Here is a 69,038-nt window from a genome sequence, read left to right as displayed (position 1 = left end):
TAACCTCATCGCACATTTGATATTAAGGATAGCAAATATATTTAAGATACGGTTTTTGCAGACATGCCAAGTGGCAGTTTTGTTGATTTGTGGGCTTTTGACATTAAACATTTGAGAGTAAAAAGAAAATACATTTCATTTTATAAAAAACACAAGTATATACAGTACCAGTCAAAAGTTTGGACACACTCTCTTCTCATTCGAAATGGTTTTTCTTTATTTTTATTTTTGCTACCATTGTAAACTATTTTTAATAATCTAAAATATAAAACACATTCTGGTTTGTTGAACATTTGTGTGTTTACCACATAATTCCATATGTGTTCCTTCATAGTTTGGATGTCTTCAATATTAATCTATATATTATACAGTATATATATATATATATATATATATATGTGTGTATATATATATATATGTGTGTGTGTATATATATATATATATATGTGTGTATATATATATATGTGTGTGTGTGTATATATATATATATGTGTGTATATATATATATATGTGTGTGTGTGTGTGTGTGTGTGTGTGTGTGTGTGTGTGTGTGTGTGTGTGTGTGTGTGTGTGTGTGTGTGTGTGTGTAGGTGTGTGTGTGTGTGTGTGTGTGTGTGTGTGTGTGTGTGTGTGTGTGTGTGTGTTGAACAGACCAGACTCTGCTGGGCCTGGACCTGATTCTACATCAAGCTGTGTCTCCATGAAGAGTGACAGGTCCATGGATTGTCCTGTTAAGTTCAAAGGTGGACACCAGTCTGATGATCAAAAGTAATAATTTATCTGTTTTTTTAATCAGTATTAAAACATTCAAAAGTCAACATAGTTTCAGCAGAATTTGGTGAATTTATAATTATTATTTGTGTTTTTATTTAATCAGGATCCAACATGATAGACCAGACTCTCTGGACCTGGACCCAGCTTTGTGTCCTCCAAGAGTGACCGGTCTATCGAGTGAACCTATTTACTTCAAAGATGGACGGCCCTTTTCTGATCCGGAGGTAAGAATATAAAGATATTGTATATTAAGAGATGTCAGGTCTTAATCATCACATCTAATAATCAGAGCAGTTTCTCCCAGGATGCATCACAGCTACGTGCATTTTCCACTTCCTGCACAGCAGCTCATAGAGAGCTCAATGCTTCATCACGGCTGATATCAGATCATCTAGAGGCACACCCACACATCCATAGATCATTCAGCAAGTATCTATGTAAAAAGATGCCCCAGCAGAGGAAACAACCAGCCCGCTGTTTCTAGGCATTCCATCCATAGTGGACAATTTTACACCTCACGATTTACATCCAATGCAGATGTTCAGTGCCATTTTAGGAATTAGTGCATCCTCTATGCAGAGATCTGGACAGTAAAGGGTGTAGAGGTCGAGTGTTAAAGACATCAGGCAGAAGAGCAGAGTTTTCTGTCATAGACCTGTAATCAACACCCCCTTAGTACTGACGATCATTTCATAACCCTAACCAAGTCTTTTAGTTGCACAACCCAAACCTTACCTAAACGGATTAATCATTCCTACTGGCCTTTATGAGCCTCCAAAATAAGACATGGGGGACAAAATCCACAGTTCTTGTTCTGTGCAATAATACACTACAAACCTTTTTTAAGTTTAGTTAAATTTATTTTGCCTCTGTGGTTTGATCGGCGGTTCAATCCCTGGCTCAACTAGTCCATGTCCATGTGTCCTTGGGTAAGACGTTTAACCCCAAATTGCTCCTGCAGGCGTTCCTGCAGTGTATGAATGGGTATGAATGGTTGGTTAGGGTCCTGATGTGCAGGTGGCAGCTTGCATGGTAGCCCCCGTCATCAGTGTATGAATGGGTGTGAATGGGTGAATGATGACATGTAGTGTTAAAGAGCTTTGAGTGGTCGGAAGACTAGAGAAGTTCAAGTCCATTTAGCATTTAGAGGGAGTGAGGAAACATGGAGCTATGTGCCCTAAAGATCCGGCCAACAGGGAGCCTAAAAATACATTATAAACTTTAACTGAATCAAATAGGCTTCAGCAGTCTGAGTTAATCAGATGAAAGGGGATCTTCCAAAGCTGAAGTCCTTTAAGTATTAAATTCTCTTTTTGTGTGTCTTCACTGCAGCTCAGTGTTATTGACTTTCAATCTTGCTAGCATAACGTTATCCCCGTTGTCGTATCTAAGGTCCGTCCTATTTACTGGAGCAGTTCCCGTTGCATAAGAAGCTTATGGGAAGGTCACTGAACAGTGATGTGGTCCTTACACCTCACATCCTCTGTCCTTACACCCTCACATCCTCTGTCCTTAGACCCTCACATCCTCTGTCCTTAGACCCTCACATCCTCTGTCCTTACACCCTCACATCCTCTGTCCTTCCACCCTCACATCCTCTGTCCTTACCCTCACATCCTCTGTCCTTACACCCTCACATCCTCTGTCCTTCCCCTCACATCCTCTGTCCTTACACCCTCACATCCTCTGTCCTTACACCCTCACATCCTCTGTCCTTACACCCTCACATCCTCTGTCCTTACACCCTCACATCCTCTGTCCTTACACCCTCACATCCTCTGTCCTTACACCCTCACATCCTCTGTCCTTACACCCTCACATCCACATCTCTGTCCTTACACCCTCACATCCTCTGTCCTTACACCCTCACATCCTCTGTCCTTACACCCTCACATCCTCTGTCCTTACACCCTCACATCCTCTGTCCTTACACCCTCACATCCTCTGTCCTTACACCCTCACATCCTCTGTCCTTACACCCTCACATCCTCTGTCCTTACACCCTCACATCCTCTGTCCTTACACCCTCACATCCTCTGTCCTTACACCCTCACATCCTCTGTCCTTACACCCTCACATCCTCTGTCCTTACACCCTCACATCCTCTGTCCTTAGACCCTCACATCCTCTGTCCTTACACCCTCACATCCTCTGTCCTTACACCCTCACATCCTCTGTCCTTACACCCTCACATCCTCTGTCCTTACACCCTCACATCCTCTGTCCTTACACCCTCACATCCTCTGTCCTTAGACCCTCACATCCTCTGTCCTTACACCCTCACATCCTCTGTCCTTACACCCTCACATCCTCTGTCCTTACACCCTCACATCCTCTGTCCTTACAACCTCACATCCTCTGTCCTTACACCCTCACATCCTCTGTCCTTACACCCTCACATCCTCTGTCCTTACACCCTCACATCCTCTGTCCTTACACCCTCACATCCTCTGTCCTTACACCCTCACATCCTCTGTCCTTACACCCTCACATCCTCTGTCCTTACATCCTCTGTCCTCACCCTCATCCTCTGTCCTTACACCCTCACATCCTCTGTCCTTACATGTCCTTCCTCACATCCTCTGTCCTTACACCCTCACATCCTCTGTCCTTACACCCTCACATCCTCTGTCCTTACACCCTCACATCCTCTGTCCTTACACCCTCACATCCTCTGTCCTTACACCTGTCCTTACACCCTCTGTCCTTACACCCTCACATCCTCTGTCCTTACACCCTCACATCCTCTGTCCTTACACCCTCACATCCTCTGTCCTTACACCCTCACATCCTCTGTCCTTACACCCTCACATCCTCTGTCCTTACACCCTCACATCCTCTGTCCTTCCCTCACATCCTCTGTCCTTACACCCTCACATCCTCTGTCCTTACACCCTCACATCCTCTGTCCTTACACCCTCACATCCTCTGTCCTTCCCTCACATCCTCTGTCCTTACACCCTCACATCCTCTGTCCTTACACCCTCACATCCTCTGTCCTTACACCCTCACATCCTCTGTCCTTCCCTCACATCCTCTGTCCTTACACCCTCACATCCTCTGTCCTTACACCCTCACATCCTCTGTCCTTACACCCTCACATCCTCTGTCCTTCCCTCACATCCTCTGTCCTTACCCCTCACATCCTCTGTCCTTACACCCTCACATCCTCTGTCCTTACACCCTCACATCCTCTGTCCTTACACCCTCACATCCTCTGTCCTTCCCTCACATCGGCACAGGAAAAACTCCCCTAAAAACCCTTTAACAGGGAGAAAAAAGGAAGAAACCTCTGGGAGAACGACAGAGGAGGGATCCTTCTCCCAGGATGGACAGAATGCAATAGATGTCATGTGTACAGAATGAACAGCATAACAGAGATACAACACATTCAATGTATATGACATAAATGATTCATATAATAAGACTACTTATAATAACAGCAGCAATTATTACAGTAGAATTATAGTTATGAAAATAGGGATAGTAATGTGATTAATAATAATAATGGAAGTAGCAGTGGCTGTCAGTCGGCTCACAGCAGGAGGCACGACCACGGTCCAGGTACCACAACGATTCATGGAAACCTGCAGTAGTAGTAGTAGTAGTGCGCGTACTGCAGACGAGATTTTAATGAGCCCGGTGTCTGTCTGTCTGTCTGTCTGTCTGTCTGTCTGTCTGTCTGTCTGTCTCCGTCTGTCTTTCTGTCCGGCCTCAGCCTGCTGTTACTGATGCGGCTCTGAACGGGGGGATTTAAGGAGCGTCTGCTGTCACTGGAAGTCAATATGCTCCATTTCACAGCACAGCTAATGTGTGTGAACATCATGTCTCTCTTTGGGCTGGGTGGTGGTTATAGCTTATGTGATGGGGCTATTTGGGTGTGCATTGCCTTTGGTCAGACCTGTGTGTGTGTGTGTGTGTGCGTGCACAGTGGGTGGATAATCCTCTTACTGTTATATTGCGATATATGCTCCAGACAGTAGCATCTGCTGCTGTATCATCCCTCGTCACACACACACCCTGACCACATAAAAGTCCCCCCTTTTTCACTTGCCCTCTATAGTTTTAATACACCGAATCTCAATTTCCATTATATTCTTCCTTTCCCCTTCCCACAAGACACCCTAACACATAAACATCAATTTTCACACTGCCTTTGCACCAACTGATTTCCCTCTGTCTCTAAATGCCATAACAGAATTGGTTCGAAATACATTTATGTAATCACTGCTATGTGTCACTAATCCATTTTCATATTTCTCTGTCTAGTGTACAAACAGCTAACAAACAGCCAGTGGAGGGCTGAATACCCAGCCTCCTCCTAAATGGGATTATGTCAAATATATTATGAAATAATTAAGGCCAAATGCTGTCTGTAGTGGGGGAAATAAAATCAGTTTCACTCATTGAATCAGGAGTAAATTGATTTTAGTCCCTGCTGTCTGCAGCGTCCCGCTGTCCCCCATCAATTATCATCCAAAAACCATCCAATCTAAACTACGCCCAATATCCCAAATCCCAACTCTTAGCAATGGAAGACTGGGACTTTGTACGAGAAGGACCTGGCACAAAAGGGGGAGAGAGTGTGTGTGTGATGGGACTCACAGGTTGGGCAGACATGGGTGAGCGTTGAAGAGAGAGAGAGCTGGAGAGTGGTGGAGATGGAGAAACAGAAAAATGTTCACTGATGCACTGCCAAACAGAGCAGAACGAAATTGCTTCCAGCCCCCCCCTGAACACACACACACACATAAATACACTCAACACAAGCATGTAGATCCTATCTTTCAACCTTCATCCTCCTATAGCAGCTGAATTGATTCCAGTGTGTGGCTTTTTACAGGAAGAGTAAGTCAGACTGTATGGTGCAGGGTGAACAGATGGATCCTACTGCTCTTATAGCACACCTTAGTCAACGCCAAGCTCTGTGCGTGCATGTCTTTGTGCATATTGTGCTCAGGCCACGTCGTTTTTTTTCCCATCCTGTTCCCGTGTTGAACAGCGAGCGGTGGACAGGATGTCCAAATCCCCTCCGGTGCATTCCCTGTGTGTGTCTCAGAGTGTGTGTCCAATGTCGCAGCGTCCACTCTGTAGGGAGAAGTAGAGGCTGCGTATTAAAGATAAATATACATCCATAAAGCCGACATGGCTGACAATGCGCAGGTAGCAGCAGAGTGTGGCCTATTCAGAGCAGTCTGGAATCGCATCTCGTCAATACGCAGCACACCCCAACTTTTATCATATTTCTCTTTTGGATTCCAACAAACGCATCTAATGTTATATTCACAGAAATATTGTTTATGTGTATTTCAAATTCAAGCATGCTAGAAATATGGAAAGAGTTCAGGAGTATGTTTACCTTCACTCATTGAAGTCACTGCTGTTGTCCCATCTCACCTCCACACTTCCAGCTGTCCAAACATAAAAGAGACTTGTATGACAGAATTCACTCAAAAAGTACCCACAGAAGTTGTCTTCCTGGTGTTAAAAAAAAAAAGCTTGAAAGGGAGTTATGTTTAAGAATGTTAAGCTCTTTGTGGGACATGACATTGGGAGTGACTATGTGGAGGATAGCAGGGTCATTGCAATGTTAACCTCCAATGAAGGAACCCTGGAGGCCGGTGATGTCCTGCCAGTGATTTGATGGTTCTGACTCTGGTCCAGCGGTTCTGTAGCTGAGGCTGTTTTTTTAGGACTCCTGGGGTCTCTCTCATTTTTTCCCTGCTCAGAGAATCCTCCATGTTTGCTTTTCCTAACCAATTCTCTCTATTCTATCCTTCTCTTCATTTTCTCTTAGCTTTACTAATGTTTGAACCTTGAATCCTGTCCTTATTTTTACTCCCACGACTTTAAATCACATTGTGACATGATAATAGTCTGGTGTCAGTCTGCTGGATAGTTACAGAAAATACACTCACGGTGCTTTGAGAAGGGGAGCAGTGCTGCCACTAGGTGATGACAAAGCTTATGCGTGTTTAACAGCAATGTGCTGCCTTTCCTTCTGCACTGGTGAAGATTATTACAGAACTGACCCACCCTGTGTCATTTGTTGTGTAAATAGTGGGATACACTCAAGTATATTTTACAGTAAATAGTTGCAAGGACATGGTTCACGCAGTGATTAATATTACAATACTGTTTTATAAATAGGGTATAACGAAGGACAAACTTTTAGTCAACACTGACCAAAAGATGCCATTCAAGGGAGGCGATTACTTGTCCTGAATGAATAAGAATGAAACTGAAAGAATCATTTGTTTTGTGTTATGTGTTTGTTCACCATGGCACATTAATTACATAATACAAGCTAAGAGCATTGTACAAGAAATATAACTTCAAATACATCTAAATAAACATTTTGATAGCACAATACAAATGTGTACTATTTGCGTTAAAAAACCTGTAAACTTTCAGATATGCTCATGACATTTGATAGTGATAATTGATCATGCTGAAACACATGGCACATGCCTTTTGGCAGCAGTACAGGAAGGGCTGGAACACATAAAACTGGAACTAAACACATAACTTCACACTGAAACTGAACAACACAGCTGTTGTCCGTATACTGCTGAGAAGAGAGGAATAAGATAACAAGTATGGTTTGGGATCCGTAAGTAATTTTACCTTTTAACTAAAGTTAATAGGATTCTGTTTGTATACCATTAATATGTGGGTTGCCATTAAAATGGTTAAAATCGTATATCCCGTAAGTCACAAGCTTTGGTTAAACAATTGTTGCATCATTTTAGCATTCATGTTATTTCATGGTGTCATTGTTACTGAGTTAGCAGTGTTTGAGTCTACAGCCACGCCATCGGCTCTGTCGGGCTGCACATGGATCACAGTGGTTTGTTGCTAAGCTCACAATTACACCACTAACATGCTGATGTGTAGCAGGTATAATGTTTAACTTAACACACTAAACATCATCCTAACTTTTGCTCATTAATCCAAAACACAACGTACAGATGAGGATGATGTGATTGTTGATAGTTTTTCAGGATTTCGGTCATACACGAATAACGATGGCATTAGATGAAAAGTCAGAGGCTCATCAAACTTATTGAAAATGCTCATGAGGGGAACAATGTCTGCACCAAATGTTATAGCATACATTAAAATGAAACATTGTCATGCTGCACTGAGTGAGTACAGATTCTGGTTGTTTGTCACCACGTTTTAGGACAAGTGTATCTTTGAAAGTGGCCTTCGCTTTATCCACGACTGGTTTACTGCCAACAGCCCTGATGGGAGTGGGAATGGGAGTCGCAGTGGTAATGGTGTTTCGGCTACTGTACAAGTGCCACGGGTAAGTAGTTCAACAATCACTCTAAAAGAAGCTTGTTTTGTTTGAAAAATGAATAAACTGCACAATATTTAAATGATAAATTTAGATGTTAGAGCACATTACACTTTCATATCAGCTTCAAGTGTTAATAATACATTTTTTTTCTTTGTAGAGAAAAATGGAAAACTGAGTGATGAATCAATTCCTCTCAAATCATCTGCTAAAGCATCGATGGAATCATAACTGCAATAAAAACAGAGATGGCAGACAGTCTGTGGTCTCGAAGTACATTTTGGTATTGTCTTTAACATTTATTTTAATTCATTCTTTTTAGATTCCTTACTGTATGCTGCATTTAAAACATTTTGAAAACATACTTGAAGCTATGGTACTGATACATTTTATCCTAAATGCCAACTTGAATTTGTGCTTACAAATGACTCTCCTATGGTGTTTTTTCAAAGAATAGTTTTAGCTTCAGTACTCACATGTTGACATACAACATTAAGGAGAATACATGTTATTGTATGTGAAGACATTTTATGATTTAAAGGCTGCTATGAGTTTCACCAATCCCATCCTTCATCTCCTCTCGGAAAATACCATCTGAGGGAAAGTACGAAGGTTCTTTTGTCTTTGTGACAGGAGATATTTAAATTCTGACTTCAGTAAAGTTACGCAAACTGATAGTACAACTACCTCTCAACCTCTGATTTAGTTAAAGCTAATTAACCCTTCAACGGTCTTCTCTCATAGTAGGGCATATTATTAGTGGTGATATCTTGTTTAGAAATGACTCAACCTGACTGAGCCATCTCTGGCATTTGATTGAGTTCTGAATATGAGGGCCAAAAGTCCCCAGGGTGCACTGTGCTGTTCAGAACCAGAGCTTAAGGGGGCTCTGTTCACAAAGTTGGCAATAGAAGAAACACTGTGGCCTGTGTATCATGTAGTCTAGTTTCTGAAGGCTTACTAAATAGAATGATGTAAATGAATACATAATTTGTATTTACAAATAGGGCATCATGAACAACAGAACTTTTAGTCAACACTGGCCAAAAGATGCCATTCGAGGGAGTCGATTACTTTTCATCTTGTATGAGTAAGAACAAAACAAAAAAAAAGTTGTATTCCCATGAGGAACAAGCTTTGGTTTAACAATTGTTTAACAATTTTAGCATTCATGTTATGTCATGGTGTCATTGTTACTGAGTTAGCAGTGTTTGAGTCTACAGCCACGCCATCGGCTCTGTCAGGCTGCACATGGATCACAGTGGTTTGTTAAGTAGGCTCACAATTACGCAACACGCTCAAAATCTTAGCATCCTAACTTTTGCTGATTAATACAAAACACAAGATACAGTTGAGGATGATGTGATTGTTGAAAGTTTTTTTCCTGATATCACTGATGTGCTCACAATGGAAAACCGTGTAAATTAATTACACAGTCGTGTTATCATGACCTTTTGGGACATTGCACAGACTCAGTTTTAATTTACCCTAACCCTGACCATAACCACTACCAGCCTAATCCTAACCCTAAACCGTGAATATGACAATACTGTTTTTACAAATGGGGCATAACGAAGGACAAACTTTTAGTCAACACTGACCAAAAGATGCCATTCAAGGGAGGCGATTACTTGTCCTGAATGAATAAGAATGAAACTGAAATAATAATTAGTTTTGTGTTATGTGTTTGTTCACCATGGCACATTAATTACATAATACAAGCTAAGAGCATTGTACAAGAAATATAACTTAAATTACATCTAAATAAACATTTTCATAGCACAATACAAATGTTTACTGTTTGCGTTAAAAACCTGTAAACTTTCAGATATGCTCATGACATTTGATAATGATAATTGATCATGCTGAAACACATGGCACATGCCTTTTGGCAGCAGTACAGGAAGGGCTGGAACACATAAAACTGGAACTAAACACATAACTTCACACTGAAACTGAACAATACAGCTGTTGTCCGTATACTGCTGAAAAGAGAAGAATAAGATAACAAGTATGGTTTGGGATCCGTAAGTAATTTTACCTTTTAATTAAAGTTTATAGGATTCCGTTTGTATATCATTAATATGTGGGTTGCCAATAACACGGTGCTTACTTTGGATATAAAACAAAACAAAAAAAAAGTTATATTACCGTGAGGAACAGGCTTTGGTTAAACAACTGTTGCACCATTTTAGCATTAATAAGGTAAGGTAAGTCCCTTAATGTGACTGTGTAAACAGATTTATGTCCCCACAAGACCTGTAAAAAACCCAAACACACAGACTCAGGCACACACACTCAGTTTCATGTAAAACAACTTTAATGAGCTGAGTTCAATCTTCAGATTCCTCAACTCTGACGTCAGAGCACAAATATTTCACAGATATAAGACGGACTGAGCCGTTAAACAAATACACATTAACTGCGTCTATGTGCTTGTGTGTCTATAAACATAGGAGTAGTACTGAAGAGTTACAAAGTTGACATTGCCTGATCATTTTTCGCCAGTGTTACATTGTTATACGTGTGTTTTCATTTGACGGCGGACTGGTGTATGTATATGTGTGCGCATCTTGTTTTCTGGTCAGTTCAGCTGTGACTGGATGCTGGAGGACCCGGCTGAGCTGGTGCTGTCCCATCAGGCTGTGAGGACGGGTCTGAGACAGTAACAGAAGAAGATAAGTGTCATCACACCTACAGAGTCTGACCATTCTTAAAGTTGCACCAAACAACTCTTTGAAGCTATTGCAACAGTAAGGAATACCCACACATGCCATTGGGAGCTCCTGGGTGTCGAGGGGCCATCGCCTGGGCGTTTCCTCCACCAGGCATCATCCGGTTGGGCATGGGCTGGCCTGAAGGAGGAGGCAAGGCTAAAGTGTAATGAGAGAACCCCAGATGTTAAGCGGTGGAACAAACAATAATTGAACAGATCAGAAATGAACACAAGAGGGTTTAGCCTTTTTTCTCAGAGGGCGTTTGACTTTTGGTCTGTGTGTGCATGTTTGTGGTCAGACCTGAATGCTGCATCGTGTATCCCGGCTGCCCCTGCTGCTCCCTCTGCTGGCGAACCTTTATCTCTGCCTGTTTCAGCTGCTCCGTGTGGAACGTCTGTCTCTCCGTCAGGAGCTGCTGCCGCTGCTGCTCCAGCTGCATGACACACACATATACAAACACACATCAAGTTTTATTGATGTGGAACATTTGCCATTAGTACCTTTAGACATTTAACATGATAAGAATGTAAGGTTGGGCTACAGCAGATATTTATGTTCACTCACAGCCTCTTTCTCGCGGTCCATGATGGTCTCCAGCTCCTCAAAGTGCCTCAGTTTGATCTCCAGCTTCTTCATCTGGGTCTCCACCAGCAGAGCCACCAGGGACTTTATCTTCCTCTCCTCTACTGCTGCCAAGTGCTGCAAAGATGGAGAAAGTTAGAAGAAAACAATAACCATAAATGAGTAAAGAACTGGGTGGTAAGGGCATGTGGCATTCGCAAGGTAGGAACTGAAAAGGTAGTGGAGGGGAAAACTGAGGAAGAGAAAAGAAAAGACGTGAGAGAAGGGTAGAATAGATTGGGTTTGACAGAGCCTGGCAAGGAAAGAGAGAAAAATAAATGAAGAGACTGAATGAAATAAAACGACTAAATAAATCATCAGCAACAAGGGGTGGGACGAATACTGATTTAACTCTAGTTTAGCTTTGTGTAGAAAGACTGGGCAAGAATCCTCTCTGTTACAAGGAACCATACATTTGGACTCAAACTCAATTGTTTATTTGTTTGCTATTTATTTACCTTCGGTAACCTGCATAAATACAACCTTTTTGAGATAATCCCAGTCTCTAATCGGTCTGATTTACTATATACCTTACATAAACTGAATTTTATGTGCAAAGCCAGGTCTTAAAGTGATCTCCAAAATGGTGCCCGTTTTAGCTGAAATGACCCAATTTAAAAAAATTAATATTGAAACCATTGACAACCAACCAATGACAACCAATTCTTCACTTAGCCTCCCTGTGATTGGTCCATTTTGAAGGGTGGGCTTTACCTTGGCCTTTGTGGCAGCTGAGGCCAGAGCAGCTGCTGCTGCCGTGACGACGCTGCCCTCCACCAGATCCTGCTCTATCACTCTCGCCTCATCCACATCTCCCCTCCCTACGCTCTCGTCGTCATCTCCCCTTCCTGTATCAGAGAAAGAATTTCTTTAATATAGACAGACATGCACATTTACACAAATACATTTACATACATGTACTGTACATATATTCTTACCATCTCTCTCCTCTGTAACTATATTTTCGGTATTTTCCCTTTTAACTAGTTCGCCCTCTACTTTGGCCCGAATGGGTTCCACCGTGAGCCCATCTACCCTTAAAGGGACCTGAAACAGATCCAGATGAACACACTCAAGGTTAGCCACAAAAATCACCAGCAGATTCAGTAAAACTCTCTCTGAACTCTTATTGCTGTTTCACCTGATGGGAGGTGGAGTTTGTTTCAATTATCTCTGCATCCATCGACTCTGAAAGGCAGAATTAGAGATGCATTATAGACAGCATAAAGAAATACATTTATTTCTGTGATTATGTGCATATATATTTAATACAATGTTACCTGTTTTGTCAGGCTGGTTGGACATTTCAGAGATCTTATCCACCGACTCCACCTGCACTCTGGAAAACTCCTCTGAAGACAAAAATGTAAAAATAACTACAGTGCATCATCTCACAGCCGTACAGTAATGTATGCTACACACAAATCAACACTCCTCCCTCTGTCCTCTCACCCAGTGCAGCCTTAGCTGCGGATGAAGCCACTCGTGGGTCCACCACGGATGCCAGGAAAGCCACTGTGCTCATGACGGGGTTTTCTGATTGGCTGAAAGGCACAGGCTGGTACGCCAGTGGGCCAAGGGAGGCCGAGGAGTCTTCTAGATAAGGGTCCTCTATTGGCAGACGAAGGAAGTGGAGGATACACTCGTCCTGTGTTCTGGAGCCCACATGCTCGGATACTTTGTTCCAGTCATCTCTGTACACCTCTAAGGCCTGAGAGAGACAAAGAGGAAAGACAGAGGATTAGGCAAGTGTGAGGACAAGATGCAAACCTTCAGGTCAATGATTCTCCTATAGGAAGGAAATGAGTCATGTGTAATCTAATCTTTGTTAGAAAGCCAAAAACATGAATGATTGTCTTACCTCTAAAAGCAAGAGCGTCTCTTGCTCGGTCCATTCCCTTCCTGCACTTGTACCTTTAGTCTGAGGCAGATGTCATAAAAATATATATTTTTAAATAATTAAACAGCTTTTTGGACACTTTATTACAGAAATTGAGAAAATTTGACCAAAATGTCTATAAAACAAGTTTGGGGATTAAAAAAACCAAACATGTAATTGTTACTGTGTGAGACCTTTGGGTGTTTCTTGGTGTAGATGTCGGAGCGCAGACCAAAGTTCTGGCAGTCTGAAGGCTTCTCTTTGCTTTTTTCCGGGAAATACAACATGTGCTGCGAGGCTGACACCTGCGAGAGTGAGAGCGGGCGGCAGAGTTTATCAGGAGGCATTTCAGATGATTTAAATGTGTGTTTCAGACACATCTGTGTAGAGCTGTTGTCCTGTGCTCCCTGTGTGTTTTACCTGCAGGGGTTTGTGTTGTAGGGGGGCCAGCCCGGACGGTGTGTCAGCCAGTACGTTGAAATGAGGGGTGGGTGGGGGTCCCATGGGGAGGGGCCTGCTTTCTGCATCCACCTGGTAGTTAACCAAACCCCACTGTTCCAGAAACGCATGAACCCTGGACACAAAGGTTATTATTATTCTTTCCATACATTTTACTGTATTGCAGCTGACCAACAGATGACAAAATGTAAATAGACAGACAACTAAGCACATGCTATGCTTCAAAAAAAGTAAAATAAAAAAAGCTGCTTTTGAGACGCTCCAAGAACACCACATACCACATTTTCCTTACCAACATTAACAGATTTTATTTGGTAACACATTCATATTTCAGTACACCCACATACCACACTTAATTAAGCAGATGCAGCAGACAATGCATGGTGGCAAACGCCCACACACTCAGTGTTACCTAATGACAGCACAGACGTCTCCAGTGAGGTTGCGTCTGCAGGACGTCGAACTGAGGTATTCCTGGGGGTTGAGCCGGTATGTGTCGATCATGAAGTTACGGTATGCCAGGAAGCTGCAGTGCACAAGAAATGCCATGTTTTTTGTGAAGCAATATCAATCACCTGATAGGACTTGAATAGTAAAGTCTGAATATCTGCAGTACTCACATTTCTGCCGATTTGGACTTATTCTTTCCATTGAAGAATTCAGGCAATGCGCGTTTCTCTATCGCGTGAATGCTGGAATACGTGGATAGAGAGGTTTTGAGGAATTGGGTTATAAAGTTGGGATGTAGTGAAGAAAGCTAAGTTTAGAGTAGTGTTCAATGTCAATATTCATGTATATGCATCTGTGAGTGTACCCATTTACCTGTTGTAATTGAACCAAGATGTGTAGCTTGGTATTATGATATGATGGGTTTGTTCTGTGATATTGTCCTCTACCTCTGACAGGCGAGGTATCTCCCCTCTCCCCTCCTCATCATCCTAGACACACACACATACACAGAGAGGACATTTAATAACACTTTTACATCAATTACAGCATTTAAAATCATTTGATTGAGATAAATTACATCATATTTACCCTTCCTGGGAAATCATCCTCCAGTTCATCTGAAAAAGGAAAAGTGAACGAGAGTGAAAACTCTATGTTGCATTCCCACAAACAAAAGTACAACCCTATTTCACTATTTATTTTAATGTTCTAAACAAGAAGAAACATTAAGACATGCTACATTTCTCCTCAAACATTAGTTATAACACTTAACCTACCCAGGTCAGCCATCATCCCCCCTTTGACAGGAGTATTCTCACTGTCCTTCTTCAGGTTGACTACAAGAACATAAGAAATTGTTTAGAGACAAATGGCTACTTTCCTGAATACTTTTATTTGTCTAATTTCCTGGTCACAATCTTTTAATGTTTTACCATTTTTGGGTAGTACAACCTCCTCCATGTTAGGAACAGGTGTAGGGTCCTCCATGTCTTTGGTCAAGTCCTCTTCTCGCTCTTCCTCCTGCTTTTCGCGCCTTCTCCTGTGCAAACAGACAAAAATCAATGCTCAAACCTCACCCTGAAACCTCGAACCGAAAGCATACCCTCGAGTTTGGATGAAACACTTGTTTTACTTACCCCTTCTTTCCTTTCTTTCTGCCTTCAGAGGAGGGAGGAGAGGGGGAGCGTCTTCTCTTTTTGGAGGGGGTGGATTTGGAGTCCTGCAACAGAGGGTAGAGATAAACGCAAGTCAAAGTTTAAGGGTCATTATCTGAAAATGAAAGTCTCCTTGTTGCATCAATTTTTGAGAACACCTTTTCCTTTCTGATGCCCTCTAGACCACCTACAGCTTTGCACAAACCTGGTCGTCTCTGAGGTGAATGCGCTGGCGGAAAATGATTGGTACATTCCGCTCATCCACATAATAGTCTTCTTCGTTCATCCACTCGTTGAAAACATCTGTGTCCAGAACCCAGCCGACATGGACCTGGGGCACACACACATAAACACACACACACACACACACAAAATGAGTATTAATGTGGTGCGTGCTAGTGTTCGTCATCAAGTGTCCAAAATGAACACACACCAGATCAGATCTAAGACGGTTTCCCTGCTGACTACCATTCTCTCACTAACTGTGAGCAAATTGAAAACGACATTACTCTTTGTACTGACTCCTAACATGCTACCTAGGCAGGTGAGCCAAAACGTTAATTATCTGACAATGTATTAAGCTTAATGTAATCGCATTCTGAGCTAAGTATATACGTATAGCTTGATACAGTAAAAGCAGCAGGAATCTGTAGTATGTTACTAAGTATATAGAATGGTAAAGCATCATGTTTTGTGTATGTGTGCTGTTGTACTAACCCGCCACGGCTTTTCTGATTGTGGTGGCTCTTCAACCTCTCGTTCAACATCACTTGAAGACAGCCAACTGTCATAACTGTGGAAATGTGACAATTGGCACAATAGGTAAGTATTGTGTTTGTGTATGAGTGTGTGTGTGTGTGTGTGTGTGTGTGTGTGTGTGTGTGTGTGTGTGTGTGTGTGTGTGTGTGTGTGTGTGTGCATCACCTGTCAGGGTGCTTGCCCCAGTGTACCAAGACATGTTTGTCTTTGCGCAGGACAGGACGCATCCAATCATCTGAACACAGATGTGAATGAGAATATGTATTAAGTTAAATACGTACCAAGCATTTAAAAAGATAACACACTTGCATGCACAAACTGACACTGACCTTCCTCTGTAGAAGCAGGTGAGGAGTAGATGTGGTGACTGGCGAGCGTTCGGTCCTCAGTGAGAGTACCCTGTGGAAGGACAAACCTTTAGCACAGATATTGAACCATAATGTTAGAGCTAAACGGAGTTTCATATTCTCTGTCTCAGTATACATCAGCGTATTCAATTTTTGTCCTTGATCACTCCGTCCAACACACTGTCTGCTCATCTTTAAATTCTCTTCTGCAGCACTTTACCCGGTGTTTGGTGACAATATCCGTAAGTCTGCTTGCCAGCTCCTGATCCAGTGTAGGGTCCACATACACCACAGGCATTGACATACAGTTGTTCTGTAGATGCACAAATCACAAGTAGTTCATCAGTGGTGTGTCCCTGGTAGGCAGATGTGCATGTGTGTATTTACAAGTGTGTCTATGTCACCTGGATCAGGGCTCTTTCAATAGCACCAAACATCTCAACATTTCTTTCAGTTCTTGATGGATTCTGCAAGTCAAACCTCCGCCTATAGAAGGAAGGAAGCAAGGAGATTTAACATCACTTTGAGGTCACTGCTGTGAAAAAGCTAAATATCAGGGGCACGCAACTCACCAGCCTTGCTCAGCCTTGAACTTGTAGGCAGTGCCAAGGATGTGGCAGAGTCCACCCCCTGGCCGCAGGTCCAGGAAGCACTGTGCCTGCAGAAAATCGTAAAATCAACAGTTGTGTTTATTGTTTATTACCCATCTTCTCAGATTTTCGGTCATCTTACTCTTTCCCCTCTCTAATGGGGGCCACCACTGAAAGAGGCTTTAAGATTTCCCCTTGTTATTCTAAATAAGTCAAGACTGATATCAATCAAATATCTGTTTTGTTTTTTTGTCACTTACACAGTCATACACAGTACATGGTGTAATGCAATTATTTTTTGCCTAATTCCAGGAAGCAACTAAGAAAAGGAAATGAACAAAATATGACCGCATGGATGCAGAATGATTGCAGTGCTGCTTTTATATTGACATTCAACTATAAAACAAGCCTAAACATAAATCATAAAATAAAAAGATGGAGACTGCCAATAAACCCAAAAGATATTGTAAATTCTGAAGTGTGACACTGTGGAGAGAGAGAGTGAGACTCACGGGCAGTTTGGTGAGAGCAGGACCGGTGGCTTGTCTGCCAAAGGCATCCTCCTGGAACTGCAGAAGCTGCAGGGTGACTCCTGCCAGAGCCTGACACGATGGAGCATCCACCAGCACGTACTGACGGACACACAGACAGAGATAAAGCAACCTACAACCCATTCAGACAGCCAGTTTAACTGTTCTAGGATCTGTCTAATTTGCATTTAATCTGTTGTATTTATTATTTCCAACACTCATTGACTTGATCACACACATCTCGCTGGTAAGTGTAAACCTGTTTGTTTACAGTCTGAGCCATTGGACTTGCTAGCAGGGGGCGGCTAGCTTGTGAGCTAGCTTGTGAGCTAACCACCTTTTTGTAGTGCTTCCCGACCCACTGTCGCACCACCTCCAGCTGGGCTAAAGTATCCGGACTCTCCCAGAACCGAGAAGAAGGGCTGCTGTCTTTTCTCCGATGTGTGGACGTTGCGGAGCTGGCTTGGCTTGTCCCAGGAGTGCCGAGGTTTGTTCCTCCCGACATTGTGGCCATAATTAAACAGGATTTATCTCAAACAGGAGAACAAAACTGGCTAGCGCGCTGGCTAGCTTTTTTTTTGTATTCTCGCGTTCTCTCGCGAGATGTTGCGCGATCGTCGCAGTTCGGAATAAGGGTTTCCTCTTTTTTAGTGTCTAGCTGTTTTTACATTTCCAAGTGTTTTGTTATTTAATTGGGCGCGTTTTTTGATTCAGTAGTTTATGTTTAAAACACCACGACGTGTCTGTATGTGGAATACATGTCTTTGTTTACAAACCCGGGCTTTTATTTTGAAATGTAACATTACAAGGAAGGAACTAGGAGACACATGTAAACAGAGGTGAAGAGACTTTGGAGAGCAGATGTTTGTATACATTTTACAACTCTAATGCCAAGCTGCCTGTCGAATGATTGTTTTAAAGCATACTTTAATGCGATGTGATTGTTGTTGCAGTCATTTCTGTTTAGTCATAACTTTCCAAGTGTCTGTGAGGAAATACACAGCTGACTGTCAACTCAGCAGTGGCAGAGAGTTATTTCTCTTTTCCGTCCCAGTCTATAATTGGATATCAGCAAAACTGCAGACTCCTCACACCCTTAGACTGAGTAACTTTAACCCATTCATCCTCTCACTTCATGTTTCCTCAGGCCCTGAGCTCCTATGGGTGTCCACGGTTTGACCACCTTTGTGGAGGGGAACAGAAACTTACTCCAAGATGTGAAGTTCAGGGACAGCAGCCTGGTTATTGATGGCTGCAGTCTGTATTTCCGCCTCTACTTTAACCACAGTTTGGACCAGCAGCATGGAGGGGACTATGATGCATTCGCTTGCTTGCTCACCCAGTTCTTCTCTGCGTTGGCGGCCTGTAACATCCAGCCATATGTGGTACTGGATGGAGGTAAGAAAGCTTTTGAAAAAACAAAACAGCTCCTTATATTTAAGGAAATTCATGTTTTTACCATTTATGATGTTAGTGTTTCCACGAATGTATTATTACATGCATTTTTAAATGAGACTATTTCATCAGATGTTTTGGTCTTTGCAGTTCTTTGATTAATTAACTGGATAAAACTAAAACAGTTTGCTCCCATTTGTTTAAAATGGATCAACAAGTTAATTTGAACATGTACAAAGTTTGTCTGCAGTTTTAACACACAAACATCTGTCTTTTTCTTTGTGGTTGTTAGGGATTGACCCAAGTGACAAGAAGTTTCCCACTCTGCGTCAGCGTCTGCAGTCCAAGATAAAGGAGGCAGACAGTCTCTCCCATGGCCGCAATGGCTCTGTTCTCCCCATCCTCACAAGAGATGTTTTCATCCAGGTCCTCATCCAGAGCGGTGTCCCACTGGTCCAGTGTCCAGCTGAGGCTGATTGGGAAATTGCATGTTTGGCTCGCCAGTGGAACTGCCCAGTTCTGACCAATGACAGTGATTTTTACATCTTTGATCTGCCAGGTATGGGTAGCGACAGGAGTTTTTGTACATGACAAATCTGCCTTTGTAATGAATGGTTAGGATGGTTATCTCACATGAGGCTATGCTGTTGTTTTACATCATTTTTATGTGCTTTGTTTTCTTAGGTGGTTACCTGCCTCTCAGTTCCTTCCAGTGGACCAACCTTAACGGTAAAGCCTCTCACCGCTACATCTCGGCCCGTTGCTACACCACTAACGGGCTGTGTCGCCGGTTTGGCGGCATGAACAAGGATTTGCTTCCCTTATTTGCCGTCCTTGCTGGTAATGATTACGCCATGCCAAAAGATGCTGAAAAAATCCTAGATCTGATCAGTGTGAGTGGATTAGGGAGAGGTGGTGGCAAAGGTAGAGCACCTGTTTCCCGCATTGAGGGTTACCTCCACTGGCTGTCCTCTTTTTCAAATTCAGCAGCTGCACTGGAGGAAGTCAGCATTCTTATGGGGGAGGGAGGTGGAGGCGTACGGGGCAAGAGAGGACAGAAGGGGGGGCTCAGTTCACAGCTGTGGGCGGGTATGCAGGAGTACCACATCACCACTCAAAGCTCTCTGGCTCACTGGTTCTCTGAAGGTAAGGCAGCTCCTGGAGGGTGGACCTCTCTGCTGCCAGAGTGCCTGTCGCTGGCTGCAGCTCAGGGACTATTGGCTCCCTTGGTGGTAGATGCCCTGGTGATGCGAAGGGTCCTGCTCATCCCGCAGGTGGAAAACAGCAGGCTAGCCAGCAGCCATTGCAGTGCCAGTGCCATACGCCAGGCTATATATGGTATATTACTGCAGAAAGGCCAAGATGTCCAGGCACAGGATATGAGGGTGCATGAAAACATCAGCCAGGGTATGAGAGGTGGGAGAGGCCGAGGGGGAAGGGGGCGAGGAGGGGGTCAGGTTGTTGGAGGTAGGGGTCAGGTAATTATTTCACCCACACAGCTGGGTGTTGATTCAGGATTTGGCATTGAACAAGCAGCTGGTGCAGCTCTAGTATCAGCCCAGGGCTATAGTGCTCCCGTGTGTGTGGAGGAGTACGACCGCATGGATCTGCACCTGAAGAAAAACCAGTTAGAAGCACATCCGCTCAGAACCCCCGTACTTCTAGCCACACTCGGCCAGGTATGACAAGAACATTTATGTATGTTTACTTTTTAAAGGCAATTATTTATTTACATTTCCCATAATTTTATCCAGGCTCCTGTGAAAGTTCGTCTCGGTGTCCTGTTAGAAGTCTTGGGACTGAAGGAGTCTGCCCTGGCTCCTGTTCCTCTCCACCTAAGCCTGGTCGTAGCAGTGACAGCCTTCTGGCTCCGAGAGGCCAAACCAACACCCTCACAGCTCCAGCTCCAGGCTCTGGTGCTTGGCATAGTTTACGGAGAGCTGTCCCGGAGCAACCAGCCTGGAGCTGCCCACCACCAACATACAGGTTAGTTGTGTTGTATCTTTTGTGTTGCTCCACAAGGTCACAAACACTTTGTTTCTCAATAATGACAATGTCGCTGCTGTGTATCATGCTAGTCCCACAGCTTAACTGGGCTGCAGAGCGCAACGTGTGGGCATGGCTGGATCGACAACGCGTGAGGCCAGGGGAGAGGCGGGGCTTGGATATCGGAGCGGCTCACAGTTTCAGCCAATGGCAGGCCTGCCTCTGGAGTGCACTGTGTCTTAATCAGCTATTGCTGCAGCCACTGCCTGAACCCCACCTGTCATGGTAAGGCACAAAGCAAGAAAATAAACTTTTGAGTTGACCTTTTTTGCTATCGATTCAACTTTTGGTTATTTATTTGATTATTAGTAGTAAAGAATGCCCATCACAATTTCTCACATGCCCATGGTGACATCATCTAATTGTTTTTTAATGATTATTTGAGAGACATTTTCAAATTCCATTCACCTCGATCTGCAGATAACATGGTTAAGTGGAAACAAATATTCTTTTTGAAATGTGTTTGCCTCCCTCTCCTTCTCTGTGTGTGCCTCAGGTTGTACAGTGGTACGTTGGTGCACGGTCTCCTCAAGTATCTGAGAGGAGGCCAGGCGGCTGAATCTCTCCTCGTTGGGGGTTCCTTTTCCGGACTGCTCTACTTATCCTTGCTGGACACTGTGAGGAGCTGCAGCTTTAAGACCCATCCTTCCTCTTCGGCAGCAGCGAGGGGGAAGAGAGGCGGAGGCCGGGGAAGGAGAGGAAGAGGAAGAGGGGGAGCTGGAAGAGGAGGAAGGGGAAGGGGGAGAGGGACTGAGGAGATAAACAACAGGTTTTCTCTTCTGATGAGCGACGAGGAGTCTGACGATTGATGAGGAGGCAGAGAAAAATGAACTGTTCGATATGAAGCACCTGCGTGGGGCCAAATGAGGGGGGGACATTCCAGTGTTTTAGCAAACACACTCAGGGAATGCTACAAAGTCATTTCACAAGTGAAGAACACCACTGAACTCAAGTCAAGTGGTCAGCATATCAAGCAACATGTCAGATCACTTTTCACAAAGCAAACTCGAGCCATATTTTAACGACCTAAGTAATGTCCCTGTATTTAATGCATGTTTTCACCTGATATTTTTATTCAGTGAAGTCAACACAAACTTTTAACAGTAAATGTAAAAGTGTCTTATTTTATCATCCCTGTTGACCAGAAAGTTGTATGGCAGCTTATATCATCTTAATGAGCAGCTTATGAAATCTTCTTTATCACAGATGCCTTCTTACTCCTGAATTTGGTATTCTGATTTACTCATCTTTCTATAATAAAAAAATATATAAATCAAACTCAGACACATTTTATTTTATCACATACAGCTAGTTTTTACTTGTAAACACATGGCGAGAAAAAATGTTTTCACATTAAATATGAACACAACCAAGCTTCAACTATTCATAAATGCAGTATATCTACAGTCCGTAACAGTACTTTATTCCCAAACAATAAAAACAACATTATAAAGTTCTTTAAACTAAAGACCAAAAAAATCAAATAAAAAATGTCTCCGACTGTACACTCCAATCTGTTTTTCTTTTCTAGTATACATCCTAACAACCCTCGCTCATTAAAAGTCTCCTTGTCCCCTTTAACATAAATTTGTGGGATAGTGTCCCACTGGCACTTTAACAGTGGGACCTACAATTCTGGCACAGTTAAAAGTTAAAAAGAAATGTAGCTACTCAACAAAGTTAAAGAAAACATGCCCAGTTGTCTGCCTAAATGCACACGTGAATATTCACATTAGAAGAGGAGCAGTCCGTCATTGCCTTCTGTAAATCAGCTCCAGAGGCCGCTGGAGGCCAAACGCATCAAACGTCATCAAACATAACAACTTAACATACACTGAATCTTCCTCTTGTCCTATGAGGATGTTGAGGTTGTGGCAGGTGAAGCGGCCGTGGCTGCAGCGTGTGACTGAGAGTCTATGAGGTCCATGTCCTCGTCTTCGTTAACTCCGCACGTGTCGACCACACAGATCAGGCAGCTCGTGACGGGAAATGCTCTCACCTTACTGCAAGTCACCCACCTGAACAGAGAAGAAAACGCAGGTTTAAGCATGCTATTATTTAATGTCATAGATTCCCAGTTTGCCCATTAGTGACAGAAATCAATGTCTATTTATTCATTTGTTTTATTTTAGTATTATTCATTTAATACACTGACCTATCAGTTTCAGTGTGGTACTCCAGGACGTGTCCGAGCCGCCCCACACCTTGAAACCCTGCCAGCACATAGATGACCTCGCCGACCGCTGCACACTTCACCGTTACACCTCGCCACGGCATCGCAGCAGCAGCACGCCACTCATTACTGGCAATGTCGTAGTACTCCACCGAGTCCAGTCCACCTAGAATTAACAACACAGACAATAACAGTACCATACTGATGCCACATATGCTACATCTACTATGTTGAATGGTAGTGTTACAGTACTATTTTAGTAATATCATTTTTTTTGTACCCAAAGCTCCCTGCCCTCCAACAGCGTAGATCCTGGTGTTGACCGCCACCAGCCCATGGTTCTTCCTGGCCTCCTTCATCCCAGACAACTCCCTCCACCTGAGGGCAGAAAGGTGGAGACAGAGAGAGGGAAAAGGAAGGTATTGAGGAGAAGATAACAACAGTAGCAGGTCATTATTATATAGCACTTCAGTGTGAATGTGCATATGATTATTGTCAGGTATAAACTTCATGTCTCCCTGCTCTTTTGAGGAGAAATTTGACCTCCTGGCCTGAAAAGCTTTTCCAATATGAAATCCATTTGATAGAATAAAAAAAAATGATTGTCAAACTAAAAAGAAGGCTATTTATCCTCTTTCCTGAGATATTTTGGGGATGCACAGTTTTTACCAAACAATATTGATTGATATACAGACTGTAAATAAATAAGAAATGTCTTCACATCGTCCTTGCGTTGTCTCCAAGTACATAGCAATAAGGCAGCAGTGTTTCCCCTTATATCCCTTTTCACTATCCCATTCATAAACACTGTAAACAAACCAGCGACTAAAATAAATTCCTTCGGGTTGTATGGTTCTAAACTGTATGTTTGTGTGACTCACTTTTGAGTGTTGGGGTCGTAAACCTCACAGTTGTTGAGGACCCTGCCAGACACATTGTTGCCCACCGTGCCTCCACAGACGTATATGAGCCCGTCGGCCTCCACTGAGCCGTGGCTGCAGCGAGCCATCAGCATGCTGGTTTTCACCTGCCAAGACTCTGTTCGTGTGTCATAGCATTCGAAAAGGTCGAGGGCAGAGCTTCCTGCAGACACACAAGTACAGTACACAACACCACAATTAAAGGCTTTGAGGAGGGGATTGACTTTTCACCCATGAAAGATCATCAATATCTACAACCCCTAACACACTCAGAAAACAGGCAAACATCCCCAACCCCAGATCCCGAGTTCACCCCTTACACCTCTCTGTACTCACCCACTTCCGACCCCCAGATGTGTAGATCTTGCCCTGGGCAGCGCAGGCAGCGAGGCTATCGCGAGGCGTGGGCGGCCCCAGCTTGGAGTACCAGCTGTCCTTCAGGACGTTGTAGCAGTCCATGCGCTTGATGGGGAAGAGCTGTGAGCCGCCCAGGATGTAGACCACGTTGTCCCAGAAGATGGCTGTGGCGTCTCGGCGCTTCTCGAAGGGGCAGCGGATGTCTGTCCAGGTAGAGTCCTGCATGCAAAGCCAGACTTTAACCCTGGCTAATATTTTCATTTTAATAGACTTTACTATTCAAACCAATAGCTGAAATACTTGTTTCTGCAATATCTGATCTCATTTTTCAACCAAAACCCAACATTAAAGTTCAGATGTTTCACAATTTAATATTATATGAGAGTATATATCTATACAAAATGTACTGACTTAAGCACAGTACCTTTGGGTTGAAGTAGCGGCAGGACTGAGGCTGAGAGCCTCCAAACAGAGCGATGCGGTAGTCGTGCTTCTTGCGTCGCGGTCGGCTGCTCTCGCCCAGATCCTCCCGATCCTCCAGGGACAGCAGATGGTAGCGCATCCCACCTGGTACCAAAGCACAGGCTGTTTGATTTTTGCTGTGTGTGCGTGCTGCTGTCAACCCAGGAGTCCATAGCGCTATGCTTTTGCATCCGTTCAAACTTGCTCTCATGAATCTGAATCTACAATATGAGACAATGTACGTCACATTGGAGACATGAAGTCATTGTTGGGGATTTCATTAATGCTTGTTTACACAATTTGTGGTGGCGGCTCATATGTTATAAATCTGGGAGAGACCTGCCAAAACCTTGAATTTAACCCTCAATATTAAAAATGATCTTACTACTATAATAGAGTATGATGCGGCCAGTTTAGATCCAGAGTAATGTAACATTTTACACACAGACAATGTCAACTGTTTCCTCATTACAACAATGTTTTGGTGTCCCATGATTACAATACACCCACTTCTGTGTGTGTTTCCAATGTCTGTTTGTAAATTATGATTTTCTAGGTTGCTGTGTGTGTGTGTGTGTGTGTGTGTGTGTGTGTACTCACTGATGACCATCTTGAGACACTGTGGGTTGTCCTGGATGAGGGGCTCAGCCTGCACCGTCTTGGAGAGGAAGGTTTTGGAGACCAGAGGAAAGCGAACACATCCCAACACCTCCACCATGTACTGCTGTCTGTTACACACATCGTACTTCAGCCAGCGCACTGCTGCGTCATAAATCTGGACACAAACGCAACAACAAAACATGTTGGAGCATACAGATTATAGTTGGTAGTGATTTTAGCCTGTCAGCTTTGTCTTGATAGTAATCTAAGTTGTATAATGATATACTTCTCATAATTTGATAAGTCCTCGATCTATGGCACCAACTACTGTACCAACAGTTAGTTTTTATAAACACCTCAGAATTTTTTTCTTTAGCTTATTCAAAAAAAATTCAAGCATTAAAGAAATGAAGCATATGCTCAATGAATGTGTGCATGTGTGTACCTGGGCCTCAGCACGGACAGTGAGTTTGTCCTGGTGCAGTAGGTGTGTGAGCTGTGAAACATTAAGTTGCAGGAACTCATCCAGTTTGTAGACTTCAGTGAAGTGGAGCTCAAAGAAGTCCTCTGCTGCCGCCTTCAGCTCGGGACAGTCCATGCAGTCTGCCAGGGAGGAAATACCTGCAGGATAACAGGATAAGGATCAGTCAGTCAATCTAATGAGTTACATGAAGTGATCCAAAACAAAAATGTAATTTTTGTCAAAACAAAAAAACTCTTAATTGTACAAACCATGCACAAGTACCAGCTAAACTCATTCAGTTGGAATTGTTGGGCCCTCAGTAGTAGTTCTAGTTTAATAATTGATGCTGGCATCTCAATAAATTAAGGCTCAAAGGGCTTAGCAAATTGTGGGTAAAAGCAAATAAGATGTGATTTAACCTTAATTGTATTTTTGTTCTTACCGAGGCAGTTTGTTGCATCAATTTGTCCTTTGAGGAACTCCACACACATCTTCTTCACAGGCTCGATCTGGTACTGGTTGGCTGCATCCAGCAATGACTGGACGTTACTGCTGTTCACAGAAATCCTGGCACACACACACATACACACACACTTTATCATTAAAGAGGTGTTTCTGATGAAATCATGTGAAAGTCAGTTAAAGAGGATTGACTAATCTGCTGTTAAGCTTAGCAGTTGGTGTAAGCAATTACACCACAGTCTAATTTTTCACATTTTTCAGATGAACTGTATGCCTCAAAACAACCACTCCTATGTGCCACCATTGACGTTCTATTTTCAGCCAAGATTCTTACCGAGCTGTGTAGATAAATTCAATCAACAGCTCAATGATCTCAGGTTCGGCACTCCTGAGCTCCACCTCATGGGACATCGACTCCATCATCCTGGCTGGAGGTGAGTAAAAATAGAAGTAGATTTCATAGAAAATAGAAACGCATCAGAAATGATATTCCTGCTATACTTGGCAGCGTGTCTGTCCTGTCAATGGTGCTTTTGTGTCCACACTTACTGGTGAACATGAGGCTGAAGAAGTGGCTGGCAGCAGCCAACACTACTCTGTGGGCAGGGAAGTGTTTCCCCTGAACCACCAGGGTGACATCACAGAGGGTACCCTGGAGAAAACACAAACAACAATCAGGACAGGGAGGGACACATGGCAAGCCATGTTAACGAGATACACTCTTCTCCACACACACACACACACACACACACACACACACACACACACAACAGTCATTTTTTTACATTAGATTATAGTCATTTAGCAGATGCTTTTATCCAAAGCGACTTACAATAACTGTATTCAACATAGGTATATTCTCTCTCTCACACACACACACACACACACACACACACACACACACACACACACACACACACACACACACACACACACACACACACACACACACACACACACACACACACACACACACACACACACACACACACCTGTTTCCTCAGGTTGTTCATGACTCCCATGATGCTGGACAGCTGTCTGAAGCCCTCCTTGATGGCACACTTCCTCTCGCTCTTCTTCTTGGTGCTCGCCGCCTTCTCTGGAGAGGCCACCCCCGTCATGTCAGCCTGATTAATGTAATCTGTTCAGGTCAATTAAAAACAGCCTCAGCACCACTGCCAGCAGTGTGCAGCCTCTTTGTTGTCGCTCAGCTTATTGGGATTTCTTTTTTTTTTTACTAAAAATGCAGCCAGTTTTACGGCAGCTTCTCCTGAACAACTCGCAGGGAGAAAATCAAAACGAAAATCATAAAGATGAACTTTCTGCTGTGTCATATAGTGATAAAACCGGTAAGATTTCGTCTCCAGCTGGAGTTGTGGTTTTCTTCTTCTTCTTCTACTCCTTTTTCTTTTGCGTCGTCTTCTTCTTCTTCTGCTTTAAATGGCGGTTAGCAAACAGCTTTCGGGTGCATTACCGCCACCCACTTATCTGGAGTGTGGACTAAGGATCCACAGTCTCTCTAAACCCGCAACAAAACGAAGAAAACAAGATAATTAACCAAACAAAAGGAAAGGAATGGAGAAAATTCTCAATTTTTTTCATTAGTCCTGTTTACCCTAAATACTCAACAGTTTCAACAACATTTGTCACTATAATTGCCTGACATTTTCCTCTCCAATCTCTCTTTAAGTCTCAATGAATCGTACTTCTGACAGAACTATAAAACATGGTCCACAGTTTCTTCTTCTTCACAAAATTCACATTTCCACTATTTTGATTTCCAATAACATAGAGGTTCAGACCAGCATGACCATTCCTTAGTTATAATCCGTGCATGCATTCTCTAAACCCTTGTGTTTATTAAAAAAAAAAAAAGTACTACTGCCATATCTTTCTGTTTTGTCCCTTTATCACCACTTTAGCTTCTGGCTTACTTATATTGACATTAATGTTATTTCTCACACTCTTCAAAGCCCCTTTTGTTGCTTTATCCGCCTTCTCCTTCCCATCCCAACTCCAACTTGGGCATGGACCCACACAAGAGTTACAGACAGCCCCATCAGATGAATTCTGGATAGTGATTGTAGTATTTCATACAGTAAATCCTCTCTACTCCTGAAGTGACACAATGTCAAACTAATTAATACTGCACATGATTCTTGTGCAGTAACTACTCTCTCTGGCCTGATGTCATCTACCCCATGTAAGCTAATAACTATATGGCCATACAGCAGTCCAGTCATTGAAATCCATATCCTCACTCCCTCCCTCTCCATCAATATTCCCTGCTGTCCTTTGCTCACTCACAACTTCTACAAACAAAATCTCTGTCCACCACCCAACCCAAGATCCTCTTGTTCTTGTTCCAACACCAGAAAAAGATAAGTAACTAATTAACCTGTAGGATTGCGGAACAGATAGGTGCTTTGAAACTGTCAGTAGATCTATCGGGAATCATTTTGGTACTCAAAAACTTGAGTTGTTTGTATCCCTTTGAATGTCGACAATCAGATAATATAAGACAGTGATACAGATAATGGCACCAGCAGGGTTGTGTTTACCACCTGTAGGCAAACCTGTCCTGTGACGTTCATATCTGTACAGTAATCCAGAAAAAACAACACATAACCAGGAAGAAAACAATTTCAGAAGTCCCATGACGTCGACGTCATGGGAATGTGCGGACTACAGATGCATTGTCAGAAATTATTGACCTGAAAGTAAATTGAGAGAGGGCTGCAGATAAAAAAAGAAAAAAAAAGAAATGCTGCGTTTTCTCTGCTGTTGCTGCTTCTCAAGTGAAAACTCCGCCACCGAGGTTTGTGTTTCATGACTTTTCATGTCAATGTTGACGCGTTCTGTTCAAATGCAGGCGAGACACTTGATCACTGCGTTGCTTCAGTGAGATTACTGCATCAACCCCATAGTTAATGTGTCTTAATCTTGATTTTACATTTGTCACAGAAAAGTCTATTCGTTTTGTCTCATAAGATAAGACAAGAAAGGGTCATCTAACTATAGTTGTGTTGTTCTGTCACAAACACAAAGTGCAGAGGTAGCCTACTAGAACCTTGAATTATAATACAAGTTCTCCATATAGTAAATATGTGACACACTTGAAATACACTGGGTTGGTGATCTGAGTTGTCTCTTATTGAAAAGTGCTATTTAAAAAAAACATTTATGTAAAGAAAACAATTCTGCTGTTATTCTTTAGAGGCAGCCTCTCCTGCACCCCAGACCATCTGACCTGACTGGAGCTGGATCAGCCAGGCAGACCCGGCCAGCGCACAGTGGTACATAACATATCTAAATGTTAAAGTCTTTCTCTCAGAACTGTACACTTCCAATGCACACACTCATGTATGAATTTGAACTATATGGGTTTGTGCCTGTTGTGTGATACTCTTCCCTCCCCCCCCAGATGCACAGACAGAGAAGCGGATTGGCAGGCTGGTGATGAGGCGAGTTTGTGTGCCAGATTTGGACCAGAAGTTTTCTGACGTGGCCGAGATCTTCAACGAACAGCACGAGCGCTATGAGGCCATGGTCCGACATATCAGGAACCTGCGTCAGAGCTGCGGGTGTAACTACAATGATACTCTGGCTTTAGACGAATGTTTGGGGACCATCAGAGCTGAGCATGGTAAGCGAGAGCTCCCTGCCAGTGCAGGCAATGTTATTATTATATTCCTTTATTGATCCCCATGGGGAAATTCAAGTGTTGCAGCAGCTCAACTACACAGACACAGACAATAAATACACATACTATACAACTACACAGACAATAATACACATACTATACAACTACACAGACAATAAATACACATACTATACAACTACACAGACAATAAATACACATACTATACAACTACACAGACAATAAATACACATACTATACAATAAATACTACACAACTACACAGACAATAAATACATACTATACAACTACACAGACAATAAATACACATACTACAACTACACAGACAACTACACATACAATAAACTACACATAAATACTATATACAACTACACAGACAATAAATACACATACTATACAACTACACAGACAATAAATACACATACTATACAACTACACAGACAATAAATACACATACTATACAACTACACAGACAATAAATACACATACTATACAACTACACAGACAATAAATACACATACTATACAACTACACAGACAATAAATACACATACTATACAACTACACAGACAATAAATACACATACTATACAACTACACAGACAATAAATACACATACTATACAACAAAATAAAGATAGATAGATGCCAGGTTTCCTTACTTTGATTATCAGTTTCCTTGGTTTGTCTGTTTCAATCTCCATCTCTCCCCACTTTTAGAGACCAGGTACAGGGTCTCCCTTAAGATAAAGGGCTATGACTTCACCCTCAATGTGGTTCCTGTGATTGAAGGTGAGGAGGAACCAATGCCTCCACACCTGCAATTGGCCAAGGATGAAATGAAGCGCACTTCTGAAGACGCCAAAGCCACCATCTCAAAGGGTACCACACTTCAAGAGTTGATTGGCTGGCTGCTCCGTAGCAAAGATCAAATGGCTGAGCAAGTGAAAGTGGCAGCGGTAACACACCAAGAGCAAGGAAGACTGCATGAGAACCTGGAGGAGAACTTGAAGGAAGTGAGGAGGGCGAAGGAGTTGTCGCTGGGATACAGACAACAAGCCGGGGAAGTTTTCACTGAGGCTGCACAGATAGCAGGGGCTTATCTGTAGTTTATGCACTTATTATATTCTCAATTTGTATCCACCAATCACAATACACGGGTACAGGATTCAAATATTCACAGAGGTTATGCACAATTATGCACACACAAAACGTCATTTAAATGTGCCAAGTATTCTCTCTGCTTTGCCGGCCATTGCAGCCTCTTGTATGATAAGACTTTCACTTATGTCTTTGTTTTAAATGTTTTGTTAACTTTTAATAAATAAAGCAGATACTCACTTTAACAATTAAACTAAATTGTCTGTGCAAAGACAGTATTTTCCTGGATGGGTGTAATCTTACCAGCTAACATCAGGGGGCATTGCAGACTTACTTATTTTAGCAGTTGCCTTTATAGTCATATTCTTCAGATCAAGTCTGTTTTTCAGAAATTACACTATATGGATAAAGAATCCCTAAATAACAGAATAAGGTATCAAAAAATGAATCTCTTGGTATTTTTTAAGATTTTTTTTACCTTATTAGACACTTACATTTTCCACAAATGTTGCCACAAGGAAAGATTGTTATAATGTCTTCCCTAATTCAATAGAGAGCAGGATGCAGTCAGGTCTCAGTCTTGAATAGAAGCAATGGTAATTGGACCAGAGGTTTGTTGTGACTGTAGTGTTTTCGAGGGAGCAGATTTGCTGATTGTTGTCAACAAAAGCCCATGCATTTATTAATTGATTAAAAACCACAGCTTTCCATCTGCTATTAATGTGAAAGCAAACAAACACATGGTCATATGCCATCTTGATAATTAATTTCGGATAATCCATTGTTCCAGTGGTCATGGTCAAGTGGTCATGCATTATTTATTCAACGATTTAGAGTCCGGCTTAAGCGTTGAACTTTACAGATTAATGTGGCCTTAAAGTGTGCGAGATGAAGTGAGTAAAACCTGAGAATGAATCTCTAGATGTAAACGTTTGGGAAATAAAACAAGTAAATTGACAACATTTAATAAAAAAAAAAAAAATGTATATGTTTAATAAAGGCAATCTATATGAATTATGAACTTCTTGACTTTGATTCCTTGTTTGTGCGACAAAATTGTTAAAACATGGTAACTGATTATGTTCATGATTAAAATGTGAATATATTTTAATTAAACAAATCAAAGGCAGTAACTGACTAATCACCATTCAACTGCAGTTTATTCCCTGCTGTATAATCAATTATTCTAACAATGCGATCATAAAACAACTGTCAATGAATGACTTATTTATGAGATTCCTTAATGGCATCTCTGCTAAATAACTGCTGTCAAAGAGCAGTGACTGACAGCGACAACCTACCATGGTGGTGGAAATTTCTAAGAGTCTAACTTGATTGGATGCCACGTGTTTCGGGGGGCGTGGCAGCTACATGATATACTGCTCGCTCATTGGCTGAGACGCCTGTCACTCCTGTGGAGCCCCCGTCCAAGCTAGTCTGAGCGGAGAAAGTAATGAAGATGGAAGGAGCTGATGTTGATGAATTATTGAGGAGATTGATGGAGTAGCGGAGTGATCGCGGTTTACTCGTCTGGTCGGAACGATAGAGGACGGCGACACCGGGGATACTGACAGATAGCATGACCGTAAGTAGCAGTAACTCCCCCGGTTTACGTGTTGTCGCTAGCCCGGCTAGCTAACGAGCTAATCTGAAAGCAACCGAGGTGACAGCTCCAAGTCATTCAGCAAGTCGAGACAGGGAGAGGGTTTGACGGCTCAGGATCACTCTGACGGTCTCTGCCTCGTACTGGTTTACTAAAACACTGACTAGTTAAGCTAATGGTTGGCATTGAGCTAACGTTAGCAGTGATCTGAGGCAGATTTCACGTTGTTAGCACTGCTTGGGGTCAATAGTTACTACTTAAATGAGCTATTGTTTCATGAAACAGCAGTCTGAAAGGGAAGGTGTCCCCCGATATGTTTAGTTTCATTGCACCCATCTAAATAGCATTGCACCCATGTATGTGGTGTGTGTACAGACACTGGACCTGACTTGTGTGTGTGTGTGTGTGTGTGTGTGTGTGTGTGTGTGTGTGTGTGTGGTGGTCTGTCAGGGCTTTGCTAAATGACTTCCTCCAAATGTGTGTGTGTGTGTGTGTGTGTGTGTGTGTGTGTGTGTGTGTGTGTGTGTGTGTGTGTGTGTGTGTGTGCCAATGTGAGAAAGAAGACCTATGACCCTGGTCTGTGATATTATGAAAGTATTCAATGGCACTTTTTAAAAAATATATATTTGTGTCATTGTGTTTACACCAGTTCAGCAAATAATGCGATTTTACTAAAAAGATGCACATTTCCTCTGTACCACCCAGCCAGTTCGGGGTTTCCTGTATGATGGGGACCAGTGTGAAGCTTTGCCGCAGAGCCCCACAGCAGACCTGCCAGATAAAAAGAGCTCCATCACTACTGAACGTGCTGTCAAAAGTTGAAAACAATTTTGCTTTACAATCTAACCTTCACAAGGGGCTGTGCTTCTGGTGGTATGCCAGATGTTGTTTGAATAAGATAGTGATTGCGGCTTGATTCATAGGTTGTCCTTTGCTTTCCACATGTGTGTGTGTTCGTCTTTGCCGTTTTCATTATAGACAGGCTTGTTGACTGGGTGATTGTGCACTGTTAAAGAGGTGTCATCAGTGTGTGTGTGTGTGTGTGTGTGTGTGTGTGTGTGTGTGTGTGTGTGTGTGTGTGTGTGTGTGTGTGTGTGTGTGTGTGTGTGTGTGTGTTAATGTGTGACATCCATGGCTGCTGGTGTACCAGGACTCTTAATGCTTTTTGACAGGGAAGCCCAGAAGGTCATGTCCAAGAAGATCGTACGGGTTCTGTTGTCATTCAGCATCACAGCTGGAGTCACCCAGGCCTGCGGTTCCATTTAAAAATATCCTGGTAGTTTGAAAGAAAAATCTAGTAAATCAAGCTAATTAATTCGAACCAAATGTGACATTTAAATGTGAAATTCCAGGGCTGAGCATTAATGGATTACGAGAGACTTGCCCAATTGTTGCAATAAAAGCTGAGACAAATGCAGAGAAAAAGGAATTAAAAGAGAGCATTACAATTTAAAAAAAAAACCCAAAAAAAACCAGCGATGTTAATTATCGGTCTCTTCAGGCTCACTTGTTGCAAGAAGACAAGGAGATGGAAGGGGCGAGATGAGGGACCAAGATGCATCACCGGCTTAGAAGCAACAGAGAAAAGAGCGTAGGCTGCTATAAGAGGATTCCTCCTTGTCAGATCTCTGTATCTGTCTCCCTCAGCTCCGAAAACCACACACTGTGTTGTCATGTCTGCTTAGCTATTTCGCCTATTCTAAATGTGTGTGTGTTCAAAAGATGCACCCTCCTCCCTTTGTAAGCTATAAGCAACCTGCTATTGAAGAATACCAGGGGGGGAAGGCAAGGTAGGAGGCGATGATGCAACAGGGTTAACAGCAAGCCAAAATAGTCTAAATAAAATACAGAATATAGCAACTGACAGCATGAAAAATATGTGAAATGAACTGAAGAGATGTCAAAACAAAAAGCTGCCGACACTAAGAGTGGACAAATGGTGTAAAGGGCTCTTAACAAGTCTGAACACGAGTTCAGGTGGAGCTTTGAGCTCTGGGCATGTTGGAGACTCGCCCTTTACGACCGAAGTTATCAAACCATGCCTCCACTTTTTTTTATTTGGACACCACACAACTCCTCAGAAAAGTTCACTTCCAGCTTTTGCTTCCATTTAAGTTAAAGGAAGCTTGGAGTTACTGGTCCAGCTTGTTGTTGACAGTTGACCTAGTTTGTAGATTTTGGGTGGAGTCATGTTGCTTTAGTTCTTGGTTCTGAGGTTGGTTACTGCAGTTAAACAGATTATTGGTGGATTTGGTGTCTCTTAAAAATAGTTGTGTCAGCTGACGATACATTAGCTAGTTTAGGTTCATTTTATCTTATCTGATCTATTTAACCTTTGGTCCCTATGTAGCTTTAATTCGTTGAGGGTAATTTAGGTTCCATTGTCATTATCTGCCTAACCAGTTGTTTCTGTGGCCTGCACCTTGTACCACAGGAAAAAGCAGCTGGGGCAGCTCTGTCACTCTCAAAACCTCCCACTCTGTCTTTCTCTCTACTTCCTTTCTTCCCCCCATTCAAGCCTTCAGTCTCATTGGTCCTCTCTCTTCCTGAAAAAAGAAGTTTCCAAAGCATAGGCCAATGTGTAATAGGAAATGAGGTAATCAGAAGGGAGTGGTGTGTGAGTGTGCCTGTGTGTGTGTGGGTGTCCCCCTTTTTCATTCTCACTTGGACTCGCTTCAGTTCTCCGCCAGCTTTACCAGACAGGTATGTTCTAACTTCACTACTGAGCACCGGAAGACACTGTGTTTTATTAGTGCCCATTGGCTGTCGCATTCGTGTGAATTCACATGAAGTACTGTGTGTGTGTGTGTGTGTGTGTTTTTTTTTGCCTCAGGTGTTTTGTAACTATGTCAGGACATGCAAGCGTACTTACAACAAGGATTAAGAATGTAAACTGAAAGGAGACCTGTTTGTGTTGGAGGAAGTCTTTGGAAGGAGGAGTCAAGAATAAGCTCATTTAGACTGCCAGCCCTGTGTGTGTGAGTGTGTGTGTGTGAGTGTGTGTGTGTGTGTGTGTGTGTGTGTGTGTGTGTGTGTGTTTGTTTGTGTGTCAGAGAATTTATTGCGTGGGTGTAAATTCAGAGGGAACGAGCTGTCAACTTTAACTAGCTCACAGGTTTTTGCCAGACCAGATATTGAGAAAATGCTTTTGCACTCACACGCTTGTGCAATGCATGACACATTATCACTCCTTGGCAAAGAGTTGCCTCCGTCAGAGCTTTGCATTGGTGGAAAAACTCAGTAAGTCACAGCTAGGCCACTAAACACGTGGGTTAGATCCCTTTCTTGAGCCCGTTTAGATCTCAGAGAGGCGTCTTACCGTATCTCATGTGTAGCTCAGAGCCTGTGAGGTTGCCTTGAGCTGCAGCGATTGAAAGCTAATGAACTCTCTTTTATTGATCCTGCTGCCTCACTCCGTTATCAATCCCTTGGGTTCATACATTGCTTTTATCCCACATCCATACATTCATCTCTAACTCTATTAATTTATCCTTTGACCTCTGCTCTATTTATCCACCTGCACATCCTCTTGTCCCTCTCCATCTATTGGTCCGTTACTTCATTGGTTTGGGTTTGTTACTTGTTGTCAAGCCTTCTCAGCCACTTGTCCTTGACACTGGTTTATTCATGCTTGTTTGTGCTGATCAGCGAGTTTGAGCTGCATAGAAGAAGCTCACCTCCTGCTGCATCTTTCTTTGTGTGCTGTCCTTGGCCTATGGATGTGTGACTCTATAATGACTTAGAGATGGCTAACAGCCAGACCAAGACGGAAGACAAACATCGCCGTAATAACATAATTGCGCCCCATCGTGTCATCTCAGGGCAATTACTTTGCTAATTTCCTCCAACTGTTGCTTGCGCCTGTCTGCATTATGTCTATAGACCATAGACATCTTTAAGACACAGCAATTTGTGCTGTTTGTACCGCTGCACATCTTGTGATGTGAATGTTTCAGAATAAATCATCGCTATTTTCATGGGTGTGAAAAACAATGTATGGTGAGCGTGATTGATGGGTGTTATTGTGTGTTTTTGTTATAGTTTCTGCAATGGTGGAAAAATGAGATTAGCTGATTAGTCAATTTATTGTTTAAGTGCAAATTAATCTGCAACAATTTTGATTGTTAATTTCTTAGGTTATTTAAAAAAACATTATCTTATGGATTCAAATTCAACAATTTGATGATGCGATCTTGTTCATATTTAGGAAATTATAATGGGTATTGTTTTACTACTTTGTGACATTAAATTGACCAATTAAAATATTTAGCAGAGTGAAAATGATCGTTGGTTGCTAACTTTGGCTGGCACTAAAAAACATTATCAAAATCAAATCAACATTTCAGACTACACTTTGATTTACAACTACGTCCCTTTACAGTAGTTTGGTACCCGAGTGTCCACCCCTCTGCTGCTGCTTTTGTGTCGCTGCAGAGTCTTCTTAGCTTGCTGCTGAGGTAGGAGGTAAATATATCACATAGGTAGGCGGCATGGCAGATGGCCTCAGCTATATTTTTTCTGGATACAGATGATGCAGATGAAATAGCCCAGATGCCAGCGTGGACAGAGTTGACTGGTTAAAAGGGACTCTGTAGGAGGAACACTTCCACTTACAAGACTGACTCATACACACTCTAATCACATCCTTTATTTTGTTATTCAGTGAGCCTGCCATTAAAAACGCACATGCTTGCTTTAGATATCACTTCCGTCCTTGTGCACTTCAGCATGAAGTAACGGAACAACGACTAATTTCTCTAAATGGAGGCCATTCTGCTTTATAATCCTTCCCCATTCCATGAGTCACTGGCCCCCCTCCCCCCTGTCATTTCTGTCATTGGTACAGTCCATAAATAGACACATGGCTGCCATGGAGGGACCGGGGACCAGAATAATACGAAATAAAGCACTTGGATGTGTGAAAGACGGATTGAAGAGGATGCTGGAGGATGAGTGGAGGGGAGAGATGGAGAAAAGCTGGGACGGAGAAGGAAAGAGATGAAAATCAATCATTTTTCTCTATTTTTTAATTACTCACACAACATGCCTCATGCATGCATGTTAGAGGGTATTTTTATAATCATGGTGATTGAAAATCAGGCCAATAATCTTTTGAATCATTTCTCTGGTTTGAAATCACCTCCAGAATATGTTTGATATGTTTTCTTTCATAAACAGAACGTTTTCTTAAGGAGAGGATATTGTGCGTGTGCGTGTGCGTGCGTGCGTGTGCGTGTGCGTGTGTGTGTGTGTGTGTGTGTGTGTGTAACATCACTAAGTGAAGTGTTAGAAATGGAAGAGTTTTAAAAGGTTCAATTATGCCGCTTTCAGCTCAAATCTGAGCATGTCTCTGCATGACAAGTGTGCACATAGAAGGACTCTTTCCTCCCTCTTTCTTTTTCTCAGACTCTGTTAGCAGACATACCAAACATGGACCTTGTTTCTGCATTCAACAGCCAATGCAGCCTTGTGCTTCCAGAGCGCAGACACGACGTAACCCGCAGTGAAAACAGACTGCTAGTGAAAACCAGATGATCCATCAGAGATGCTAAGATGCTGAGGAGGATGCAGTAGGATGCAATAGGATGCCTCATCCTCCGCAGGTAGCATGTGTCTTATAGTGACAGTCACAGTTTAGAGTTGGTTAAGGACGTGGAAAAAAAACAGGACCTCAACTAGTGATTTACTTTGATTATCAACCAGTCTCTCTCTTTCTCTTTTTTTTTTCTTTCTCTTCTTTTGAAATGTCATAGTGAATAATGGACAAACCAAATTCCCCAGAACCAACAGTATTCAGTTAACAATGACATGAAACAAGAGGGAAAGCTTGAACCAGTTAATATTTGGCTTTTTTGTTTTTAAACACAAGCAGCTCTAGAGATGGAAAAATTGGTCAGTCCACCACTTTGATCTACATTGACGAGTCATTTAAACTATATTGCTCTTTGTCATTATCATCCCCACTTCAATATTTAGATGTCTACCTTCTTTTTACTCTTTCCGTCTCTTTCATCTGCTATCTCCCTCCTTCTGATGTGTCTGCAGCACAGCAGAAACCAGCAGATGCTTTATTAAAACCCACAGATGGAGAGTTAAATTGACAAATTGAGTGCAAATGAAACTGTGTACACATAATATGCGAGAGAAGATAAGGTAAAATTGGAGGTTTGATAGAAAATTAGCTACATGCATACAAGTTGAGCACTTTAAAGAGGAAGGAGAGAAGTTAAGATGCAGCCAGTGTAACTTTAATGGATAGCAATAAGGATCCATTCATTTAGTAACATTAGCTAAAGCTTTTCCTGTCTGTCTCTGAACTATGAACAGCCTTTTCAACAATCATCTAAATTCTGCTGTGCTGCGTTTTTTTCCTCATCAGTGCTTCCACAATGATGCCAGCCGGCTTGTCTGTGTGGGTGATTTTTCTATTCGAGAGCATGAGTTGAGAATAGGTTATGTACTTGCTACGGAGGTGTGTGTCTGGAGAGGAATGAGAGAGAAGCAGAAGAGCTTGAGGGGAGGAGAGACGTATGCTTCTTTGGAGTATTGAATTGATGCCTGCTGCATGTATAGTCACTATACACCACTGCCATGGCACTGTTTGCTGTTTGTAACCGAATATTTTTTATCAGGGTCCCAAATGATGGAAAGCTGGCAAACATGGAATAAGCCTTGTGCAAGCTGTGACTGAGTGTGTGTGCATGCAAACATGGTAGCAAAAGCTCTATAATCATGTGTCAATAACAATGCAGAGTGTGTGTTTACATGTTTTTTCTTTTCTTTTGCAGGTAGAGGTGACTCCACTGCAGATGAGGGAACATGTTGGCTATGGACCAAGGAGTGGTGGAGGAATGGCTGTCAGAATATAAGGTACGGCTTTACCGGGTGTGTGTATTTGTGCAAAAGCAACAGCAAGTCACATAACGCTGATCAGTGTGCAGCTCGTTCTCTGCTGCTGCTGCTGCTTTATTATTGGCAACGGGTTTTTTTCCACGTACATAAACAAATGCACTCTGAAGTACTTCGTTCTCAGAAAAAAATTGAATGCTCCTACTCAAACATGAGCGCTCACCAATACATGACTGCTACCAAAGCCACGACTCAGTGGGCTGTGATGATAAAGGAGCATAAGGGGACTTCCTGTGTGAATGCATGATGACCTACCTGTCATCCTCTCTCAGTAAAATGTACCTCTAAATGTAACCAGATTGATGTGACTGATAGCTGCTATGGATAGTATCACTGTCTGTCTCTGCAGGCTTTAGACGCTGTCCAAATATTGTTCAAATATCAAATATAATGTATTGCAATGTTGCTTATAATTCACTCCTATTGACATCAACTCTGTCTCCTTCACCTGTAACCATGATATTGGGCAGATGTTTTTCTTTCAATTTATTTTTAGAATATGGGCAAGTCAGTTAGTGTATTAAACCTCAGCTGTGTGTGTGTGTGTGTGTGTGTGTGTGTGTGTGTGTGTGTGTGTGTGTGTGTGTGCGTGTATGTGTGTGTTTCAGACCCTCCCTGACAGTGCTGTGTCCATCTATGCTGCCTCACTAAAAGACAAAGGTGCCCTGGTCCCTGCGCTCTACAAGGTCATCCGAGAGAACTACAGCGATGTATGGACACACGCTTTAATATTTATATTATCTATTGTAAAAACCTGACTACCATTAACCTGTAATTATTAGATTTTTACACCCCCTTGACTATCTTATGTTCTAACATCCTATGGGCTTTCTGTTCCAACACACTTTATTTCCCAAGTGCTGCTTTATCCTGACATTACTGTTTAACCATAGATGCCAAAGGCCCAATGTATTATAGTTAACAGCGCCAGTTGCTCTGTGATGAAACCATGTGCCCATGTTTTTGGCTTTTTTGTCCTCCCCAGTTGCTGGAGCCAGTGTGTCACCAGCTGTTTGAGTTTTACCGAAGTGGTGAGCCGCAGCTGCAGCGTTTCACACTACAGTTCCTGCCAGAGCTCCTGTGGAGCCTCCTGTCCGTCAGCGCAGCCAGAGACCCTCACACATCCGGTTGCATCGAGGCCCTGCTGCTGGGCATTTACAACCTGGTAGGGGAGAGGGTGAAGCTGGTGGTTTTGTGTTTGCGCCTGTTCATTTTCAACGCCACATTCTTATGTCACAGCTGTTTATTTATTACCATGAAAGGAGAAAACAAAGTACAAAGGTTAAGGAAAAACACTGCGGGTCTAAAGGTCCTTCATCCTAATCAAGCATGCAGTTCCAGAACAGGGGACCTAATAACTCAGCATTTTCTTGTGCGATCTGCTATTAGAAATAGAGGAATTGAAACACAGGGACTTTGCAATACACAATATGGAATGGTTGCTCCTTGCAAATGCCCCTTAAGCTTCCCACAGAGATGTCAGCACTAGTAATTATTAAAGTGTGTTGAGTCCTATTTTCATCCATTTTGTCTCTCAGCGTTCTATCCATCAGCTAAGTGCAGTGTCCCCTAACTTCCTCTCTGAATAGAAGAATAGGTCAGCTGTCACTCAACTCACTGTTTGGCTCCTATTAATCTATTTGACATTAACATGCACACAGGGGACTGGGGAAACCCTGGGGTTAGTGTGGGTGTGTGGGTGTGTGGGTGTGGGTGGGTGGGTGTGTGGGTGTGTGTGGGCGTGTGTGTGTGTTCACACGATATACACACAAACTAGCAAACACACAGAAAAACAAGCAGACTTATTTGGGAAACAGAGACCCTGAGGTCGGCACACAAACACCCACATATAATAGATGAGTGTGCTTGAAGAGATAAGCACACACTCTTTTGAGGTTAAGGGCACACACACAAAAAAAACTTGTTTATCTCGCCCACAGAAACATTTTCTCATTGCCTTCCTGTCTTTCTCTTTAACAGGAAATAGTTGATAAAGATGGACAAAGTAAAGTGTTATCTTTTACCGTCCCTTCCCTCTCCAAACCATCAGTGTACCATGAGGTGAGAAACACACACAAATGCACTCCGCTCTTTTAAATTTGCTTTTGCATAAATGTTCAGTTTAAAATCTTCATCTTTGTCTCCCCACCTCCAGCCCTCAGCTATCGGCTCCATTGCCCTTACAGAAGGGGCTCTAGCCAATCACGGGCTGAGCAGGGTGGTGTACAGCGGGCCACACCTCCAGAGAGAGACCTTTACGGCACAGAACAGGTAAGAGGCTCGATTGGCAAACTTGTTTTGGAGTCTACTGGATGAGTGGTGACATGTCAGCAGGGTGGAGGTTGTTTACGTTTTAAAATGGCTTTCTCTGTAGCAAGCTGCCAGTCTGCGTGATCAGAATTGGCAGCAAACGAACAACTCAAAATAGAAACGCAAATGAAGTAGGAGGGACAATCTGAGAGAGAAGCACTGAGGAGTTCAGTGGTCAAATCATGCAAAATCTTGCCAAGAAATGTATTTCTTACATTGTGGCCGTCTGCATTTTATTTACTTTCACATTTCATCAGTTGTCTTAAAAAGTTAAATACACTATCTATATCTTTTATTGTAGTGTAATTTGACTTAAATGTGAATGTTAATAATACATCTGGACTAACAGACATTATCAGAGTCAGCACAGGTATAAATCAGGGAAAATACCTGTGCTGACATGCAAATGTGTTGCATAAACAGGTTAAATACTGTACCTAGCCTTCTACAAATGGAGCTTTTATAAGATCTGAGTTTGCTTTTACCGAATCATACTGGTTTGGGTTGAATGCAGTCTCATTAAATTTGGTAGTTTCAGTGGCTCTTATCCTCAGACTTATGCAGTGACAGCGTTTGGCGTCAGTGAGTGCCCATGGAAGTTGTCTTTGCTTTCTTGCATTCAAAGTTGTTATAGCGCCATTAGGAGCTGGACATCCGAATACTGTGACAGGCTGATTGGATAGATTATTTTAAATAGAGAAGAATTCTTATGTGACAAAACAAGACTGCTTTTTAAGATCAAGCAGAGACCCCTTTATTCTCTTCAAGTAGCAGTAGTTATTGAAGTCGTTAGTGCATGCTGTGTTTTTCACTGACTGATATTTCAAATCAGGGGGGAGACGGAGTCTGTCTACAGGTCTTGGGGAGTATTACTTCAAATGTGGGAAAAAAAGCATTTTGTGAGGCAGCTGTGGAAAATCTGATAAATTGTGACATCAATTGGTGATGTCACTTGATTGAGGTTTGGTGAAGACTGAAGACCAGTCTGGAGTTTGACAATCTGGAGATGTGGACTTAGAAATAAGAGATCTTATCAGACCTGTTGCATAACACACCAAAATCTCCAAACCGTCGGCAGTTGAGTTGCACTGTGGGTAATGTACTGTAGATGCCAGGATTTGACGAGGAATGCATGGAAAAAATGAAAAAAAGTCTCAGAGTGGAGTTCTGCTTTTGTAATCTTTCAATCTCTTCGATTATGGAATGTCTATCTACAGTATAGATGGAAGCATAACTCTGCCTGTGATTTACTGATCTGATCTGTTTTTAAAATGTAGTCACGCCATGTTGCGATGTAGACGTCCTATTCTAAGGGTATGTTTGTGTTAAGATTTGAGGTGCTGACCTTCCTGCTGCTGTGCTACAATGCTGCTCTCAGCTACATGACCTCCACCTCCCTCCAGTCCCTCTGCCAGCTCAGCTCCAGGTAACGAACACACACACTTTGTCATGAGCAACTTGAAGACTCTACAAATACACGCAAACCAGCTTCATACTATACAGTAATGATCATTGCATCATTTCTTGATTGTGTATAATTGTGAGGAGGCTACTTGAATAAGGCTTAACATACATACACACACTATTTTACAAGCACTTGCTTATCTGATCCTCTTATAGACTTTGCCATCGAGAGCCAAGATACCGCTATTCGGCATCGAGCTGCGATGTGTACACACACACGCACACACACGCACACGCACACACACACACACACACATCACAGCTCAGTGATTTTGGTAATCTGTCAACTGTAGCTGAGCATTGCTCTAATAAGCACAGAGCTAAAGAGAAGTCATCAGCTTTGATTTCCTCATGAACGTTTGCTGTGTGTCAGCTGAGCTCACTATATAGCAGCTCCTATAGCTTCAAATGCACAAGTGTTCCCTCCGTTTCAGCTGAATCCTCTTTTTTTGCAACTTCTATGATGACTGATAATGAACTGAAAGTAATCAACTATTATGCTCAGGAAATATTTAGCACTTTAAAATGTTGTGGGTAATGTAGTAAACCATTTCTGAATCATAATGTTGCATGCATGTGTGTGTGTGTGTGTGTGTGTGTGTGTGTTTATATCCAGCAATTATTTACTCAATGTAGAGTTTATCAACACACTACAGGAAGTACGTTTCCTTAATAAAGCTGCAGCCAAGTGGCTCAGTGGAGTGGTTCCCCTAATTTCCCCGGTTTCACTATTACAAGCCCCCCTATTGTGTTTTCATTTGCTGTCCTCCAGGGTGTCTATATGCGGTTACCCACGGCAACAGATACGGCGCTACAAAGGCATTAGCACACGGCTGACAGTCACGTCAGAGTTCCTGGTTCAGCTCATCACAGGGATACACTACGCCTTGTGAGTGTAAACACACGCCTGCACACACTGACCAGCTTTATCTTTTCATGTCTTACACTTTTCAGAGTGTTTCCTTAAAATCTGCTCCATGTGACTTATCTCCGACCATATCTGATTTGTGCCAATAATGTTCAACCGTACCTTTTTATAAAAGAGGTTTGACTGTGACAATCATTGAGCATGATCACTTTACATTTTGTGTATGAACCAGTTTAGACCACTTTGTTGCATTTCTCAAACTACTTGACAGCTTTTACACAATATAACAAGCAGTTAAAATAAAAAAAATATATATTAACTGCTGTCCTCTTCTCATTCGAATATGTACATTATTGTTCTGTTCTGTTCATCGAGCTGTTAAATCTGCCCTGTGGAGATTTTTTGTAAACAAACAAAAGTTATCTTTGCGTACAGCTTTAGTCACCAAAGCACATTGTTTGTAACAACTTCCTTATTCATAAAACATTTGCAATACAGAAAGAGAAGTATTTTAATGCCAGCAGTGTTTACATCCATGTTTACAAGCTTGCATTCTTCTTCTTCTTCCCTGTCTTTGTTGGTGCATTGCTGCAAGTTCCCATTTGTTACCACCACCTGTTGATCAGTGGAATAGCGATACTCAATTTCTATGACTATGTCTCACCTGCAGGCATACATGTGTGTCCTTGTGCACAAGATAAACAAAGCGGTGACCCACTCAGAAAAGCGATCCATAGCGCTACTAGATTTCCATTACTTACCTTAAATCTGCATGTGATGTGTGTATTTTCATTGAATGTCTTTGTGTACAGGTGTAATGGGGAGGTTGAACTGGGATCCAAAGCACTGGATGACGTTCTGTATCGGGCCCAGTTGGAGTTGTTCCCTGAAGCTTTATTGGTGGGTGCAATCATGTTTTATTTTTACTGCTACAAGCACATCTCCCTTTTAGGACCGGGTGTGTGTGTGTGCTTGAGAGGGAGAGGAGAGAGAGAGAGAGGGAGAGAGAGAGAGAGAGAGAGAGAGGGAGAGAGAGAGAGAGAGAGCATGTGATTTAGATGCACATGTGGTTTGATTCACGCACAGCACACTATGCTGCATTGTGTTGGTCTCTCTCTCTCTCTCTCTCTCTCTCTCTCTGTGTGTCAGAGACTGCAAGCAGAATGTAATCCCACTAGATTATTTACATGCTTTCGACTCTGCTCAGTTAAGCCATAATCCTTGAGGCCCAGGGAGTAGAGGATTGAACCTAAGCCCACAGTATTACTACACAAGTTAAGGTGTGCTTCTCAACAACAATCAAAAAACACGACCTTTGAATTCACATTGATAAGAAAGCTGTTGGGGTTTGAAAATATGTTTTTAAATAAAAACAAAAGCTTTTTGAACACACACATCCTAGTGTACACATGTTAAAATATCTGCGCGTCCACTGTGTTTACGGGACTGCTTACTTATTGCAGTGGAACACACCTGCTGTATTAGCATAACTCGTTGACGTTGCCTCATGAGACCAACGGGTTGCAGCCTCACAGACAAAAGACATGTTGTATTGTGATTATGACGCCCTCTACCTCATGTTGCGTACTCAACTGTTACATGATCATTAGTGCCTCTTGAGAATATCCAGCAACAGTAGAGGTAATTACAGAAAGACTTGTCAAATAGTGTAATACAGAGCAAAATACAAAGCCTTTCTGTTTGTCTTATGTCACTAGTCCATGTAACTCAGTCAGTTTGTACTAAGCTTTCAGGTTCATGCATAAATCTGGTACAATTTGGATTATTGATTTTAAGAGCAAAACATGTCTTGGTGATATAAGAAATGCTGCTCTTACTGTTACAGTGTTTTGGGCCAGTGCCTTTACACTTGGATCTTTTTCTGTAGTTGTACTTTCATTTACAGTACTTTGTTTTCACTGTGCCTTATTAGTTTTTCCTACAAACCCTTAATATTTCCAGTTGCACTTCTGTAAATAGATAGAATTGAATATAAACAGTTTTGTTGCAGTAATTCATGCATCGTGTTTAAAATCTAACCAATAAGAGCTTTGAAAAAATGTTATCGGTTATTACAGAAAAAATATTTTAAAAAACAAGATAAATCTCTTTTCACATGTTTTACATTTAAATAAGAGGAACTTGCAACTTGATCTTAGTATGGACATAATGAGAAGTGTTCATTTAGTGTGGTTATATTGCATTCAGATACAATCTGGCCTTGAGACACATTATTGCCAGTAACAAAGGGGAATCTAAGGATGTGAATTGAGTTTGTTTGCAGTGATTTTCAGTGTTTTTAGAAACCATAAAACACACCAAAACTTTACAACATCAGTTAATTGTTTTCTCTACTTCAGGAAACGTTTACCTCTACACTTAAACAAGACATGTTTTGATTTTTGCTTTTGAATTTGAAAATACCAGCTATCATAGAAACACAACTCTGTCAGCAGTAACTGGATACAAATTCAGAGGTTTACCACCTGGTAACATTAAATAAAACACGTTTATAACCTCTCAGTGAGTCAGTCCAGTTCCTCACTGGCGTGTGCCAGTGGGCAATCCTTCTGGGAAACTCTGGCAACGTCTGAAGGAGTAATATTTGTGTGTGTGTGTGTGCTTCTCCTCGTCCTCAGGTTGGTAATGCCATCAAGTCGTCAATGCACGGCGCTGCACTGAAGAGCAACAACAAGGAGGGTGCACGGAGCATCCAGGTGGAGATCACACCCACCTCCTCCAGGATCTCCCGAAATGCAGTCACCTCCCTCTCTATCAGGGGACATCGCTGGAAGAGACACGGTGAGACAAAAATACTAATTGAGTTGCAGGAAGAGAGCTGAGAGAGAAGAGCTTTCACATGCACTTTTCACGTTTTGTATTCACATTTTTTATGGCGGTAATAAAAATAGAATTGTTTGACTGGAGAACAAATCCACACCAAAGGAGAGAGCAAGATGTAAAGATCTCTGCATTATTCACTCACCCTACCATTTCATCACCTTCAGTCACTGTGTACATTAGTATTGTTGTCATCATCAGACCCTTCCTCAGCTTGATAACGTAGCTAGTGGTGCCTACCTCTTTTTAAGTATCTCCTCATTTAGAACCATGACTTTCTGTCTAATTTGAAGGAGAAAATAGCAAAAAATAGCAAACCAGAGAGCAAAAAGTGTATTTATAGTACTATGCAGATCAGCTGCAGCGTGGACACTGTTCTATTGAATATGTTGTGTTTAGTGCAGTTTCGGCTCTGTTGCAAAGATAATTAATAGTATTTAGAAGGCTGGAGAATAAATGACACATTAGCAGCTCTCTCTTATTCTAAACCGCAGAGTAGTAGAGATAAGGCAGGTAAATTACAGCCCTCAGCTAGTTTAACGAGCAGGTTTCATCTGGAGGCCAACATCCCTTGTTCATGTTATAAATCCTGCTCAGTGGTGCCCTTATCCGGGCTGCTAGTTATGAGCAGATGATGGAGGAAAATACGATTAAATATTAATGAATGTGTAGAGGGGGGAGTGAGACTGTGTATGAAATTAGATTCCATTTAATTACAGTGTTCATATTCATCTCCATATTGCATGTACTTTTACCATGTGTTATGTTCTGATCACTATGATTTTTGTCTTTTTGTTTTTTTTCTGTGATTACATTGATTACCTCTGTTTGTCTTGTGTTACTGTGGTCGTGTGTGCCTGTGCACATGGCCGGCTTTTTGTGTTTCATGTATGTGTGCATGGTTCGTGTCTATCTGTCCATCTGTTTGTGTTGAATTGTTATGTATCGTCCTGCTACCCCCCTCCCTCCCCATGCTCCCCCCCCACCAGAGTCCCAGGAGGTGAGTGTAGACAGTGATGCTGCTGTGGGGGCGTGGCCATCCCCGAGATCAGTGTGACAGGTGTGGGCGGCGAGCGAATGCCCAACGGAGACTCCCTGCGGCCGCGCCCTGACGGCCGCGCCCTGCCCGACGGCGACCCTCTGGGCGCCTCCTCCGAGGTCAGCCTGGATCTCCGTGGTCATGACTCCGGCACGCGGGGTCAGGAGGTCAGGAGGCAGAAGTCTGTGAGGCGAATGGTGGAGAATGAGGGTTCTGGGTCGGCCTCCACAGGGAGGAGCCAGTACTAAGGTCCAGCCCCTCCTTCCCACTGCCCCACTCCTGGGGTAACCTAGGTAACCGTGTGTGGGGGCGTGGTCTGAAAAGTTGCATGGTGACTTCCCTTTTTACCTTTTGCGCTGGGCTCCACCATCTTGTCTTTGCCTAATTGCACTATTCCTCTCATCTGTCAATCCAACGTCACTCATTCATTTACTCTCTCCTTTGTGGCTAAAGCTTCCTCACGAAGATCTCCTGCTGAGATTCCTTAAATCTAATTATTATAATTTATCTAACTGAATAACAGATCAATAACTCAATCAATAAAATGCATAATAATGAAATGTGCTTGGCTGAATGGCAAAAAATAAATTGACGTTTTTATGTTGAGCGAAATGAAGTGGATCCTATTAAAAGCAGTTAAACATGATTTTAAAGGAGCAGTGTGTAACATTTAGGAGGATCTATTGGTTGAAATGGAATATATTATTAATAAGTATGTTTTCATTACTGTATAACCTCCTAAAATTAAGAACCGGGATTTTGTTTCCTTAGTATGAGCTGTTCATATCTACGTAGTTCTCCTACATCTTTGGCACTCGGGGAAAGTTTCAGTTGGTTGCAATTGCTACCTCACCACTAGATGCAACAAAATCCTTCACACTGCACCTTTTTTAAGTAGTTTTATGAACATTTGTCAATAGATATGACACACATAATGTAGATGTAAAACGGTAAACTCTTTTGCTTGCTGTATCTCTTCGTCTTAGTCAATGTCACTCTGAAGCTTGATCAGGTGACTGATAACAATAAAAGCCGGATGACCTTGAACCATATAGCCCAGATGTTATCTCTGTTAGCCGTGCCAGTATCAGGAGATTGTATGCTTATAACTGCTGGGTTTTAACTTGACAGATCAGTAAGCGTGTGTGTCTCTTATAGCACGCCGTGGTACGCCTCAACACATTACTCCTGGGTTGCACCTGGACACAGATGACTTCCTTCTGACTGGTAGCTAGGAGCTGAGGAAAGATATGCAGGTCTTGAGTTATTTTGAAGAGAAAGCTGCTCAAAACGTTAAATCTTGACTTAAATCTGACTCCTGACCAGTTTATAACAGGCTAAGTCTGACCATGGAAGACTTTTAACGTGACCTGCCTATCAGTCTGATACCAGCTGTTCACAGGTGTTCTGTTACAGTGATAGCATCAGATCAAATGTGTGTATTTGTGCATACGTGGTTGGCCAATCACACAGGTCCGCCTTAAAGAAAGCAGGACAGATGTTTATTTTAGTGTGTGTGTCTTTAGAGTTAGTGATAACGCATGCATTCAGGGTTTTTGTGGCTTTCCGTTTGCCTTCCTCTACACTCCCTGTGTGGACTTTCCCAGGCTTATGCTCTAAAACTCTGTCCTCTCCTCCTGCCTCTGGGACAAAACATGCACTCCTCAATAAACCTCTCGCTGTTGTCTCACAGCGCTGCTGGTTAAACTAACCTGTGTTGTGGGCTGATCTACTCAACCTGCATTGTCTCATGTCAGGTGGCAACATGTCCCTGTTAGCTAAGGTTACAGTGTGAAGGCGCCACCTGCTGGACAGTGAAAGATCTCATCTGTCATGCAGCCCTACATATTTTGACCTACATGCAAAACATTTAATACATTGTATATTGTTTTTAAACCTTGTAAATCCTTATAGTTTGATTGGATCAGATGGGCTGGATGACAGAAGAGGTGGTTATGTTTTCATCTGCCTGCTCCTGGTTTTCATTTCAGTGCTTGTTTTTTCTTCCCCCTCTGGCTGTCCGTCTCACAGACGCAGTGGATCTGGGTTCCCCGGATGAGCTGATGGATATTTCGGAGGTGGATGAAGGGGTGTGGCCGGGCGGGATGGGGACGGACATGACCCCACCCACCATCACAATTAGTAACAGTGTTACCACGTTGAACCTGGGGGCCAAGGCCATGAAGAAGTGTCGGCTCGGCGGGCGCACCAGCAAGGACAAGGAAGCGGGCCCTCTGACAACGGGCCGGGCCGCCAGCGAGAACGCAGAGCTCTCTTTCAAGCGACTGACGCTCACCTCCAGCCAATCAGTGCCCAAGGCGGGAGCCCTCACCAGCCTGACGCGCACCGCCAGCGCCGTCTTCTCGCGTTCCTTCGAGCAGGTGGCCAGCAACAACGCCCCTCCATCCAGCAACCACACCGTCTCTGAAGTGGGTCGCTACTCATGCAGCTTACAGGAGGACGGGCTGGGGTACTTGAGTCCGGCGCCAAACCACACGCAGCGCTCCCCGAGCATCAGCGTGCACCTTGGCTCTGACCTTTGAACCCTTCTGTGACTCCTGACTACCTGAACCCTCGCCCTATGATCCTGTGACCCTGTACCTGTGACCGGGAACTCCAAGCCATGCCAACTGCAGCGGACCACAAACACTCCTGCTGGTTCTCTCTCCTCGCTCCATTTTAACGTCTGATTCTCTGTGTTGTAAAGCTGCCGTGCTCCTCTCCCTCAGCAGAGTCTCCTCTGGGCCTGATGGAGGCCGGATGTCAGGAATGTCACTTCCAGCTTCACTGACTTTTAGTAGTGCACTGCTGCTGTGACGTCGTGCCAGGAAAAAAAAAAAAGTGCACTCCGTCGCAGAGCAGCCTGTCTGTAAACGGGTGCACTTGAAACTTATTACTAAAAAAACTGTGTGGAAAAGTTTTTGGAAAGTATTTTAATCGGCATTTGTTGCCCTGCATGGCTTTTCCATACATCCATCCTGACCGTGCCCAGGTTTGTCTGAGGGCAGATGTTGAGTGTGTATGTGTGAGCATGCTTGAGTGTGTGGACTGGATGTGTGTATGTACAATTGTTTTTAGAATAAAGGCTGCTGATTGATACAATGAACAAGGTATGATTCTCCAAGTTGAAACAAATGTTTCAACTAGTTTTAGAAGAAATAATTGAACCCTTCCCATAGCAATACAAATCTCTCCTCTTCAGTGTTTTTTCATTCACACCCATTTGTTTGTAAACGGTTACAGTTGTGCTCCTTTTTTTTAAAGAGAATCTGCATTCTTCCTCAACACGTCAGGAAAAAAAGACCACTTAATAATCAACCACTATGTTAAGAGTTCATTATGTTTACAATCACACAGCATTGACATGATGGAGAAGCAATATTTGTGTCCTTCCTTCTTGCTCCTTTAGCACCTTCCAAAATTGCTGTTCGATGGCAAAAAATAAAACTCCAACTTCTCACAAATGACGCAGCTGATTTTGATTCTGGGGACGATGGGTGTGAATGATTTGTTAAGTATTGAATTTGCACTTGATAGAGAAAATAAGTTGTGTTTCAACTTTGGTATTTTCTTACGATGAACAAGAGAGGAATGTCTCTCAACTGTGGTATTTTCCTGTGAGAGAGATGTGGTTTGTTGCTGCCTACGGATTTTAACCACAAAGACATGAAGTCCACCTACTTGTACAGAGGTGAAAGAATCTGATACCCCTGACTAAAGATGTAAAAAAGTCGACCAAAACTGTAACTGAACCTATTCCTGTGTGTTCTGCAGTGGGAAGGTGTGTGTGGGGGCAACAAGGCATCTTCCCTCTTTCCCGATCCGCCCACCACTCCAGCTGTTTGTAGTTCTTTGGTGATGTGTTTCCCGTGTCCCTCCTTGTCGTTCACATCATTATCATCGTGTCACAAGACATGGCGATATTCTCTTGTTCCAAAACAAAAAAGGAATTAAACTCCACCCATATGCTACATTTGGTGTCCTAAATCAAGTTGCCCCACCCTCGAGCATAAGTGTGTTCTGTTGTCAGTGTACTAGAGCTGTCCGGTGTCCATAGCTTGGTGGGACAATAACAATCATCGTGTTTCTGTATGTGGGTTTACAGAATGTGATTGGGTAAGCTCTTGTTGTACATCATACTGTTGTACTTAAGTTGGTTTTTATTGGCCTTTCTTTGTCTGAAGATAACTCACTGCTACAACTTCTCGGAATAAAGTGTTTCTATATTTCACTTGTGTGCTCCGTTATATTTCTAGTATAAACATGAATATGTTTTGAATTCAGAATCCACTTCAAACCATACATTTCCAATACTTAGCCTTTGTTTTTGTATAGACATGAAAGTATATTTATTATTTATGCAACTAGACAGCTGTACGACACTACTGCTTGAGAAAGGTGTTTTTTAATAGTATACTTAAAATAGTGATAGATTTCAAAATCAGGGCTTCATTTTGGGAAAAAGTTATACTTTAATTAAACGTATTGAAAAGGCCCAATCAGTAATTGTTTTGAAGTTTTATGAATTAATTAATTTGCCCACAATTGAGGTCTTTAGATGAATAATAATCCTTAGGTTCTTGATTACATTTGTGCCAATTCAAAATGAAACAATATAAACTGTGTTGTTTGCACTGAGCTATGACTATTTAGTGTCATAGGTTTTATGCACTTACTGCATTCTTGAAATGAAATAACCTTAACTTTAAACCACAGTCTAACATTTATAACGTCATTTTAAAAAATGGGCCAATATAATAATTTATTTCATCTTTCTCATACAGGTGAATATGTTACATGTATGAGAAATAAATAAATAATGAGATATGAGATATAATGAGAAAATAAATAATAAATAAATATTAATAAATAAATATAATATATAATATAAAATAAATATATATATATTTATAATATAAATAAATAATAAATGTTTGAACAAACAACATTTATTAAACCAAATGGCAGTTCCGTGTCTGTCCACTAGATGGCGGCCTGCGTCAAACGGACGATGTCGGTTAACAGCCAGATCCGCTACGTCACTTCCTCTTCCGTGTCCTTGGTGGCCGCAGCATCGTCGCCGTCCAGGATAAACACATGGCTAAACTGAGCAAAGAAACCAAACAGCGGCTGCAGCAGCTGTTCCAATGCGGCCAGTTTGTCATCAGATGGGGTTTCATACCCACCGTGTTGTACCTCGGTCAGTATCCGAACAGGAGCAGCTTGAATACGGCGGGCTGAGGAGGCGTGCCTCTCTCACGTTAGCAAGTTAGCTTAGCGTTAGCATAGCGTTAGCATACTAGCCTTCAGCTGGTAGTTAGCTTCTTTTTTTTTTTTGGCAGCCTGGTTGGTTTATATCGGTACTTTTTATAGAAACAACGTAAGAGAAAAAGGTTTCCAGTCCATTTAGTTTTTATTTAAAGCCTATTCATGTATAACAGAAGTATTTAGGACTGCCATGTTAGCATACTTTAAATGGTAATAAAATAATGCATGATGATGTAATGTGTGTAAAAGTGAAAGTCGTGACTGTGAGTGGGAATCCACACGGATATGATGAAACTGGCCATGATCTCCTCATAAATCAAGCTGTAGCACCTTCACCTGTGATCTTAAAGATAAAACACTAAGAAAGAATCCTATTATGTGAGACAGATGTTGAGTGGTCTTCTCTGTGACAGATGAGGACTGTGCATGTCTTCATTTAGTGTGGATCAAGTCCTTGGACTTTCAAGAAACTGTTTCAAAAACGAGACATGTAAATTGGTTTTTATTTTAGAGTAGACAGGGAAGTTCAGACATTTGCATGTGTGACCTCACAGCCAGTGGGTTCCCTTTGTGAGGGATCTTCTCTCACTTTAGTTTATTGGAAATACCAGTTCTGGTGTCACACTTTTCCCCCTCTTGTTTTCCTCCCTTTCTTAAATTTTTGCATTATTTTTACATGCATTTCTCTCATGCAACTAGTTTACTTCTTACGGGCAGAATTTCCTTCAGTTGAACGTGTCATTTCTTGCCCTAGTGTTACCACCATCTGAGTAACGCTGCATATTTCCAGGCAATCGTGATCCCATAGTGTTGAAACGGTTAATTCGATAATTACTTATCCAAGTTTAAAGTCTGTTTGTGTGTAAAATAAAAAAAATGGCTAACTTTTGTGGTTTCAGCTTTTCTGATATGAGGATTTGAAGGTTTAAATGAACCTCCTTGATTTGGTCAGACATGTCAGCCTCTCCTCTGGGCACAGAGAAACTCCTTTTCTGTTCTGACTTCTCACGGACTGAATAAGTAGTTGGCAAATCTCTCGTGATTTTCTTAGGAATCAGTTGCATAATAGTTGACTCCATGACCTATGAATGAAACTAGATCTTCTTTTTTTTTAGGGAAATGCTTATGTTTTCCTTTCTCTGTGTGTGGGAGTCTGTAAGTGTGTGAGAAGATGTGCTGCTTACCACGTTACAGAATTGTAATCACAAGGGCCCTTCCCCCTATTCCACAGTATTGAGACGTTCAAGACCTCTCGGTTGTCAGAGCTCCCTGACGCATTATGCTGTCAATCTAACTGGGCTGTCTTGTAAAACATGAATTGTAATCTGCTCACAAACTTGCGGTTCCCAGTACAAAGCTGACAACCATGGGAGAACGTGCCCTCTCCTCGCTGGGGCCACGCCTTTGGAATAAGCTCCCGGAGAAGATTAGGGCCTTAGACTCCCTCGCTGCTCTTAAATCAAATCTTAACTCACCTGTTCCTCTCTGCATTCCCCTAAGGTCTTGTTTTTTCTGTTATTTAGATTACTTTTCTTGGGTAATTGTTCAGTTTTAATATATATATTCTTCGATTTCATTATGATGATATGAATTATTATTTTTATTCTATTTTATTTCAGATTTTAGCATTTTATTATTATATTTGATTATTGTGATTGTTTTACCCTGTAATGCACCTTGAGATTTCATTGTATTTTAAAGTGTGCTATATAAATAAAATCCATTATTATTATTATTAAACTGTAATGACTTGGTGAAACACTGTATCATCCAATGGTGAACGGATACACCTAACTGTTTGTTGTAGCACTTTTGAATGCGTTGGTGCAAATGTATTTTATTTCACGCTGTGGGCCAAACTTTATATATTATATGCCAGTTACAATACTATAGTAGATGATTGCAGCTAGTTGTAATAAGTTATTTTGTAGGAACTAGATTCTGTTTTTGCGGTGTCACACATTTCAGGCCACTTTTCCGAAATGTAAACCAGTTTGCCTCAATTCTTCTTTATGGTTTTCATTTAAAGGTTTCAAACGGGGAGCAGATCCAGGAATGCCTGAGCCAAATGTCTTGAGGTAAGTACAGTTTTTTGTGAAATGTATGAATGATGCTAAAGGGAGTTTTCACAGCTTTGTATCAGAGGGATATATTCCCTTTAGTGGTGGAATAGTAGGGCTTACTGTCAGCTAGATGTACACGTTTTAACAATTGGAGGCAAAGTGAAACCTGTAGTTCTGTGTTTTGTCGTTTATGTATTAAGATTGTGGAGACTCACAACAATTAATAACCTAATTATTTAATTTGACATTGTTATGATTTCGGAAGGGAAATTACGCTGCAGCACATTTAAGATCTGTCAAGATTCTTGCTGTTTTATGTCCGTTATTCACTCCACACAAATATTTATTCAGTCACAAAGTGCGTCATAAGATATGAAAAATGAGCCTGTATCTTAAAAGTTTCTCGTCCTGCTATGTACGGCAGGTTTTGCAGCGCATCTCTTCAATTTATTGAGGCTTATATCTTTGAAAATATCTCCATATTGAAAGAATTGCACAGTTAGCTTGTAATAATCAAAGATCTGCTACTTTCCTTCTTTTTACTGGAAAACCTTCTTGATTATTTGGGCTGTTACGGTTTGAGTATTGGTACCGTGGAGGTCCGATGCACACAGCTCCCAGTCATATACAACAACAACAACAACGTAGAATGAAGTGTGTGTATAAGTCAAAGACAGTGTGTTGGCATTGCTCCACCGTTGTCGTGGATATGAATTGTAACACACACACACACACACAAATGTTCCTTATTTTTACAAAGTTGGCAAATGTTACCTCAGACCACTGCAAGAGAATGTCTTTTCAACAATAAACAAATAAAAATGATTTTCTTCCCGCTCTACTCAACTAGGAACCAAACCATGACTTTTACGTACCTTTACAGCCCTACTGTTAATAATGGAAATGAGTTTAATTCCTCTCCTAAACTGCTCTGACACCTGTAAATCCTGTGCATTCATTTATTTTGGAGTTATCTGTTTTGTAGCTGTACAAAGTGTGTTAAATAAGGTGAATGTAATCCGTTTTACTATCAGTAACTGGAATTAAATTCCTGATGATAAACTGTGGAATTTCGTGAGTCTAGTTGAACCTCTATTTTTCTTTTCTGTAGTTTGCTGTGGGGCTAAAGATCGTCTCCACACAGCCGGACACCTCCCGTCATCGAGACCATGTGACCCACCTGTCATTGGAAATCAAGGACATTATTTTTTCACATCTCTCTGCATAAATCATCCTGTCCAATATCAAAGAAGTAATGACTAAATGTTACGTGACCATACTGTTTATGGCCACATATGCAGGTGTAGGGATGTATTTGTACTGTCGGCTTCATGGACAGAACATATTTGGATCAACAACCTGGAACCAAGCTTTCATTCTTGAAAATATGTGCTATTGACTGGATTATCTGTTGGTGTTTTGTCGGGAATGTGTGACAGGGATGTTTGGATATACCATTCATTCTTTTTTTTCCACTTTTTATTTGTAATTTAAGATTTCTGAGAATAAATCCACAAAGAAATGTAACTCTTGTCTTTATTAAGAGGATTCATGTTACATAACCTTAAAACAACCAAAACGTTGTCTAGATTGTGTAAATTGGTTGAAAAAAAATGTTTAGTCATGTAGAAAAAACCCAGAATATGATTGATTGTTGTTTGTCTAATCGAAATAATAACTTCGATCACTGCAGATTAGAAGTTTTGGTTTCAGCAGTTTTTACAGTTACAGCATATTTTCCATCCTCCTACATGAGGCAACAGATCAAATGTATAATGGTTTGTTGGGAAAAAAAAAATCCAAGTGTTGCAACCCTGCAATGACGTGTGTGAAGTGTTATAATGAAGAAACGTGTGTCTCAATAGATATTTTTTTTATTTCTGCAGGAGTACAGCATTTTCCTTTCACTTATTGGTCATGTGTGTACAAAACAGCTCATCACACTGTAATTAATTCAACAGCAAATTCAGTTAACAATGTAGATAAATAATTAATTAACAGCTAGGTATAAAAATTATTGTTGCTATAATTATTGCTTCTCAAAAATGTTCTTATAAAAAGTAATGCAGTCCTAACAACGCTGCTCAAGTAATATCTTTGCAATCAAGGAATTAATCAACACCAAAATAAAATCATAATCAAGTGCAAATTGCATTTTTAGTGCAAGAACCCAACCATCATGGATTTTCCTGTGGTTTATAAATAACACTTTTCACCAAGTATAAATAGGTTAAATAAGTTGCGCAATAGCGGGCAGTTCAAGCCCAGAGGCCTTTGAGATTTTACACACATCATAGATTGACATTAAACGTACAGTTAGTGCACTGTCATCACCCCCCCCCCCCTCCAAAACAAAAAAAACACCTCAGTGTGAGAACAGCAGCAGTGTCGACACCACCCGGTTTCCATGAGGTAGTCCTTCATATCTGATTATTTATGACCTCATCTTTAAACGTTACGTCATAGAGACTGATAGGTGTCAAAACCCTGTTGGCCATACTTCCCCTTGTTTTCTCCTTTTTGGTAATTGCTCTTTTGCTATCGATGAGGAAGTGGTGGAGCTGGCGCAGGATGCTGTGTGCAGTCATCTTCCGTTGGAAAGCGTCGGGGCTGTCGAGGTCCCTCAGCAGCTGAGCCTCCTGGCTGCTGCTCAGTGCTGTGACCTGTTCAGGGTTCCTCATCTGTGGAGCAGACGTGACAGTTGGATCACATGAACAAGCAGTGTTTTGTCATGATGATATACCGAGGTTGTCATCCAATTCATTACGAGGTAATTAACATCAAGACCTGATCAAAACTGTAAATGGACTTTTACACAAACAGAATTAAAAGCAGAACAAATACATGGTTTAATAAATGAACCAGTGGTGGAATGTAACTTAGTTCATTTACTCAATTACTGAGCTTAAGTTTTAGGGTAATTTACTTTAGTATTTTTTTGTGTTATTTTGTGTTATTACCACTAAACTACATTTATTTGCCAGCTATAGTAACTTAGAAGATTGAAAACACAACTTTTGAGTTATACAATACAAAGCAATGTACTACCAAAGAGTACATAAAGTAGGGCAAATATGCTGTAGCTCCACCATGGCCTGCTACAACAATGAAACACAACTCACACATTGATAATCCAAAAATGTATCACTGACAGGAGGCATTCTACTTAATAATGAGTACTTCTTGCTAATATAATTTTATTTGAGTGAAATAACTTTTACTTAAAATGGAGTGTTGCTACTGTTACTTGAGCTGACAAGGATCTAAAGGATTCTTCCATCACTAGTTGTCACAAAGATGAGCACGAGCCACCACGGTAACAGAAAGACGGGTATGCATCTCAGACCCACCTTGTCTTTGCTCATGTTGATCAGGAGGCCGCTGTTGTATTTGACCACCGAGCAGATCAAGCTGCCGGGGTACTCCTTCTCCACATGCTTGAGAAGAGCTGTGTAAATAAGCAGGCCTTGGGCCAATCTGTGGAGACAAGCCTCCTGGAGAGAGAGAGGGGAAAACGACAGTTAGTGCTCAACTCAACCCCATCACAGCTTCTTTTATCAGTGTAAGAGAAGGACTAGAGGGAAGATACACACTACCTTGCTGAAGTTGGAGTGAGGGCAGCCTACTGGAAGTGAGGAGACTTTGTAGTTCTCCAGAAAATGATATTTCAACACATTATGGAATTCATCCTCAAACTGATGGAGGAGGGGTGATAAAGAAATAAATGCTGGAGGTCAGGAGTGCAGTTTACTTTACAGGTGCTCAGAAATTGAGAAAACACTCTTAACTTTGACTCAGTACAACTTGAAAAATAACACAGTTCAGTGAGTTATCCTGGAGGATAAACCCTCTTACCTCCTTCTTGTGGCGTCTGGTTGCGTCGAGGACCGAGAGCCACACCGGCGAGGCGCTCAGCAGGTCGGAGGGCCACACCTCCTCCTCACCTGAGGGCTCACCTGCCGGGGTGTCGGTGGGCACGTCTTCAACTGGAGCTCCGGAAGCGTGCAGCAGCAGCAGCATCACTGCCAGCATCACTGCGGAGAGCAGACCTGTGCGGAGAGAAGAGCAAGAGTGTGAATGAATGAATGAAAAGAGGAAGAGACGCAGGAAACGTGCGCAATCACATCACTGCCATCGCTTACTGGGTGGAGAGGGCATGTCGAGGGAGGCACTGGAGGCACTGGAGGCACTGGAGGCACTGGTTTGAGTTTCCACTGGTGATGCTGAAGGCCAGAAGAGCTTGATTTGTCTTTGCCATGAGCTGTCATTTTATATTCTTCAGACTGGAGGGATTTCCCAATATCTCCCCTGCAACAGGCACGAAATCCATGGTTTGAGTCAAACATCCGGTCCGGAATCCGTCAGTGGTTGATGGGGATTTGCTATAGATGGTGAATGTTTGATTGAAGGATACACTGCTCCAGGTATTCATTATGATATTATTTCAATAACTGGAATAATAATAAAACACGTTTCAAACACACACACACACACACACACACATATAGTCGAAATAATTCTGAGGGAAAAATCCAATGATATTTTCAGCCAAATAATTTGAAAGGGGGAAATCCACGTAAACTATATTTGCATAGCAGGATAGATGAAATAAATATAGTAACTGGAAGTTAAATTTTCGGTGTTTTTTCTTTTTTTCAATCGCAGACTGAGGGATATTTGACCTTCTTCCCCAAAAACAGCAACACTAATTTAAGATGTTCTTCTTGTTGGATGACCTGAATTGATAAATATCTGCCAAACCGTGCCATCCAATAGTTACTATTATGATTCTGGTAATGTATCTATGGAATATGTACACAATTATATATTTATACAAGTTTAATTATTGCACATCTTTCCTCTCATTTTCTTGTTGTTTCTTCACAGTGATGCTCATGTTACTTTTCCAATATTAGTCAAGACTTTCGATTTAACAGTTTGATGAGGTAGTGCTTTAAAAAGACATCCTGATCACACAGCCTGTAAGATGTCATATTGATTTGATAATTATATTACCAGTTTGTAACTTTTTTCTATGTATAAAAGAAAAAGCTGAGAAAACCCCAAATTTACGACAAATTCAAATCTATTTTACTCAAGTTCTTCTAACTTAAAACTTATTATCACACTTACATTATTATTATTATTATTATTATTATTATTATTATTATTATTATTATTATTATTATTATTATTATATCATAATTGTCATTCTAGATTTTGGTGCTTTTTTTCTCAGACAGATCATGACACATCTGTCACAAAGTAAATGTTGGGACACCACAGGACACAGTTCTAAGACCCCTGAAAGCTTCTTCTCATTATCTGTGACATTTATCATAACAGCCAGCCGGCCGTCTTTCTATGATCAAATATTGGATATTCTTAAAAGTTACTGGATGAAATGCCACACCAACACTAATTTGTTAAGTTATCCAATACTTTGATTATGACTAAATACCGGCAAAACTGATGAAATGTCCCCCATCCTCAGACGTACTTAGTATTTAGTGCTTATTAAAAAAATATTGGCTCGGAAAAACACGAAACTAAGATGGCGAACATGGTAAACATATATACTAAACTTGTCATGTTAGCACTTTAGCATGCTGATTTTAGCATTTAGCACTTAGAGCTGCTAATACAAACACACACACACACACACACACACACACACACACACACACACACACACACACACACACACACACACACACACACACACACACACAGTTCATGCCAGGTATTACTTTGAGGTTTGTTGGTTATTACTGTATCATCTTCCATCATGCACTGACTACTTTCCGTGTTTTCTTGACTCCCTACCTCCCTTTTACTGGAATACTCTCCTACTGTGATAATTGACGTAAATCCTCAAATGTTTTTTCATTGCTGTTTTCATTTTCACTATCATTTTCACATATTGTTTTCATGTATAAATGACTCGATTAGGAATATCTCACAATGGTTTGGATTCCTGTACATGTGGATGCATTGTGGATGCCAATTACTCACACATTGTTTTCTTGTAGTCACTTAAAATAGAAGAAAAAGAAAGAAATGAAAGACTTCCTTCCTTTCACTAACCAGCTCCCGTATCTCATTTCCTTTTTTCTGAATTCAAAGAAAAACTTCTTCCACTAACTTGCGTCCATCCAATTCAGCATAAGACATTAATCATTATTGCTTAACTCCACAGGCTCTGTGCAATGCTTTGTGATAAGAATATTTAATTTGTAATAATTCCCCCTGTTACTATTTTGGATACGTAACTTCCCCTCTGTCTATTGAGATTACTCCAACTGGAGAACTCCCAAATTGGATTAAAAAAAGCAGTAACCTGCATGCTTGTTGATGCTGTATCTGCTCTGTGAAGTATGTTGTAAAACCGGGTTTGTGTCCACTTTCGTCAAGGAGTGTTCTGGTACTTTCAGTGGACAGTTTCAGATTTTAAAATAGCTTAGTGGTTGCAATTTCTGAGGTTATCGGGAAGTGCCGATCCTGCCGATCTCCATCCTGTAGAGCTTAAGACACACTTTCAGTTTGCTTTGTGGACATCCAAGATTTTTAATAATAGAGCCATTGCATTTCTGAAACTTTACTGCACTGAGGTGCATTCATGAATTCAATTTATTAGTGATTATTAACCTCAGTTGTTGTTGTTGTTTGGGAAGAAAGTATGGTGAGCTGGAAGCAACAGCATCTTCTCTCATTTCTGATTTTTTGTTTGTGAAATGTATTTATTGTCGATCACAATAGTCCACAGTATGCAAATTCTATCAACCACAGACTAACCTGTCTCTTCTATTTAAAATGAAATGAATACACCCTTAAAATACAACATTTAGTCTTTCCAAAAATGGAATAAACTCTGATTAAGTAACTTTGTACCCAATTGTAAGTTCTCAGGGCATGGCGAAGGGATTTGTCTCAGATATGCTTGTGTGTGTGTGTGTGTGTGTGTGTGTGTGTGTCAAGTTTTCACCGTTCTTCTCTACTTTGTTACTTTGCATTTTAAAAGAGGCTTTACGCTAAGCAGCTTGGAGTTAACGCACATTAGGATTTACTGCATGTTTTTTCTCAAAGAGTGATGCTCTCACAAACCACACAAAGAAATGTGTTCCAAAGTTTCTCCCAAACTGAAAAAGTCTGCTTTTTGAACACGATTCAAGCAAAGAATGGCACACTTATCATGAATTAAAAGCTTGATGTACCTTCAAACACAGCACTACAGAAGATGAGTTTCGAAATTCAGAAAGCAGTCCACTAACCAATCTCAGCTCGTTGTCCAATTAGTAGCTGTCCAGAGCTTTTGAATTAATCACAATCTGTTTATCAGCAAGTGGCATTTCCCAAAATCGTGTAAACTTTAAAAAATGCAGACTTCTGCTGATGAACATTATATGAAATGATCGAAAGCTCCAGAGCACCTTCGAAATGGACCTTGAGGCGAGATTGCTTTGTCAAATACAGCTGTACAATATGACCCAAGGTTGCTGATTGGGGTGTTTATGTGTCATAGACATAGAAATTAAAACATTATGCCCACATATATCCCATATATGTGTGGTTTGTTTTGATATCTTAGCAACTAACACAAAATATTGTCTAAAGATATCTGGTCCTAAATGTCTGTGTTAAAGTATTTCAGTTGAACTATACAATCTAACAAACCACATCTGCATTGTGCTCCAGAGGAACTATCTCAGTGCTATTTAACTCTATAACACACTGCTGTCAGTGCCCTTTTATCAAATCAAGTCACCAGACAGAGACCAGACAGACCTGAAATAGTTAAATCATCTGAAGACTAGTGAACTCTGTAGCAACTACAGTATGACAGACTCAACAGTAAGCAGTGAGAGTGTTATCACAGGATTTGTTGACTCAAATTCCTCTTCTTTCATTTTCTCGTTTCTACGGTAAAAGAAAATTGATCCCAGAGGCCAGTTTGTAATCTTCCAGTCAGGATACTTTTTATTACACCTCTGTAAAAGTCAGCAAGAACTTGGAAGGGCAATTTTTTCCCTTGAGTAATACAGCCTTTTTTTTTTTTAGCTTTTTTTCACCAGAATGGATATGTGTGATGGAAAGGGCAGGTTCTCTGTGACGCTGATTAGGAACCTCAAACTGTTCCCTTACTTCAACTCAGCTCCATTGACGTAGAAAGGGGTGTGTGTTTCCGCTTCCTTTTTTTCTATAGTCAAAGATTAGCTCTGCAAAATTGTTAGTTACCTCCAGATATGAAGTCTCATCGTTTGTAATCCAGCCGATGGCGGTTGGTGAACAGGAGGGGGCTGAACACACAGCCCTGATAGATTTGCCAATCAATGTCATGGGGCAGTTTGTGTTGAATGCTGAGCTGAAATTATAAAAAGCACCCTGATCTGCATCTTCTGTGGATCTGTTGGCTCTAAATGAAAAACTGGTGAGGGTCCAGGCTGGCTGGGAAGTTGTTTTTGATGTGTTGTAGGATCAGTTTCTCAAAGCATTTCATCAGAATAGGGGGTGGGTGTCAAAGGGCAGTAGTCGAGTTAAAACATTAGAACATCAAAACTCATATGTCAATGAACGTCTTTTAACCTTGTTCAGGATTTAGAGAGGATTAATGCTGATTACATCCTTCGAAACATGATTCATTTGAACGAGTCCATCATCATCTGCCCTCTACAGCTTTTGTTTTAGTTCCTCTTATGCTTCTAGTGAATTTCTTATGACTAAGAAAGGGAGGGATCAGTTTGGTTACACTAGACACTTTTAGACTAAACACAGTTTTAACTTTCCAACATGGTTTGTGTGTCTGTGTATATACTGGATATTAAGTAATCACATATCTTCACTTGTGTACTTTATTTGACTGTTTCAGTTATATTAGAGATAATAATACCTTTAGATGTCTATTGCATATATACTCTATATATATATATTTAATATAAAGAAAAGCCATCTTAATTACATCCTGAAACAGGAAAGATCTAAGTCAGATTCTCTTTTTGTTCTTTCATTAGCAATGAAACTCAAATTCAGGGTAATTCTGCTCACTTTTCCTGTTGTGTTTGCTGTTAAATGAATATCGTGTGAAGGTTATTTAACCGGTATCTTCAAGGCAAATGTAACAATGACAGTTTTGTCCTCAATGATTTAATTAGAGGTTAATCTTGCATTAATGCACCAGTGTTTTGCATCCAAATCCAGTTTGGTATCACCGTATCCTGTGTGTGTGCTCTACTATATGCAGTGTCACATATATCTCATGCATTATAGTAGCATAGTTTGTCATGGTATGTACCAAATACACATGTGCTTAGCCAACACACAGTATTTCATTCAATCTCTGTGAAGTACAAATGTTGTATAACCACATAGAAAAGGGGGGTTGGTTGTATGAATACGACAGAACCTGATAGATCACCACACTGGTGCAAAAATCCTAAAATTCCAATATAACACGTTTTGCTTATTGATTTGCCACATTGCCTCCAATTTACATATACAAATGTTGCTTCAAAGTTCTCATTTAGTCTCCAATGCTGGAATATTTCATTTGTGTTTGTGCCCTCAACAACTTTGCAAACATAAAATTACCAAAACAATTGTTATGCAGTCAACCTCTTGTTGACGGGCCTTGTGGCTGCTGCCCACCTGGTTGGTAGTAAACATTGGCCATTATAATTGGCAAGATATAGAAATTATATAATAGAGGAACAGCCTTGAGAAGTAGTAGATGTAATGGACTGGCGCTTCAATTGATGGACTAAATAATTACATAAAGATGATCAAAGCAGCAGGTTGGCCTTTTAATCATTAGAAATATTGCTTTATTATTTCTAATACCTTTGTCTAATTAGTATGTTGGGCTTGCAATGCAAAAATGATGCTGAAACCTGAACAATAAAAAAATGAACATCAGATCAGGTACAATGAATTAGAAACACTGCAGTATATACAGCTGCACATTCCTCTGGATGAAAGAGGAGCTGGAGGATTGAATCCCAAATTGTTTCCCAAAGGAACCAAACAGTACTTTTTTGTATTCTGTGCTCAGGGTGCACTCTATCTAGAGACCTTTTCAGATAAAGACCTCTTGAGTGCATTATTTGAGCACTGGCTTCTCTTTAAGCTCTGTACTCCCACCTTCCCCCAGGTGTCCTCTTGTGCACTTCAGTGCTTGATCTTAAAAAAACCCGACTTGTTCAATGTCTGCGCCGCCAAGTCACATTCCTTTGAAATCACTAGAGTATTGAAGGTTTGCACTTAACAATGTGATGGCTGAAGAGATTGAAATAAAGTCTGACTTTGAACTTCTGCTCAGTCTGCAGTACACCATCGAAACTGCTAGATGGCAATCACGCAGCATCTATGACGAGAGGATCGTTGAGTCCTCTGAAAGGGGATGGTGAGGACAGCAATAATATATGACCCTCACTTTAAACTGAAATTGCTTGAGGGCCTCTATGGACACGGAAGTGTGTGTTTGGGCTCAAGTTTATCTGTATGAAATACGTGAGTGTGAATAACTGTGGGGTATGTAAAATATTTATCATCTAATGGCTTTTTAATTGTCTCAGCAGGAATGGATCAGTATCACCCTAAAGTCCATTAAAAAGTTGTAATATTTTTAAAAGCAAAAGTTTGGGATTCTCATCTCATATGTTGCCCCCAACGCCGATTCATATAATATTTGCTCACCATTACTGACCCTATATCCAGATTGAGTTACACAGGACTGGCTTCGTTCACAACTCAAGCCATGGTGCTCAATTCTGATTGAATGTGCTGATCTGATTTTTTGTTTTGTTTGGCTGTTCACATTATTTTCTAAATGTGACCAATATCAGAGTCCAGTTTGAACTGGCCACTGTCCTGAACTGAACCGCATTCGCAAAAGACAGTAAGATAAATGTTACAAGCAGCACGTTGTCTTAGGGAAGTAAACATTAAGGCCACTGAAGTCAGCGTTTCTTGTTCCATATATAAGTCTATGTGCAGTGGAAGCCAGCGAATTCATCAGCAGATGATAAAGAGGATCACGATGACGAAAAGACAATTTTTTAAAACAACTTTTTGTTGAGCAACAGCTGCTACTTCTGATTGCAGTTGAATGTGAAATAATGCAGAGTTGAAGTTTGGTTTCACGCCACAGAATTGTGACGAATGTTGATCTAGAGTCGCGCAAAAGCCGCATGAGCTCCGATATGTCCGTTCAGACTGATGTTATATTGCAAAAAAAACCACCTGTATCTGAATAACGACCACAAATGAAAGTGGTCCAAGATTCTGTGTGATGTATACTGTTCACACGGTTGTGAATGAAAACCCAGATCTGAGTCACATAGACATAAAAAATAAATAGATTTGGGCCTGCAGTGTGAACGTGACCTATAGAGCCTGAAGCCATGCTAGTGGTTCTGTGAGACTGCATAGGCACAGTGGTGCTGAGGCTGATGGGAATGTCATTTTGACCTGATGATGACGCCATATGAAAAGTTAAAGTGATCACCAAAGCCGATAGGATTCATCAGATGGGGTCCATTAATGGTTGCACAAAATGTGATCAATCCATCCAATAGATGTTGACATATTTTAATTTGGACCAAAGTGGTGGACTGACCAGCTAGCTAGCATGGCTTAAGATAGTATTTTTGTTATGCAATAAAGGGCAGTTACTGAAAAGTGCACAGAGCAGTACAGCTCTTTTACAGTCTGAGCTTTGCTTCTGTTCTTTTATTCCTCACCTTATCTGTCATGTGGTGTTATAGTTTCTTGTTCATTTTAGTATGGCGGTCCTCTCCTCACTTTTCTTTCCTCTGTCTTCACGTCTGATCTCAGTTTCCTCGTATTGCTGCCCAGCTCGTTTCTCCCGTTTGTGCCTTTTTTTCTCAGTCCACCGTATTCTCGTCTCTTCCTCTCTCTCCCCTCCTTTTGGCGCTTCTTCTTCTTCTTCTTCTTCTTCTTCTTCTTCTTCTTCTTCTTCTTCTTCTTCTTCTTCTTCTTCTTCTTCTTCTTCTTCTTCTTCTTCTTCTTCTTCTTCTTCTTCTTCTTCTTCTTCTTCTTCTTCTTCTTCTTCTTCTTCTTCCTCCTCCAATGGACAGAGAGCTCCATGAGAGGGGAGAGGAATTGTATCTCTGCTCAGTTTGCCACAGGCTCTCTTCAATATTTAATCAACAGTGCATTTGTTTGAAGAGCGCTCTGAATATGTGTGTGAGTGAGTGATAAAGAGAGATGGCTGACCGTGTGTGTGTGGGGGGATACTGTATTTGTATGCAGGAGAGATGCAGAAGAAAGTGTGTATATTTGTGTGTGTGGTGACATTTTTAAGGATGAAAGGCTCTCTCCAGCCCTATGGTAATTGGTTTACTATCTCTCTCTCGGCTTCGGCCCTCTTGTTCCTCTCGCACTTTCTTTCCCCATCTCCTCCTTTACTCCACTTCCCCTCCCCCTATAATCCATTCTTCTCCCTGTGCAGCATCATGTAACCCTGATGTACTGTATAGTGGTATAGTATGTATGCACAGCAATGTAGGGCGCATTCATTCAAATGCTGTACTTTCAGGTTTATTTGATTTTGCTGTGTGTGCATATGTGTATGCGTATGTGCATGTGTGCGAATCGGCAAAGGGGTCTCCGTGGTCCCCTAGAGACCGCAGAGCAGCATATTTCATCATCCTCCAGACTCGGCACAAGAAAGCCCAAAGTCCCCTCCTCTTCTTTTGCTTCTTCAGCAATTCAGCAAACACTGAGTGTTTTCCTTCTTTCCTTCTTCTTTCACTTTCAAGCGACTGCTGGGGCTTTAAGTCTAAATAAAAATACTGCTGCTTTCTTCCGAGATTACTGGAGTTTTATTGAAGTTACTTGTCATATGCTTTACACTAACTTACTTAAGTCATTTGAAAATGTGGTTTTGGAGATCTCTGGAGAAAGAATGCTGATTATCTTTACTTCTTCTCAGTCTTGACAAATGTGACACATGTGAACTCTGCGATGCCAATTCCATAAATTATATGAAAATGTCAAATGGCTTTGTTTCTTTTAGTGCATGCAAAATCTTCAGTGCCATTTTTGGCAGCACTTGCTTCAACACTCAAATCTCCCCACTCACAGCTGATCGTTGTTTCAAGGCTTCTTCTTCAGCGCCATAATCTGAACGATGATCTGAAACGAAAACTGAAAATTGGTGCGTCTTTACCTGCATGCATAATGTATGGACTTTCAGATTTTGTCAGTTTGTAATGTCAGTATTATTTAAGGAAAGGTGACACTGTCCACCAAAGTATTGAGGTCAATGGAGACAGTTCTCACATACCATTCCTTTCCCTCATTTGTTTCTGGATCTCTCAACAAACTTGCATTTACCACGCCAATGGATGAAGTGTTAGCTTAGTTTTTCCTCACTTATGTGTGTATGTGTTATTCAGATGCTAAACAGTTTATGCTGGCCCATTACATCTGACAGC

The 69,038-nt window shown here is 41.6% G+C and overlaps 7 protein-coding genes across 10 annotated transcripts; 4 read left to right on the top strand and 3 right to left on the bottom strand.

Annotated features, from left to right (window-relative positions):
• Positions 1-10,379: 10,379 nt before the first annotated feature.
• On the bottom strand, positions 10,380-18,190 carry smarcc1b (SWI/SNF related, matrix associated, actin dependent regulator of chromatin, subfamily c, member 1b). Its single transcript, XM_054606705.1, has 28 exons — positions 17,921-18,190; positions 17,566-17,685; positions 17,036-17,121; positions 16,868-16,949; positions 16,684-16,776; positions 16,446-16,515; positions 16,282-16,351; positions 16,075-16,150; positions 15,563-15,688; positions 15,340-15,422; positions 15,136-15,242; positions 14,980-15,039; positions 14,792-14,820; positions 14,576-14,691; positions 14,374-14,445; positions 14,166-14,279; positions 13,715-13,868; positions 13,489-13,599; positions 13,277-13,336; positions 12,868-13,126; positions 12,696-12,767; positions 12,557-12,603; positions 12,354-12,462; positions 12,130-12,263; positions 11,359-11,493; positions 11,095-11,227; positions 10,846-10,950; positions 10,380-10,734 (listed from the first exon to the last, which is right to left on the bottom strand). Exons 1-28 carry the CDS (start codon positions 18,095-18,097, stop codon positions 10,667-10,669), a joined length of 2,868 nt encoding a protein of 955 aa, XP_054462680.1. The 5' UTR covers positions 18,098-18,190; the 3' UTR covers positions 10,380-10,666.
• Positions 17,982-21,846, top strand: aste1b (asteroid homolog 1b). Of its 3 annotated transcripts, none has more exons than XM_054606707.1 (7): positions 17,982-18,070; positions 18,731-18,981; positions 19,271-19,537; positions 19,663-20,657; positions 20,733-20,964; positions 21,057-21,249; positions 21,521-21,846. In XM_054606707.1, exons 2-7 carry the CDS (start codon positions 18,744-18,746, stop codon positions 21,831-21,833), a joined length of 2,238 nt encoding a protein of 745 aa, XP_054462682.1. In that variant the 5' UTR covers positions 17,982-18,070; positions 18,731-18,743; the 3' UTR covers positions 21,834-21,846. The 3 variants fall into 3 exon arrangements, with proteins under 3 accessions (XP_054462682.1, XP_054462683.1, XP_054462681.1); XM_054606708.1 differs by lacking the exon at positions 17,982-18,070 and adding an exon at positions 18,312-18,422; XM_054606706.1 differs by lacking the exon at positions 17,982-18,070 and adding an exon at positions 18,312-18,446.
• Positions 21,847-22,416: 570 nt separating this feature from the next.
• klhl7 (kelch-like family member 7) lies at positions 22,417-27,902 on the bottom strand. The gene is made up of 12 exons (XM_054606711.1): positions 27,454-27,902; positions 27,011-27,113; positions 26,796-26,889; positions 26,442-26,566; positions 25,982-26,157; positions 25,537-25,711; positions 24,899-25,041; positions 24,450-24,693; positions 24,079-24,280; positions 23,478-23,575; positions 23,180-23,363; positions 22,417-23,042 (listed from the first exon to the last, which is right to left on the bottom strand). Exons 1-12 carry the CDS (start codon positions 27,580-27,582, stop codon positions 22,877-22,879), a joined length of 1,839 nt encoding a protein of 612 aa, XP_054462686.1. The 5' UTR covers positions 27,583-27,902; the 3' UTR covers positions 22,417-22,876.
• si:ch73-345f18.3 (uncharacterized) lies at positions 27,720-32,113 on the top strand. Of its 2 annotated transcripts, none has more exons than XM_054606710.1 (4): positions 27,720-27,810; positions 29,679-29,757; positions 29,886-30,107; positions 30,839-32,112. In XM_054606710.1, the coding sequence occupies exons 1-4, from the start codon at positions 27,775-27,777 to the stop codon at positions 31,225-31,227; spliced, it is 726 nt and encodes a 241-aa protein (XP_054462685.1). In that variant the 5' UTR covers positions 27,720-27,774; the 3' UTR covers positions 31,228-32,112. The 2 variants fall into 2 exon arrangements, with proteins under 2 accessions (XP_054462685.1, XP_054462684.1); XM_054606709.1 differs by lacking the exon at positions 27,720-27,810 and adding an exon at positions 29,211-29,279 and having other exon boundaries at positions 30,839-32,113.
• Positions 32,114-32,645: 532 nt separating this feature from the next.
• On the top strand, positions 32,646-52,484 carry hycc1 (hyccin PI4KA lipid kinase complex subunit 1). Its single transcript, XM_054606379.1, has 11 exons — positions 32,646-32,804; positions 39,611-39,692; positions 40,340-40,441; positions 40,717-40,896; positions 41,712-41,792; positions 41,887-42,002; positions 43,372-43,467; positions 44,278-44,394; positions 45,186-45,273; positions 47,013-47,175; positions 50,285-52,484. The coding sequence occupies exons 2-11, from the start codon at positions 39,642-39,644 to the stop codon at positions 50,794-50,796; spliced, it is 1,506 nt and encodes a 501-aa protein (XP_054462354.1). The 5' UTR covers positions 32,646-32,804; positions 39,611-39,641; the 3' UTR covers positions 50,797-52,484.
• An 819-nt stretch (positions 52,485-53,303) lies between these two features.
• tomm7 (translocase of outer mitochondrial membrane 7 homolog (yeast)) lies at positions 53,304-57,111 on the top strand. The gene is made up of 3 exons (XM_054606238.1): positions 53,304-53,453; positions 55,551-55,599; positions 56,696-57,111. Exons 1-3 carry the CDS (start codon positions 53,351-53,353, stop codon positions 56,709-56,711), a joined length of 168 nt encoding a protein of 55 aa, XP_054462213.1. The 5' UTR covers positions 53,304-53,350; the 3' UTR covers positions 56,712-57,111.
• An 851-nt stretch (positions 57,112-57,962) lies between these two features.
• On the bottom strand, positions 57,963-59,625 carry LOC129097599 (interleukin-6-like). Its single transcript, XM_054606500.1, has 4 exons — positions 59,440-59,625; positions 59,181-59,279; positions 58,935-59,078; positions 57,963-58,265 (listed from the first exon to the last, which is right to left on the bottom strand). Exons 1-4 carry the CDS (start codon positions 59,614-59,616, stop codon positions 58,005-58,007), a joined length of 681 nt encoding a protein of 226 aa, XP_054462475.1. The 5' UTR covers positions 59,617-59,625; the 3' UTR covers positions 57,963-58,004.
• Between the last annotated feature and the right edge of the window lie 9,413 nt (positions 59,626-69,038).

This window comes from Anoplopoma fimbria, chromosome 10, assembly GCF_027596085.1.
Source record: "Anoplopoma fimbria isolate UVic2021 breed Golden Eagle Sablefish chromosome 10, Afim_UVic_2022, whole genome shotgun sequence".
Taxonomy (NCBI): domain Eukaryota; kingdom Metazoa; phylum Chordata; class Actinopteri; order Perciformes; family Anoplopomatidae; genus Anoplopoma; species Anoplopoma fimbria.
Note: the sequence above shows the minus strand (reverse complement) of the source record. Positions and strands in the feature narration are given on the sequence as shown.

Bases quoted from the DNA above. Each gene is read 5' to 3' on its own strand.
- smarcc1b (XM_054606705.1), bottom strand. From the start codon at position 18,097: ATGGCCACAATGTCGGGAGGAACAAACCTCGGCACTCCTGGGACAAGC. The intron at 17,122-17,565 runs GTGAGTCTCACT...GATTTTCTGCAG, and splicing joins CTGCTCTCACCAAACTGCCC to GCACAGTGCTTCCTGGACCT. The intron at 14,280-14,373 runs GTGAGTACTGCA...TGTGCACTGCAG, and splicing joins AAGTCCAAATCGGCAGAAAT to CTTCCTGGCATACCGTAACT.
- aste1b (XM_054606707.1), top strand. From the start codon at position 18,744: ATGGGTGTCCACGGTTTGACCACCTTTGTGGAGGGGAACAGAAACTTA. The intron at 20,658-20,732 runs GTATGACAAGAA...AATTTTATCCAG, and splicing joins TTCTAGCCACACTCGGCCAG to GCTCCTGTGAAAGTTCGTCT. The intron at 21,250-21,520 runs GTAAGGCACAAA...TGTGTGCCTCAG, and splicing joins CCTGAACCCCACCTGTCATG to GTTGTACAGTGGTACGTTGG.
- klhl7 (XM_054606711.1), bottom strand. From the start codon at position 27,582: ATGACGGGGGTGGCCTCTCCAGAGAAGGCGGCGAGCACCAAGAAGAAG. The intron at 24,694-24,898 runs GTACTGTGCTTA...CTTTGCATGCAG, and splicing joins GCCGCTACTTCAACCCAAAG to GACTCTACCTGGACAGACAT. The intron at 23,043-23,179 runs GTCAGTGTATTA...TTCTCTGTTCAG, and splicing joins TACCACACTGAAACTGATAG to GTGGGTGACTTGCAGTAAGG.
- si:ch73-345f18.3 (XM_054606709.1), top strand. From the start codon at position 29,226: ATGCTGCGTTTTCTCTGCTGTTGCTGCTTCTCAAGTGAAAACTCCGCC. The intron at 29,280-29,678 runs GTTTGTGTTTCA...GTTATTCTTTAG, and splicing joins GTGAAAACTCCGCCACCGAG to AGGCAGCCTCTCCTGCACCC. The intron at 30,108-30,838 runs GTAAGCGAGAGC...CCCCACTTTTAG, and splicing joins GACCATCAGAGCTGAGCATG to AGACCAGGTACAGGGTCTCC.
- hycc1 (XM_054606379.1), top strand. From the start codon at position 39,642: ATGTTGGCTATGGACCAAGGAGTGGTGGAGGAATGGCTGTCAGAATAT. The intron at 39,693-40,339 runs GTACGGCTTTAC...TGTGTGTTTCAG, and splicing joins AATGGCTGTCAGAATATAAG to ACCCTCCCTGACAGTGCTGT. The intron at 45,274-47,012 runs GTGGGTGCAATC...CCTCGTCCTCAG, and splicing joins TGTTCCCTGAAGCTTTATTG to GTTGGTAATGCCATCAAGTC.
- tomm7 (XM_054606238.1), top strand. From the start codon at position 53,351: ATGGCTAAACTGAGCAAAGAAACCAAACAGCGGCTGCAGCAGCTGTTC. The intron at 53,454-55,550 runs GTCAGTATCCGA...TTTCATTTAAAG, and splicing joins ACCCACCGTGTTGTACCTCG to GTTTCAAACGGGGAGCAGAT.
- LOC129097599 (XM_054606500.1), bottom strand. From the start codon at position 59,616: ATGCTGGCAGTGATGCTGCTGCTGCTGCACGCTTCCGGAGCTCCAGTT. The intron at 59,280-59,439 runs GTAAGAGGGTTT...CTCCTCCATCAG, and splicing joins CCAGACGCCACAAGAAGGAG to TTTGAGGATGAATTCCATAA. The intron at 58,266-58,934 runs GTGGGTCTGAGA...TCTGCTCCACAG, and splicing joins TCAACATGAGCAAAGACAAG to ATGAGGAACCCTGAACAGGT.